This window comes from Eleginops maclovinus, chromosome 16 (genome assembly GCF_036324505.1).
Source record: "Eleginops maclovinus isolate JMC-PN-2008 ecotype Puerto Natales chromosome 16, JC_Emac_rtc_rv5, whole genome shotgun sequence".
In the NCBI taxonomy this organism is placed as follows: domain Eukaryota; kingdom Metazoa; phylum Chordata; class Actinopteri; order Perciformes; family Eleginopidae; genus Eleginops; species Eleginops maclovinus.
In genome coordinates this window covers 3,640,453-3,701,400 of record NC_086364.1, presented here as the reverse complement: position 1 = coordinate 3,701,400, position 60,948 = coordinate 3,640,453, and the positions used below count along the sequence as shown (strand labels likewise).

Genomic DNA, 60,948 nt, shown 5'->3' with positions numbered 1-60,948 from the left:
AGACAGGCTTTAGGCTGCTGCTGCTGCTTCACCCGGCCGCCTGCACCTCTAGTTCTCCTGGATTTACCCCTTTTAACACTTTTAACGCATCTTTATTTTAGTTAGAATTAACACGCGTATTGTTTGCTACTTTTGTAGATCTTCTTTTTCTTTTAAATATTTTTGTGATTTCTATTCTCAGTCAGTGTGGCGTTATTAGCGAAATCAGGAACTTTTTTAGCCAGCTTTTAATTTGAGTTACTCCGGGCTTTGTTTTTTATTACCGTTTTTGGGACTTGGAACAACAATTTCCACCATGCACAAGCTTTACATTGGGAATCTAAGCGACAGCGTGACTGCCGAGGACTTGGGGAAAACCTTCGACGAGCACAAGATCCCGTACTCCGGACAGTTCCTCATGAAGACCGGCTACGCGTTTGTGGACTGTCCGGACGACCAGTGGGCGATGAAGGCGATCGAGACGTTTTCTGGTGAGTCCAAGTGGCCTGCTGTCCGCCTCTGAGCCACAGCTTTACTTTCATTCATTCATTGCTGAGGGAGCGGTGGAGCCGGTGCACCGTATAACGGTTACATCCCTGGGTTCACCGCCCGTCCACTGTCGGGGCTGCTGCGGGAGCATGCCGGATAGAAATCCACAAAATGATTTCATTGATGCTGGTTTAATGGCGTGGGGAGAGCTATCCGCCCAGGGGAGCCGGTCAACTTTTGCAGGGGGGAGAGACACTGGTGTCACCGTACAGCTCCACAGTGCGGCCTGAGCCGGACGCCAGCATTTAACTCACATTATTACAATTGTGTGTGTGTGTGTGTGTGTGTGTGTGTGTTTATATCTCGGTGTGCATGTGTGCCTACTATCTGGACGTATTTGACCGAAACAGGCTGCTGAGAGCATCGATGCTCCTTCCCCCTTTAAACCGGGTCTCCCCTGTGACAAAGATAGAATATATGTTTATAGATAGAAGTGTATCTATATCAATCTAGAAATATATTTGAATTATCAGTGCGGGATACCGTGATGGTTATAGCTGGATTCAATGTCAGTGCTTTGTATTTTTCAGGATTTCCTACAATGTAACATGCAGGGGAAAATCGCCATGTCAGCTTCTTCTTCTACTTTGCCTTAAAATATTACTAAATCACTTTAAATCCCATGGAGAACGAGCTCCTGCTCCACGGTTGTCACGGTGCATGTGTGGGGCTCTCAGGAGCTCATTATCGGACTCAGGTGACAGGCTCGGGCCCTCTGGAGCCCTCACCCTCCTCTCAGCCTGTTTTCTTTCTTTTCATATCTTGTTTCGTTTAATAAAGCCAGCTGTTGAGCTGCTTTACCTTCAGCCCTGACCCTGGTAACGTCACTGGCCGTCCCCCCACAGTCGACAGTTAGCATGTAGCTAGCCGTGGTGTGCTTCTAACTCCACACTTCTGTATCTTTCAGGTAAAGTGGAGCTCCAAGGGAAACGTATTGAGGTGGAGCACTCCGTCCCCAAGAAGCTCAGGTACCCCCCCTTTCCAACTTCATGTGTCCTTCTTTCAGAGTGTGTTCTCTGGTGAATTTGCATATGGTGCTACTTTGACCCGCCGCCATGACACTTCTGGTTGTTGGTGTGTGTTCATGCTGTTTGCTCATGGCTATGTGTCTATGCTGAATGTCCATGGTGTGTGTTCATATGTTGTAAAGTAACTAAGTACATTTACTCAAGTACTGTACTTATATACAATTTTGAGGTACTTGTACTTTACTTGAGTATTTCCATTTTATGTTACTTATACTTATTCTACTCCACTACAATTCAGAGTAAATTATGTACTTTTACTCCACTACATTTATGTAGTAACTATAGTTACTTTGAAGGTAAAGATAAGTTATAAACAATATAATCAACCCTTAAATCAGACTTTAGTTCACCTGGAGTAAATTCAGCAGCTACCCTGCAGTATACAAAGCCATTCAAACTAGCTGCACCTTTACCAGCTCTGAGAACACTTTAATGATCAATAATTATAAAACACATCAGAGATATTATTCTGAAATGCACCAATCAAACAATGACTACTTTTACTTTTGGTACTTAAAGCATATTTTGATGCTGATATATTTTTTAAAATTATGAATCCAGGACTTTTCCTTTTTACTTGTAACAGAGTATTCCTACACGTTATTATTTTTACTTATACTTGAGTACAATATCTGAGTACGCCTACTTCTTCCACCTCTGGAGGGTGTGTGTTTGACGGCAGGCCTGAGTTGTTGGTGATGTGTGTGTGACAGCTCCCATTATCTGGCTGCAGATTGTGGAGGTCTTTTGTCTTTATGTGGAAAAGCTGGTTTTGGTTGAGTAAATCCATATGTCGGTATATATTGTTCCAGTAAAGCTATAAGGGTCAGCAGGCTGCAGCCCCCCCCCCCCCCCCCCCCCCGCGATAGCTTCTTAAACCCTAGAGATACACACCATTTTATCGTGAGCAGTTTTTCGCGATGCGTGTGAATATTTCATCTGTCATCATTTAAAACAACGAATAGGATCAGTTATGGCGGAGTCACCTGAAATGCACTGTGAAAATGCATTATCTTTATTTTCCAAAATGTAAATAACAATAGTGAAAAATAACATTATTTAACGGAGTCCCATTTTTGTAACACACGGGTGTATAAATTGAGCATAAATACTCGATTACATTTTGAGATTTTAGGTAGGCTATTCACGTTGTTATATCCTGAAATATTATCAAGAGTTCTTTATTTATTTTAATGCAGCTGTGCATTTAAAATAAGACAGAGTTGTTGTATTTTGCACATAAAAACATGTGATGCAGTGCATTTATGTCTCCAGGGCATTTGAATGGACACACGAACCTGTGGCTTATTAATGATAAACTGTGTGCATTGTGGATCAGCTGCTGGTGCTGAGAGCCAGACTTGACCTGCTTTAAAAAGTATTATGGAATTCGCCTCCTGCCCATCATTCACGCCTGTAACCTTTGGCACAGATACGAGGTGAGCAGCAGCACTTCTCCATGTTCCTCCATTTGGCCACGTGTGTGCACGTGTGATCAGAAAGGGCAATGATCGTAGATTTCATGCTAGTGTCGCTTTAAATATATTTAAACACAACCAGCATTATTGTGTTTGTGCGTCACCGGGCCAAATATTGGATTTGGGGCTGTTTTGATGCGCCTGCCTTGCGCCACAAAGGCAGACCACGAAGAATAAATGTTGCAACATGGCTGTTGCGCAGAAAGGTTTTCTTCCTGCAGAGGCGCGAAGTCGCTTCTTGTCAAAGCGCAGGAGCAGGTCACTCGCCATGTTTGGAGACGACATGGCTGTAGCGCAGCGCATGTGGCCCGCACTTCCTGTAATAGCCTTGAAGAGCCACAATAATGAGCGTGATTTGTGAGAAGGGCCACTCTGGACAAGCTGGGGCCCTCAGTGGCTCCACAACACGTGGTGCGTTCAGGCACAGAGGAGTAACTCCACGTCAGGCAGCAAAATGGCGTTGCGGAGTCTGAAGTGGGGACTGTTCCTGGGCTGAGCTCTCCCGGCCCGGCCTGCTGGAGCTCTGTCCACCCTCATGTGTTACACCGACACTGTACTGCTTATATGTACACAAACTAGAGAACTGCCGGCAATTTTCGGAGTCCCTATTTTAAAAATAACCAGCCAGTGAGAGCCTAAATATCCTAATTACGTGTTTAAATATTCATATCCAACATCCACTGAATCTACGCGCGTTTCCGCGATGTGCGAGTTAACACACATAACAAAATAATCCATTCAATCTTTAAAATACGAAAAGGACTGAACTATAGTGGCACATTAATTAAAGGGCGTTGCAAATACTAATGCTGTGTGTAAGTACGTGTGGATAACTGCGTATTTGTTGAAAAGACACCGTATCATGTGATATGCATATGTTTCTATGGTGCAGTTTCCTTCTGACATAAGGCTCAATGGAGGTGTGTGTTTTTGTGTTTCTGTGTGTGAGGGGCGGTGTTCAGAGGGACAAACCCGTTATGTGAGGGGGGAGGGGCAGCAGTCCTTTAAGGGGAAATTGGATGGATCAATTCCTTCTTTCTATCATGAGTTTCTGCTTGAGTTTGTGTGTGTGTATGTGTGCGCGCGCGGGGGGGGGGGGGCAGAGACCGTGGGGATGTTCTTCATGGAGTCTCAGTGTGTTCGGATGTATTTGGGTGGGTGGCATTACATCCACCCAAGTCCTTGAAGCCCTCATTGTCTTAAACATTGTGGTAAAAACACAGTTGGATGTAACTATGCTTAAAAATACCTATCCTATTATTATTTTGTAAAAGTGTTAGTTACAGTGTGCAAATAAAATTACGTTGTTCCACTTTAAATGCAACACACAATCAGAAAGATAACACTGTTTCTTTTAGTTATTTAATTCACATTTTATTTATTTGCAGGTCTTTAGTGGAGTCCCTTCTAATCAGATTTAGTTTACAATTATGACATATAATAATAACTGCCTGTCAAACCCTTGTGATGTCACTGTGTGCCCTGGTTTGTGTTTGGCAGTGTGTGTTCCGTTTAGCAGGATTACATAGCATTGTTTTTGTTCTCTTACATTTCATAAAGTTACTATCTTTGGCTTGCAACCTGGTCTGAAAACATTGGCATATTTGCTCCATATGAATGTGAAAGATTAGCAACATCCTCCCCCAAAATTGGACCTAATGTCCCCAGTATGTGCAGAAATGGTCCTAATGGCCATGTTTGTAGTTTAACATTTTTGTGGGGGATGAACTGATTGAGATATTAAGATTAATCTGCGTGATGTCATATGGCCTTATTCATAATGGCTTTACCTGTATACACATATATCTGGGATTACAGCGATACCTGCAAAATCCAAAATAAACAAACAAATCTGTGTGAATTCTGTGCGACTGGACCGTTTATTTTATTTATTGGAGGTCTGACAGGAAGTCCAACCCTCGTCTGGGTTTTGAACTGACTTAACACAGTGTGACACAATCCTTTATTGGTAGGGCTGTCACTTTTTGAAAAAATCACAATCGATTTTTTAGGCTTACATTTTCATTGAATCGATTGTAGAATCGATTATCCACGTCTACGTTTCAATTTTCAAAATAAAGGCCAATACACTGCCATTAGGACTAACGTAAAGAGGGCGCAAGAGACGTACAGGTCAGCATTTCTGATTATTTATTGCGTGAACTTCGTGTATAACAAACAGGAGCATTCTCGAAAAACAATAAGCAGTATGGACTGCCATAACATCGATGACGAAAAACATTACTGCAGGCTTCTGGCTGTTTACCATTATAAATATGAAACACATTTCGCATAGGCAGGCGATTGTTAAATAGTTTGAAAATAAAACTTAAAATTCACTTGAGGACTAGCTAACATAAAAATAGGTTGAAAATATTTCACTTAGCCAACACGCAGGATCGCTACATTCCCCACAACAGACAGTGGACCAGAACATACTGAGTCTGCATATGCCCCCTCATAGTTGTAGTGCTGCTGTGATATGGGAACTCACGATCGCACAGTCTGCATACCACTTTGTCCTTCTCCATAGTTTTGCCTTCTGCCCAAAATCCGAAGTGCTTCCATATCGAACTCCTCATGTGATTAGGGGTTATCACTCGTCTCTCATGTCGCGCAGGTTGATCGCCGTTGCCCTCCATTTTTTGGCAAAACACTAACTACTATCAGGCTGTTTCCGGTGCGTACAGTTGGTGGGAATTTACTTTTTAGCCCTCGCAATGGTACTGCACTTTCGGAATTCTTTTCTTTTCTGCTTGTTTGTGAGTTATGTTAATAATAATCATAATGAAATTAAATATTTTTTATTTGTTTAATTCGTTAAAAAAGAAGTTATTTCGTAAAAACCGATTCCCTCTTTTCGTTTTCGAAACGTGTGTTGGTCGGTACAATCGATTGTACAATCGATTCTCGAACGTAAAGTGACAGCCCTATTTACTGGACCTAAAATAGACCATAAGACACATACAGCATTACATATTTATATATTTTTTAAATACAGCAATGCACTTGTTAAATACTTTTCAGTACACTTTAATATTCTTATTTTTTTTGTTTTTTTTTTAAACAATTTGTTTATTGGATTAAAAAACCAATAAACAAATTGTTACACATAACACAGTTACAGAAGAGAAATATACAGGAGTGCAAATGCAGATGCTGTAAAATAACATTTGAAAAAAAGGTGACATAACAATATTATGACATAAAAAGACTATTACAGTAAGAATGTATACAAACAAATAGGTAAAATAAAATACAAAAGAGATGATAAAACAAAAAATCCCTAAGACCAGTCACACCCACCCCTACCTCCAGACAGGGCCAGATTATGCAGTAACGTCAAAAATGAGAAAGGATTCAGCTACTTGCCCAGGCAATGCATGTGTATTTAATATGTTGTCAGCCCACAATAGGTTGTTGGATGTTTTCAATGTATTTCCTAAAGCCAGACCAGTAATTATCAAAGAGATGTGGTTTTCTTTTGAGGTTAAACATATTTTTTTCTGACATCATGTATGAGGAGATTTCTTTAAGCCACATGGACACAGGAGGGGGTTCTGCACTCTTCCATAATAGAGCAATACATTTGTTGCCAGCAATCATGGCCAGTTTGATTAGGCGCACCTTATTCCTTTTGTCAGAAGGGATGTCAGAGATATCGCCCAACAAGGCCAGTTTGGGTTTACAAGGAATCTCAAACCCAGAAATCTCTTTAAGAGTCTCCCATATTGACCCCCACTTTAACATTCTTATTATTATTCTCATTGTTAGAAATGCTTTGTGAAGAAAATAAAATTTGCATTTACAGAAATGTGTAGTGCACAGACGCTGCAAAATTAGAAAATGATATAATTGACACCAAGTTCATTTTTCGTGACTGAATTTCTGAACATGATGAGACTATGAAGAAGTATAAAGTGTGTGTTGCACCCCCCTCATCTTTCAGCGTCTCCTACCTTTCTCTTGTCTCTTGTTTCAATTTTGTTTATTTTCAGAAGACAGATTCAATGCAAGACCCGCACTTAAGACAAAACATATCGGAAAACCACCCAAATATTCTCACTTATACCATTTTTCCACCACAGATTTTTTAGCTAGACCTTTAGCTTGTCTTCTCTACTGTCACCTACACCTTCTCTAGTCCTGAGTGTGGAATGTAGAGACAAATAAGAGCTGGTGCTCATTCTTCATTCATTCCTTGCGTTATCCGCCATAGTTTGATATCATTTTTATTTGTAGTAGTTTGGCATCTTTATCTGTTACCCTCATGTGCTGCAGTCATCATTTCCCGTGCACTCAGACAAAAACCCTTTTTATTTGATGAATCAAAAGTTAATCTAACGCAGTTTCCTATGACTCTGTGTGAGTCCCAGGCTTTTCCTCTCATTACAGTCGTGTTCCCCACCCACCTCCTGAACCATCCATCAAAGTTCTTCACAAACTGAAGCGAAACGGCCTGGTTTTGTGACTCATTCCCTCTGTCCTCCCTCCATCATTTCCTGTCTGATGGATACTGCCACATCCATGAACAACGCTTCTGGTCTTTTGGTGTTCCCACTGGAAAAAGTATTTTTCCCGTGGTTCCAGTCAGATGTTTCTTCTCTACACTCTATCACCAAAGTTTAGTTTGGGCAGATGGATTTATTCAGCCTGCTCCAACGGTTAACCCTCCATGGTGAGCAGGACAACTTCCTGTCTGTTGACGTCTCACCTGCAGCTTTGGTTTTAAACTGGCTGACATTACTGGCAGTTCTTCAATCGTGTTACTAATGCACTGCTGCCATGTTCATAACTCAGTTGTATACATTGGGATGGAGAGGGGGGGGCTCCTGTGTTATCGGAGCAGGAAGGTCAGAGTCCTCTGGCTTCTCACTTAGAATCTGATGTGACTCCTGCTAAGGAATATAAATATAACGCCATGTTGGGCTTTATATGTTTTCATGTCATGATTGCATATTAATATCTGCTCTGCTTTCAAAACACACACACACACACACACACACACACACACACACACACACACACACACACACACACACACACACACACACACACACACACACACACACACACACACACACACACACACACACATAGTATACTCTGTCACATCACTATCTGTGCACCAAGCGTTTTAGTCTCATCAACAGGAAAAATAGTTAGGTTTCTTTTTTCACTTTAAATTTCCTTTATTATTTTCAACAGTGTTTATAATTGTTCCTACCTCTTATTCCGACTCTCTTCTTCTTATTTGTGGTCTTCCATTCTATTGATTTCTATTATTTACCTCTTTAAGAGCTGCAGCTGTCTTCCCTTTTTCTTCTGCTCTGCTCTGCTTTAAATGCATTCAGAAGGTGTGTGTGTGTGTGTGTGTGTGTGTGTGTGTGTGTGTGTGGCCTTCACACAGAGAGGAGGAGGAGTAGCACGCCATGGTTTGTCTTCCTCTCCTCTCATGGCAGCGAGGAGGAGGACGGGACAGTGGGCGTGGAAAGCAAGGGGGTGCGACCAATTGTGTGGCGGCATCATCTGCGAGCAACAAGGGAGGCGGGTCATCCCTCGTTGCTCGCCCACACTCGTACTCTCACTCCTCTCTCACTGCCCATACTTCAGTCTCTCTCTGGAACAGTATGTACATCTCTCTCCCTCTCTCTTGCTCTCTCTCTGGTACAGTATGTCCATCCCTTTCTCCCTCTCTCTCTATCTCTCGCTCCCTCCCTCCTGGCACTGTGCCATGTTCTCTGCACCATTCCAGCCAGTGAAAGAAATGAAGGCAGACAGACGGATGAAACCTCTTTTAAATCAGCTGAACAACATACTGTAGAGTGTTTATGGACAAAGTGTTTCTGCTCTGAGTTGTAAGCTTTGCCTGTCCAATATTTTCTGAACGCAGAGGTGGCTGCTGTGGTGAGATTCAGTGGAAATGAAGGGTGGTGTTTTTCAGCAGCCTGACAGTACAGCTGTGAGACCCATGCTGTGCTTTGGGGCAGAGTAATGGTGAAGTGAATTTTAGGCAGAGAAACTTAAACCCTCTATCACAATGTGTCGAAACAATCACTGTAGAATACCTTATGTTTTTGCATTTGATACTCTTTGAATTTTGATCTGATTCAGTGCTTTTTTTAGTCAATTATCATTGTGTTATTATATTTAGAAGATGTATGAATTGTAGTAGTCAGGAAAATAATCGGTCAAACAAACATTAGTAATAATAATGAGATGAGATGGGCTTCAGTCAGTGGTGTAAAGTTATCTATTTCACTTAAGTACTGTAAAAATATACTAACAATAAATATCAGTGTATTCTAATTCATTTAAAAAAACTGCTTTAGTTTAATTTAAAATGTTCATACAGACAATATCTCAAAGAATATGATTTTGTCAAGTTAATACATACTGTAATAATAAATACTGTTAATATATTAATTAATAAATAATAATAAGATAAAATAAGAATTACTATAACAGTATAATCCACTGAAAGAGTCTATTCTTCTTAATGAGTCCTTTGACACTTATTATTTGTTGATAATACTATTATCAGTTGTAAATAATCTAAAAATAATTATTGTCCCGCCTTTCTCTTTCAATCTAACTAAACTTAAAAGTGTTGTTAGCACAGAACACAGGGCTGTGTGTAATTCCAGTATCATGTCTTGACTTAAAACTGACACGCTAGGGATATCAACATACTGGTATTGATTTGTTACCAATACCCATTTAGACCTACAATTCCTGATAAATTAAAAAAGATTACATTTGAAAACCTCCTGGTAACATCATCATTTATCTTGGCCTATACACATTTCTATCAAAAAGAGCTTGACTACAATTCAGTGTGACTGCAGATGCTAATAGCTAACCATTTAAACTTGTCTAAAGGACATCTAAGTCTCGTACCTACGTCTTGTTTTCTGATTTTTTGACATCGACTTAGTCAACAGAACTTTTATCTAGTGTACTCTTAAGTGCAGTTTTCTGCTTTAATTCATATCCAAATAAGACGTACAGTACAAGGAATAAAAGGAAGTAGATGTTTTGTGTGGTCGGCACAGAAAAAATCTCCATGTGTTGCTTCAATGTATTGTGTTTCAGATATATCTACTGGAATTAGCATGCTAACGCGCCCTGGCCCTGGCTGTCTTCTAGTACCACTGGTTCCTCCAGAGATGACTGGGAGTCAGCGTAGTGACAGTCTAACCTCAGATCAACATGAGGGGACCAAGAAGTAGAATTAGCCCGAGCGCCTGTCAATAACACGTCCAAAAAAAAATTGTTTTGGCTAGTTTAACCTTTGTTGGAGATTTATACTCACCAGCTCTTCTACTCCCACATACTGCTAACAGTTTCATATGCAGTTTATAGTTTGCTTGTTGGTTTAATTCAAAATGAAAATAAACATGTCTCGTCTACATAGCCGAAGGGAGACTGCTGTGTGCTATCTGTGTTCTGGCTGTGTGCTAGCTGTGTGCGGGCTGTGTGCTAGCTGTGTGTGCTGGCTGCGTGCGGGCTGTGTGTGTGCTTGCTGTGTGCTGGCTGTGTGTGGGCTGTGTGCTAGCTGTGTGCGGGCTGTGTGCTAGCTGTGTGCGGGCTGTGTGCTAGCTGTGTGTGGGCTGTGTGCTAGCTGTGTGTGCTGGCTGCGTGCGGGCTGTGTGTGTGCTGGCTGTGTGTGGGCTGTGTGCTAGCTGTGTGTGGGCTGTGTGCTAGCTGTGTGTGTGCTTGCTGTGTGCTGGCTGTGTGCGGGCTGTGTGCTAGCTGTGTGTGGGCTGTGTGCTAGCTGTGTGCTGGCTGTTTGCTAGCTGTGTGTGGGCTGTGTGCTAGCTGTGTGCGGGCTGTGTGCTAGTTGTGTGCGGGATGGTGCTCTGGTCATTTTTCTCGTTTTTGCCTTTTGGATTTTTTCCAATAAACAAACTTACAGTAAAGGCACAGATGGGTAATGTAACTACAGTCCGATACATGTGAAGATTATATGATAGCTTTGTTTTATTGAAGGGCTCTCAGAGTACTTTGGAGGAATGGTGCATGTCCTTACCCTGCTGTTAGTTTATAATAGTTCAAAAACAACCTGTAAATTCAGGTTGTACAGAGCCAGAAGTAGAGGTGAAATGCTGCTGGAAGCTAGCTTTGTATGCATTGCACATTTAATTAGCAAAAAACAATTTGCACATGTTATTTTTGAATAACTTACGACTAAGAAGTAGTAGCCACACAGAGAAAAAAGTCTTAACTGGTAAAGACTGACTGAAGGCAGAATGTGATGATGATGGGCCAGAGAGACAGCAATGGTGAAAACATAACAGCATACATACATTGAGGCCTTATGTAGGTGAAGGGGTAAGAGTCCTGTCTCTTTAAGACCCCTCCCCCCGTCCTCCTCCACCCCATCTTTCTGATTGTTTCTTCTCTCTGGTTCAAACCATCTGTCCTCTCTCTCTTTCTCTCTCTCTCTGTCTCTCTCGCTCTCTCTGTCTCTCTCGCTCTCTTCTGCCCGCCTCTTGCTCTTTTGCTCACTAAAAATACATTTTACACACACACACACACACACACACACACACACACACACACACACACACACACACACACACACACACACACACACACACACACACACACACATCTGGGTACACGCATGCCATATACATGAGCAGCGAGGGGGAAAAGGAAAGACCAAGAAATGAAGAGAGAAAAAAGAAAAGAGAGGTGGGGGGGGGGGCGTTGTTGGGGGGTTGGGGCCCAGGAGGAGGGTCTGCCTGGTGGATGGGGCCCCTTGTGCATATATATGTATATGTATGTGTGTGTTAGGAAGGAATGTGTGCATGTACATGAAAGAGGGCCTCGCTGCAGCCCCACTCTGCTCAGGATTCATCCGTAATGTATGTGTGTGTGTGTGTGTGTGTGTGTGTGTGTGTGTGTGTGTGTGTGTGTGTGTGTGTGTGTGTGTGTGTGTGTGTGTGTGTGTGTGTGTGTGTGTGTGTGTGTGTGTGTGTGTGTGTGTGTGCAATAATGATAAAGCTAAGGCAAGATATCATATTGCTATCACGTCATTGCAAAGTTACAAATATTGATTATTATCAGTAACATAGTGACAGTGTTAGCATATAGCTGCTGTCCTCAGTAATAAGGCATCACTGGGAAGATATCATCCTCATTAAAAGTCCTAATGAAAGCAACACATCACATTATGATCACACACACTGTGATAGTTAGTATTTTCTGAAAATAACTGTTTCTAAATGAAATCCCAGAATTTGTCATACAATTCTGATGCAAACTCTATTTTAATGCCCAGTATCAGTGAGTTTTTGTAGCTTTTGAAAGCGTTTAATAAACACAAAGGTATCTTTCCAAATAGGAAGTAAAATTGTGTGCATCAGTTCAAAAAGAACATTTCTAAAAAAATACGTCACAGATTTTTTGTGTTGAATTAATACAATCTTTCATTGACCAGTAATTATTTCCAAGGATTTATATGATTTTATGTTTGTTGTCTACTATAATGTTATGTGGATATCTCAGAATTCCCTGACAGTCATTGGAAAGCATGTTTATATGGTTTTATCAAGAAAATGCAGATTCCTTTTTTTATTCCTATAATGTGTCTTTTCTGTTACTCTGTCCTGAATGGGCTCTAACCGTGTCACTTTTTAAATAAATCAAAATCACAACCAGCTTAAACAATATTAAATTGTTTTGAACTCAATCCCAGAAACATTGAGTGTTGAAATGTGTTGCTTTAGCATTTCTCTTTTGTAAGGCACTCAGGGATTAATTTCTTGTGTATAAGGTGATCTATATATAATGTTTTTAATTTTATTATTATTGCCCGATCATTTAACAAGTAAAAATCATTGTTTCTTGTACTAGGTAAGTTCATAAATGTTGATTATGACTTCTTGCTTTAGATCAAGAAACATTTTAAAATAAAAATATATTATTAAATGTTCCTTGTACACCATGAGGGAATCCTGATATGAATGACAGATATTTGATATGAAATAACATTTTAATATATTTTGGGGTTTTCTGAGGGTTGTTCCATTTTAGAAAGACATCAAATAAAAGTAAAATAATAAAATGTGCAATAAATTAAAACAAACATGTATCCAAAGAAGTTAATGCAAAAATGTCCAATACAAATAAAATACAAACAATTAAATAAATCTAATTATAAGTTAAGTCAAAATCTGCATATTATACTACTATAAATGCAAGGGATATTTCAATATATATATAGTGGTGTGTTGGTATTTATTTAACCCAAATGAACCACTGCTTCAGTCCACAGTAACTTAAAATGGATATGTCTCACAGAAGCTTAGAGAGGTGGTGTTCATACATGATGAGGTATCTTACACACTTCACTCATTATCGGGACATCAGACACATTTCTACACTTAAACACAAAGAAACATATGAACTCTACATGATCCATTTCCTTCTAAAAAGGAACAATTTCTATTTACTTTCACAGTAAACTCAAATACTCCGCCTTAGCAACAGGGCCATGTTTTGGTGTTGTGCGGCTCTAAAAGCACAATATAAATGGCTGTATTTTTTCTCAAATCGGACACTTGGGATGCTTGTTTTATTTGTCAGATATTTTACAGATTTTTATCTTCACTGTCAATTTTTATATTTTCGCTTTTTTTTAGCACTGTTTTATCTTCTATTTTGAGATGTTTATATTGTATAATTGTTTATTTTCTACTCTTTGTTTTCTAATTATGTGCAATACTTTGCTGCGGCAACGAAAACATGTCCAAATTTGGGATCAATAAAGTGCTTATCTTTATAAGAGGAAGCAATTTGATTGGATGGGAGTGCAGGAGGGGCGGGGTTGTTGTAAAAGGAGATGGTTTGATTGGCTACAGGATGTGTGCGTTTGCCAGGATAAGCTTTGAAGGAAAGTTAGGGTCTCTGAATCACACTTTTCCTCACTGAGACATGTTAGAGGTACCAGAGGAATGAAGGATGATTCATGATTGTGTGTTCTTTACAATTTATTACATTGAGTCAGTTCAGACCTCTGAACTGACTCGGCCATTAAGACGACTGGAAGAAGATCTTTGACTTAGGTTTAGTAACAAACAATCTGAGGGCAACGCTAAAAACAGAACTACTCTGATGTTCAAGGATTTCAGGAACTACTTTCACAAAGATAACACCTCTACTGCTAAAATCTGAGATATTCTACCTTTAAATAAAATAAATGTTTACAACTCTTCTACAAGGTTAAGCTATGAAACAATTTAGAAATATATCAAAGGCTTTATGAGTTCCAATGTGATGTTTTTATTCATTTTTGGTAATCATTATGGTAGCGGATTAAAAACCCCTTTCTTTCAATTGAATTATGAATCAAAATTGTTCAAAATATTATTTTCAATTAAACCAATTGTCTTATTTGTTAGATCAGTTAGATTTAAAGTTCTCCTAATTTCAACTTTTTCTTTTTTATTCTATGACCTTTCAACTTTAACCTCTTCTGACCACAACAACAACTCTTGGGGATAGGTGTGTGTATCGGTTTGTGTGTGTGTGTGTGTGTGTGTGTGTGTGTGATGGGGCCAGAGTGAGGGCATTGCACCTTGGACCTAAATTCTTGACATTTTTTCACCAGTAATGAGAAAAAAGTGGAGATTAAGGGAGCCTATAGAGAGTCCATGCTTCTGATTGGCCAGGAGGCGTGTCACGCTGGGCTTTGATTGGCTGGGAGGAGTTCTTTTGTTGCTCTTTTCGCATATAGAACTTCCTGCCCTGTCCTCTTCCTGGTTCCTCTGCATGTGTGTGCACAGATTCCTCAGGATAACTCGAGCTAATAAGTTACCTGCTTGCAAACCTAGCTTATTAAATAACAACACTCATGATGCCAGTGGTCTTTTCTTTCTAATCCAGTTACTTTGGATACAGATGTTTGGACAGCTGGCCAAAGCTCCTGTATCTGTCCGACTAGTTTCCTTTACCCCTCTTACATCTAGTATTTTTACCTTATTGTAAATAAAAGGTTGCGTTAAATCAAGGTTCCCTCCCTGTGCATGAGGTTTTAAATTGGAAGTAATTGTGATTGGTTGAAAGCAAGGAGACATCTGATTGGCTATAAACCCCTCGCTCCCCCCCCCCACACACACACACAGAAGTTCACACACCAGCAACAGTTTATAACACTATCAAAATATTTGCTTTTAAGTACATATATTTGTGGATTTTTTTCCAGAACAAGAAATATATGTGCATGCGTCACACATATACCGAGACACTTATTTTTTCACATGATTAATTTAACTTTTAGGAAGAGTGATAAATATTGTTGTGTGCATTAAGGAGTGATTAAGGAATCAATCATTAAAATACTTGTAAATCCGTTAGTGTGCAATTCATTGATATATAGCCTGGTCTGAATCTTTACAAACAATACCGTTTTAAAAGGAATATTATCTTTAAAAAATGTATTTTATTTTAATAAGCTGCATTTTAAGCTCTTGGTTGTGAACATGTTTTTAAAGCAGTGCAGGCTACATCTCACTAAATAGGCCACAGACCGTAATCTGAGGGTGAATGGAAGTTTTCCTCCGTAAAGGTGGTGTTAACAGGAGCTGAATGTGTGAAACAACAACCGTTGCAGTATTAACATTTAAATAAACGTACAATATTTATATCATTTCATTTAGCTGATGCTTTTATCCAAATGGCTTACAATGAGTGCAATAACCCATGAAGATACAAATTCGGATCAACCAGAAAAAATGTGATGTATTCATTCTTAGCCAACCATTCTAAGTGCTGTGCATTCTCCATTTCTCCATTAGAATGCAATTGTTATGAGCAATGGTAGTGTAGAAAATATCAAATAATTTAGAACAATAGGCCTCTTCAACCAAAGCATGACTTAATAGAAATGTAAATCATACAAATATAGATGAATAAATACATGAATCTACAGACAGGAATTACAAGTGTGGCCTAAGGCCTTATCCACATGTCCAATCTCAAACTATAAAGTAAAGTAGTTTTACAAATGTATTTCTTCTTGCCTCAAGGTCACTGTTAATGTTTCTTTGCATCCTCTAAATGAAAATAAAAAAGAGGTACATTAGAGATTTAGCGTGTTCTTCAATTAGACAACAGAAAAACCAAGTGGTAAAGACACAGCAGCAGTCTGACTTTTAGTCCCTATGTCAAGCTGAAGAAATGGTGCATCCCATAATTCCCATAATGCAACTCAGTAATGTCTCTCCTTGGAATGTCTTTCCAACTCACCCACCAACTGTGTATCATGCTGTTAGTGAAAAAAAAATCATAGTTTATTTTGTGAAAAAATATGAGAAAAGTCACGATATAGAAGAAAGTCCCGTTATGTAAAAAAGAAAATAGTCATAGTTTGTTAAACAATATGAAGGAAATAAATAGTGTAGTATGTGGAATATTTAAAAGAATGTCATTGTACAGGATGTCAAAGAACTTATAGTGTCGAAATGAGTCATAGTAATGCATGTTGAAATAATGAAAACAAATGATATTATTGTTTGTGAATAATATGAACCAACATAGCATAGTATAAAAATGCAAAAAGAAGTATAACTGATCCTAATGTTTGAAATGTAGGAACAAGGCCATATGTGATGAGAAATATATAATACTGCGGAGAGAAACAGAGATACAGACAAATCTCTTTGGAGTTATTTCTGTGATTCTCAGACCTCCTTTTATTCGTATTCACCCTGTGCACTTTCCTTATGTTCCCCTCCATTTCTTTCCTGCATCACATGCTGTGGGGATCTCCTGCCTGGTGGCTAGATGATCTCAAAGACTGCTTTGTTCAGATCGCACTGGTGCAAGGAATACTTTCTACAATAAAGAACCAAAAATCAACCAATTTGCTTTTATTACATTTGATATTAAACCCTGCCTCTATGACCCTGAGTGATAATGAGTTTATAAAACATATAATACTTTTTTTCATGTGGATTTTCTATGTTGTAATTTAATTATGGATTATTGTTTCCCCGGTTATTGTGTATATTCTTCCATGAGATGTTTCTTGTCTGCTCGAAGGCTTTAAGGTCAAAGGGTGTTGTGACGTATGATGTACAGCACCATGAAATGAATTTGTTTTTGATATTGGTCTATTTAAAAAAATGATATTGATTACGACTCATGTGACAATGTTTCAGAACTTTATTGCATTTATATTTCCCTCAAGTGGTCCAGAGGTCCAGTGTTGAAGGAGAAGGAAGTGGAATTAGATGGTCAAAGGACATTTGTAATGTGCTAGTTAATGATGAGAGTGTGGATGCACTATATTTAGACACAGAATTTTATTCTAAAATGAACGTGTAGCATTTTAAGTGCCAATGTTTTCTGATGACTCACTGTCTGTCTGCGAAGAACACGAAATAATTGAATACAACAGTGAAGCAAACAGAACAACATGCCTGATAGTCATGATTATTTTTGGCTCTATCTACGCCAGTTTCTCATTTTTCAATTCAATGTAGCAATTTTTATTTGATCAAGTGATTTATTCAACATCAGCTCCCTAAACACTGTCAGCATACTGAGAATTGCGGGAGGGGTACAAGTGAACAGGAAAATGTTGGTATGGTTGTGTTGTGATTGAAAGCAGTGAGTGCTAGATGATGGACCAATCACAGGCTTTCAAATCTAAAGCTTGTTGAGCCTTCTTGGTAATATTTTTATTTTATTTGAGGTGATTTGACTAGTCCCACATACTAGTTGAATATTACAGATTAGTGGCAATCAAAGTGGCATAAAAAGTATTAAAAAATGCACATATAACCATGCACACATTGTGTATTAAGATAGGAACACCACTCTACAAAATCCACCATTATTGCTTAATTAATATTATCAGAAATGATTTGAAGGACATTCGGTTGGTTTTAAAAGTGAGAAACTGTACATGATTCAGAATCAGAAATCATTTAAATGTACGGCATTAGTGCAGCAAAGAAATAAAAGAAGTATAAGTTTGTACTTTTTGTATCAGTGGAGACTTTTTAAATAAAGTACACATTAACCATTTATAAACCGATAAGCGATAAACAGATATGGTGAAAAAATATGTAGCAGTACCCTAAAAAAACAATTGGATTTATAAAGTATTGAAAAAGCCAGTTAGGTTTACAGTAGACAAATAAAGTACAGTAAAACACATTGTTAATTGCACAGCTAAAAAAAAACAGCTTTCTTCCTCTGTTGAGTGTTACAGTGGTGGCCTCCATGTGTGTATCATCCTCTCATTGGCAGGGCTGCCCCCCCCCATGTATTCCTGCATGAAAATGTTCCTGAATATGGTGAAAATCCTGAAGGTGTTCCCGGTGACTAACCAGGAATCCTGTATGAAAGAGGCGTTAGTGTCACTAGGAGAGAGGTTTGAACACTGCACACATCTGGCCACTCTCTGCTTATGCTGGGGCCCGACTGAGGACCCCCTGAGGCCCTTATTGTGGATGGGGTTGCAGTCAGAGGAAGTTTTATCACAATACTTGTTTAAATTATGATTTTATTGTGGAGCTTATCCTCTCTCCCATGATCCTTTTCTCTCTCCGTCTCCTCTTCAAGAGTTAAAATGGAGGCGATGCCTGCTGGTCACATGATCACATACAGGCATGTGCTGCAGCCCACACACACACACGCACACGCCCACGCACACACACACCCACCCACCCACCCACCCACACACACACACACACACACACACACACACACACACACACACACACACACACACACACACACACACACATTGAAATGCAGACATATATGTGCTGCAGAGGAAGGAAGTGAAGGGAAAGAGAGGAGGAATGAGAGAGCCCCCTCCTCCATCCAGCGCACCAACTGTTAAACCTCCCTCTGCCTCCCCTCCCCCCTCTCTAAAGGGGGTGTGTGCAAGTCGGGGGTGTGCCATATCACATCCACTGCGCCTGCTCACGTGGTCTGGAGGTGTGTGTGTAGGGTGACTCGGGCTCACTCAGAACAGACGCAAATGTAACGCACCTACTCTGACAGGATGATTGACAAGTGTATTTTTGGATACAATGGAACAGTCCCTGTTTGTGAAAACGGCAGATTATTCGCCCGACTGAGTGCTCTGGATTTCAGCAGCTAGGAATAATAAAGTTTGAGAAGTGATCAGGTTTAAGTGTGTGAAAAGTAGACTTTGTGCGAAAGATACCAAACCCCAAATTGTACCTAAAATGGGAATATGTGTGAATGGAATAGAATAAAATACAAATAATATTCTAACAAACAGAAGAAAAATGCAAAAACAATATATTATCAGTGAGAAATACATACAGTATATTAAGAGGAGTATCTAAACACTATGCAAAATAAATTGTGTTGATTGTGTCTAATATATGTATATATTACTTAGTTTTTTTTCGTATACCCCTAATTACTCCCCCCCCTTTTTTCTAGGCTCTTATCTTTTTATGTTATATGTTCTTGTTTATATTTGCACTGTGGGACTGCCAGAAACAGTATTTCAATGTTCTGTATGTATAACACGTATAACATGTGGAAACAATAAAGTGGACTTTGACTAAATACAAAATCTCTCTAATATACAAATCCTGTAAACATTTAAACAAAGTGTGCTATACATTTAAAAAAGTGTGTACAGTAGCTTGAAATTCAAAGCAAAATGTATGCTGTGAGCAGGTATGGCTGCTTCCGAATAGATGTGTGTGAATGTGAAGGCTGACTTGTAAAAGCGCTGAGTATAGCACATGAAATCCATTTACCTTTAATGGTATACCATTTTTGCTTTTAATGACATGGCTTTGCCAGAATAATTGTTCTCAGGGCCATGTAAACATCAATTGGTCCCAAAACTAATTGACCTACCTTCACTTATTTGCTTTTCATCTATGTCAATGTGCCTTTTCATGTTTGAAGGACTCTCACAGTCACAAGGATTTGATTTGAAGCTCTATGAGTCCCAAAATTCTAACATTAATGAGCCAAGCATTTCCTGCAGGTCTGTAAATTGTAGAGATAGTTGTAGTGTTGCAGCAGTGGAATTATTTGTTGTATTATGACATAATTAGCAATAGTAGTAGAAGTGGTAGTGTTTCAAAGGTCGTATTAGAGTGGTGCTGTGATAATGTATTTTTGTAGCTGCACCCACAAGTTAGCATCGCAAAGCATAAAAAATAATCTCTGTTGCAAACACACATTTATGATATTTACACATTTTGTTCAGCAGGATGAACTCCACATATTAACACCACTTTTATAATAATTTAAGTGTAAATGCAATCCCCAGAAGAAATAAGCTTATGTTAGGCTAGAAACAAACTACAGTCTCATTGACCACTTTTTAAGAAATGCTTCAGTCATTCACAACCACATAAAAAACCATTGACTTTGACATAAGGCAGCCTGGAAGCTAAAATACTAACTCATTTCTGGGTATAGTATTCATTACAGCTGTCTTTCATGCTTTAGCAGTAGTATTGGAAGTGACTGCAGTAGAACTTCTTATAGTGAAACCACCTGGATTCTTCTTCATCTTCTTCTACACAGCATGTGGACTCTCTATGTTGTAAATGTATCATCTTTTTGATTTACACACAACATCTATTGCATGTCTGTCCATCCTGGGGGAGGGATCCCTCCTCTGTTGCCCTCCCTGAGGTTTCTTCCATTTTTTCCCATTAAGTGGGGGGTTTCTTTGGAATGTTTTCCTTGTCTGAAGTGAGGGTCAAACTACAGAGGGTTTCATATTCATATTCTGTATAAACTGTAAAGCCCTCTGAAACAAATGATTTTTTTCTATTTAAATAAACCTTAATGAATTGATGATAGTAAAGGTAGTTTCGGCATTGGTAGAGGCAACAGTAGAAGTAGCAGTAGAACTTTCCATTGTTTTTCTGAGGTTTTCTGCTGATGAACCGTTCCTCAGTGCTCAGCTCATCATGTGTATCTGTGGTCTGAAACTTGTAGTGAGCCGCTCTGAGACTCTGGCCCTCTGCTGTTCACAGCAGCAAACGCCGCTGTGCGAGCCAAGGAGGTGTGTGAGCGCGTGTGTGTGTGTGAATGTGTTAGTGTGGAGACGGGCCCCTTTCCTTGCTGCTTCGCTATTGGCTGCTGCTGGTCCCGCCCTGTTCCTTGCCGATTCAAAACAAAGTGAAGGCTGACGTCACACATACTCGCTCTCATTTAGACAAAGCAGGAACTCCCTCCTCCTCCTTCCCCCCCCACCCCCCTTCCTCCTTCTCCCCCATTTTGTTTTTTAGGAGGAGGCCGCGCTGCCTTCACTGAGTCCTGGAACTATAAGAAAGGAAGACAATGCAAATGTTGTATTGTTTTGTTTCAGCAGCCATGACATGAGCGTGATTCTAAATCAAAATTACCACAATATGTCATTTAATTTTCCGATAAAGATGTAAGTGAATTTGTGGAAAAAATGAGTTTATGATCACAACAATAAAAAACACAATAAAATAATTATTTGAAAAATGTTTACATTGTTCCTACTTTAGAATCTGCTATTATTGAGAGCATTATTATTATTATATGTATATATATATACTATAGTTTAATATAATCACACTATTCAACTAAGTTCAGGAATTAACATTGTAAAGGCACAGGTAAATGCTTAAATGACTGAATGTCATTTTTATTTCCAAACGTTAAACTATTATTCCTGCAGATTTTCTTAGTTTTCTGCAGATTTTTAAACAGCACAATGAAAGCATGGTTTGCATTACTGAGTATCTGTAGTTTTCACAGATATATTAAGTGGTAAGAAATGTCATAAATTATTAGGAATACAATGACATTTCTATTATCATCCAGATGTTATTATTCTCTTAGGTCCTTTTTAGTTTTTTATGTGTTTAAGAAATGTTTTCACACTTTATTTAAAACTAATATTTATTTCCAGTTGTGAATATTTGTGAATTATGTTTTTGAACTTGACATGCTTTTCATACATGCCCTAAAATGACAAATATATGTAATCTCAAATGTAACCAATATATGACACACTTATTGTCTTAAATTAGTAGTATTTTCTTTGTCTTTTTTAAGCCTAATTTCTTGATTTGATGAGATTTGAAAGAGTGTATTAATGTAGTGATTCAGTTAGATTCAGTGAAATACTCAGAAATTATTTAAAATACTTTTTGGTCCTTTTTCGTTATTATTTATTTCGTTTTTGTCTTTTCTGTGTGAAATGTTCTTGAAGTTTAAAAGACAAAACATATTTCAAGGAACAGCCTTAGCTTTTTCTGTGACAGCTTTCCTACAACACTTACAAAATAATTGACACTTTTAGAAGAGATTCTACCGCAGAAAACATTTTCTCCATATCACTAAAGGCCGGACATGAAAAATAATGAGCTTGGAATTATTTGGTTGTACAAATCTGGTACAATTTTCTTCTCTTGTGTGTTTTAATCACAGTTAAATATTCAATCAAGGATGATAATAGTTTCGGAAATGCAGTGTTCGTACTGCGCACTGACTTGCTAGAAAGTAGTTTCGGTTATTTCAAATGTTCCACTATCCTCCAGTCCTAATGTTCTGATCGCTTCCTCTCATTAGGAAACTACATTTTAATTATAACAATAATTCTAACAATACATCAATTAGGTTATATCCTGTGTGCACTCAGCTGAGGTTAAGTGGTGACTTTAGAAACATTTCTGACATGAAAATATACTGCTCCTTCATATGAGTACCGAGAACGTGGCACTATATTCTATCCAGTAATTATCACCTGACACCCGTTTAACTTTTCTGCCACATAACAGCCTGTAAATTAGAAACAAATGAAGGCTACTCAGGCCGCTTCGTTTTTAATTTAACAGCCCTGTGTTTGGAAATGTTATCTGTAGCCTATGCTATTTCATTCCACATCTTTCCGCGGCCAGGCAGCCCCGGGAGGCGGCACGGGGATGTAACGGGAGCTACAGCCGGTGCTTCAGCAGGGACGAGTGGCTTCACCCTGGGAGAGAAATCCTGTTTTTTTTCCTCCTGGCTGGAGTACCCCCACACATTATATAGAATAACCCCCTCCCCCCGCATCGCAGGGCTGCAGTACGCCCCCCTGTCCCCTTGTCCCTTGCGCGGCTGAAGTAACTTCCGAGTAGTCTTAACGCTCGTTATGAATGAAGAGACGTGCTTGTGCTGCTCTATTCTACATATACGCACTCTGCATTATCTTGGTGTCCAAATATTGTAGATTATAATAATTCAGGATTTATTGTTTCCCGTAGATTCGTAGTTTCTATATAGCGGTGGAGTGTCACAATTCAGCGCACATGGAGGGAGGTGTGTCCGCCCTTGTTGTTGTGTTGACAGGAGAGTACGAACAATTATGTGTACGGAGGAATTTTATATAGATATAGCTATGTGATTTTGCAGACGGCAAAGCCCCCCCTGCTTCAGATTCATGTAATGGTGCATGTGCTGCCCCTCCTCCTCCATGTGTATGTGCTCTGAATCTACGCTGTCATGTGACTGCACACTCATTGTAGTAAATGGGCGTTGGTCAAAATGGCCGCCTACTGGCTTTCACATGTAGAATGTGTATGTGTGAGAGAGATAAAGAGAGGGGGTGTGGTGGTGAAACACAGAATGGCCGTGCTCACTCGTGTCTAGGTGGGGAACACCGTTGAGACAATCCATATTCGTTAACTGTCCTCTAACGGTCTTTCTACGGCTTGGAGCTCGAGTGCACGTCCTCGGTGCAGAACCATCTCTTTGTTCTGCAGCGCAACAATGTAGCGAGAGGACCGACATTTATACTGACATCAGTCAGAGTGATATTTACTCCAGCCTACAAGGCCGAACACATGTCACCTTTAACTTGATGTTCCTCTAAACTCCATTAGGACTGTTTCACACGGACATTATATTCATTTCAAGTCAGGGTTTAAAGAAGAGCCAAACACACAACACTGGCTTCCTGCAGGCCTCCCGCCCCGCACTTTGTCCGTCACATGAAATGGCTATGAGCATCACAAAATGGCGAGTAGAGGAAGGGGGGCGGGCTGGAGAAGATGCTGAGCACCTAACAAGTAGCAGGCTTCACTTGGCGGTGTCATGTAGGAAACATCCACGCCACCATTCCTCTCGTGTCATGTAGTGAACTTCCTCTGCACGAAACTCCACTATCAGCACGAGCACCTCCGTGCTGCACGCTCAATAACACATGAACGCTCTCCCAATGCATGCCAACCAGCGGCTTTTTCTCGCGGAGGAAAACGTCAGAAAATGAAAAGGGAGGTGGAAGTGGTCTATTTTTCAGTTTTAAAAAAAATGAAAAAAGTCACTGCAATTACATAACGCAAAGCCAAGCCACTTCACCTTCTCAAAATGGAGATCTCGCCGCTCCAAAATGGAGGCCCGTCGCACGAGCTGCAGGCAGGGTCATAGTGGAGAACAGAGCCTGAACTTTGACCCTGCTGTTGCACCCCCCCTTCTTTCTCGATTTTTTTTTCTTTTACCATAAATCAATTCCAGACCTGAGGCCCCCCTTCTTTACTAACATTGTGACCGCCATAATCTTCCTTAAATCACCCTTTACAGTTCTAAACTTTTATAACATGAGAGACACAAGAGTCTCACAAACATTTCTTATGCGTATTTTATTCTAATTGATACTATGTAGTTTATGTCCATGTGTTTTTTTGCTGGAATACTGCACTGCCAAGCTGCATGTAGTATTTTTTTCTGTGACGTGGTGGGAGCATACATTATAGTAATCATTATATATGTTAAAAAATTCAAAAATTTAAAAAAAAATGTTTACCTGATATATTTATTGTCAATATAATTTTGCTAACCTACTAAGGCCCATATGGGAACATGTGTAATCCTTTACTCCTAACAAATCCCAAATAAATAAATCCAATAATCATAAAAGGAAATAATGTAGATACATTTACTAAGTGGAAATACAGAAAAAGCTAAGGGAAGTATATAGGATACACACACACACACACACACACACACACACACACACACACACACACACACACACACACACACACACACACACACACACACACACACACACACACACACACACACAGAGCCGTTTCTTCCTATATGCGGACTATGCGGATGGATAGTGCCCCTGCAGCCACTAGGGGGCCCTCATACGAATGTTTAGCCTCAATATATTTGGGGAGATTTAAAATAAGCCGTCTTTATTTGTAGAAAGCCAAGACCCCTCATGTGTTCAGTGAAGCATTATATGCTTACAAATCAAATGAAGGATATTACAAAACTAAATTGCAATGATAGCAAAGCTGTGGCTTGTGTTTGTTTGGTAAACAAGTCCCAATCATCGTTGGGCTCTCAAGCAATGAGTGACATCTGCCGACAGGTATGATAGGAGGACTGACAGCCGCACGGCACGTCAGGGAGGAGAATAACGGTAGCGCAACGAGCGTAATGGGATAATAATGGCATCCAAACGGACATATCCCTCTGGTTCAGAAAAAATGAACATTTAAAAAGCTGAAGAAGAAAAACGCTCACAGGAGAATAAGGGTATGGCAGTTGTTCATGATGTAAATGCACTTCTGGGGTGGAGGGAATAGCTATAAAGTTAGCCCATATTTGAGCAAGGTTGGTACTTTTGTCATGCTGGTTAGCTCTGCTAGCCTCAGCTAGCATCCGCCTAATTGATAAGAGCTAGGATTGTTTGTATGCAAAAAAAAACAAAGTTTGATACAGGTTTTGCTTTACGAGAGGGTTAAAATTGTCATGTGAATGGACTGTGCTGTTGGAGTGATTGACAGAAGTGACACCTGCTATGTTCGTGGTAGCTCTGTAATATTACGCTTTGGGAGCTGGTTATAAATGTTTTATTATTCAAAGTTTTTTTTACATTCTACGGAATGTCAGCGAACGTGTCACTGTTTCTGATTGACAGTTCTTGTGACTTGTGGCTGTGAGGTGTGTGAGAGAGTATCTTCTGATTGGTTGGGTGTCGAGAATGGCGGTTCCTAGAGACCGGGACAGGGGAATGCTGCGATAGAGATAACGGATTATGCATTTTAGAGTGAACATTAACTTGCCTCTTTATTGTTTTGGCGTGGTTACGGCCGACTGTAACCTATATTAACAGTTAATAAACTCACGGACAAAAGAGATACGGAGCCTCCTCGTATTCCTATAGCGAGATGCTACAAGTGTATAAATATATCTAACACTACACGTTGTTAATTACCTCTACTCTGTGCTCAATATCTCCGGTGGGTGTCGCCTCTCAGTCTTAGACATCTTTTGTGTTAAATATTTTCCACACTGACATTGCTTTAGGATTATTATTTGATTAATGTATTACAATTTGTATGTTGTTCATTTATAGGCCTACAATGTGAAGTGTGCTTTATAAATAAAACGTATTATTATAATTAGTCGCAGTAGTAGCAGCAGAAGTAAAGCAGTAGATTATTCATATAGCAATATGAATTATGAATGATCTCTGTGTTAAGAAAGATTGTCCTATACATTTTGACTTATACTCAATTTATAACTGTAGATTCTAGTGTTATTACAAAAAAAGAGCAATACGTATCATTAAAGCTGGCTATTATGATCACACTAATGCCATTGTTTACCTTTTATTATAATTTTCTGTAAGTTTCAATTGCTTTGGTCAACTTTAGATATTCAATTTGAATTTGGGAGAGGTTTTCTTGAATTAAGCCTGTTTTCCTCTTAAAGTGTAACAGATTGATCCATCTCCACAGATCATCTTAAAAGATTTGGAATTGTAGTTTGAAAAATAGGGCCCCCAAACAGCGTCTTGCATAGGGCGGCAGAAACGTAGAAACGGCACTGCGCGCACACACACACACACACACACACACACACACACACACACACACACACACACACACACACACACACACACACACACACACACACACACACACACACACACACACACACACACACACATTAATATTGTATACTTGAGTGCCTTTGAAGATAGCGTTTGAGCTGTTAGCTCCATGCTCATAGTGGCGTCATTATTACATTTTGATTGGGCAAAATTCATCCTTGAGTTGTTGTTAGTGGACCAATGAGATTGCAGCAAGTGAGTGAGATGACCTTTCCCCTATAAATCTGGGCCAGTCAGGGAGTGATGAGGGCTTCCGTTTCTCTCTGCATCCCTGTCCTGTTTTCCACTCTTATAGAGCAGTAAGAAAGGATGTAGCTTTGCTCACATGATGTGTGATCAATGTTTCAGACTTAGTTTAAAGTGAGTTGATTGTTAGGTGAAGGTGCAAGTTCTGAATGAATGGGCAGACCAGGGATGCATCAGGGCTCTGATTGGCTGAATAAGTAAGGGTCATACAGAGTAGCAACCAGGTATATTATCAAATCAAACTTAATTCAAATATCACTTTCTATACACAAAGTGCTTCACAAACCAAACACATAGACACTTATACTATCTCCTTCTTCCCAGGGAATGGTAATTCCTGTAAAAGTTACGAAGATGAGAAACCCCCTCAGGTTTTTATAGTAGTATAGCCGGTTGAATGGATTGTTGATAGGGAAGAAGAAGCAATACTATTAATCGTTATCCTTGGCACTTCTTTTTCACACTCTTGCAACTCCACATATTTACAGCTGGCAGTACACACAATGCTCTACACAGGTTATCTAACACGGAATCTGTCCTCCTTCCTGTTTCTGCATCCTCTTTCTTGTTTTCCTCTTCCTTTCTCCTCCTGCCAATGACATCTATTCACAGCTTCACGGTACATCCAAATCTTTCACCCCTGAGGAAGAACCTCCTTTAACTACTGTGGGTATTCAGAAGGGGGCGCAGCAGTATCACTGGTGGTGTATCATTGCGCTTTCCTAGGCCATTGCATTAATGTTTTCCTCTAACAGATGGAGATGAACTGTGCACCTGCATCACCTGTAGTAGAAACCAACCCACAGATCGTCCTTGCCTGACCTCTCCTCTCTGCACCCTTATAGAGCCGTGAAAGGTGGACACATTTTGAAGAAAATAAAACTAATTTGCGTGAATGAATTGCCCAGAATGAAGTAGCTAATACATCTTAGTTTCATTTAGACATTTGTCAGCAGCCGCTGTTTTAAGACAGGTTAAAGCTTCTGTCACTCACCATTGCTGTGTTTACTGGCACTATTATTGTCGAAGAAAAAACGTAAACATTTCACAAGTTAACCACAGACTTTGTTTTGGGACTCTTACCAAAACTCATTCAACATTTATTGAATTTAAGACGAGGAAGCCAGAGAGTGCTGAAATGCTGACTCATTTCTGGGTTGAGGACTCATGCCTGCACCAGAGCTGAAAAAGCCGTCTCAGCAGCAGAAAGTAGAGGATGGAGCTATGCAGAAGACAGGTGGATGGGATCAGATGATAGGAATATTCACGCTGGGTGACGTTGTTTCGTTGCCTCAGCCCACTTGTTCCTCAACATACAATGAAAAATTCATCTGAGATTTTATACTGACTAAAAAGCTCTCATGAAATATTAACCCGCTGCACTTGTGTGCTCCTCTAGCCTGCAGCCAGCGCGTGCATGGTACAAGGGGACATTTGAGAGCCAGCTGTATTGTAAAGGCTTGTAATGGCCTCCCTGTATGGGTCTTTCTGAACTGCAGCTACTGATGAGGCCAGCGGAGCCGCATAGCAATCTTTGAACAGCTGAAAGGACAGTGTTCCCCATGTCCAATTACAGTTTGACATTTTGGAAAACTCTTGCCGAGAGAAACACTTTAAAATGTAAACCAATGTCATGTATGATACGTAATTTTAAAATTTCTTATGTATGCATTTGTAGCATTTATGAACATTGAGACCTCTTAAGGACAGGTGAAGTTACATGAACCTTTGAGTACAGAGCCCACATTTGACCTAATTATGAAATAATTAGAAGAAATAGGTGAAATGAATTTCAAAAGGTCCTTTAGATGTCACTTTTAAAGCACTTTTATTATTATTAATGTATTGATTTTAAACATAAAGAAGACTTTTCAATGTAAGACCTGTTCTGTCCCTTATCTTAATAATAGGTATGTATGGCAAGTTTACTGATGGTAGCCCAGCAAAAAGTGGGGAAACGGCTTTTACTGTCCAAAGACATGTTAAATCTTTTTGTTTAATTCTTATAAAAGCAAAAGTGTATCTAAACATCCGGCAAATCACCCCCTGTAAATGTTGATTGAATTACACTTTTTGAACTGTAATTGTGAATAACTTTGTTGATTTTGACATTTTGTGGCTCAGGGGTAATTTGCATCGAAATTATATGAATGTAAACTGAGCCTGGCTGCAGAGATCTGTCGCTGTTTATTCAGTCTGTAATGCCGATCAGTTTATTGTGTGTCATAGATAGATACTGTAGATAGAATTACTTTATTGATCCCAATTTGGGAAATGTTTTCGTTGCAGCAGCATAAAAACAAGGCAATGTAATTACAATAAAATAAAATAGCATTTAAAAATAAAGTAAAAAATATACATTTGGGACAAAAAATGTACAGAAAATATAAACAAAAACAAAATTTAAAGCAGGAGTCATGTGGTATATTGGGGAGCTCAACTGAAGCACTGACACAGTGGACGAGCCGTTTGCAGAGTATGGAGCAGTCTGCTGTTTTCTGAACACACTGGAAGTAACTCAGTGTGGGTTCCTGTTGTCCTGTGTCCAGGTGTTACATCGCTGCAGATCCTAACCTTATTTAACATTAATAATGGAAATTTAAAGCAATTCTTAGTAAAAATGACCTTCTACTTAAGCACTATTCAGAAATCTGAATCGGAAACAGGTTTAATACCAAGTAAGTTTACACATATGAGGACTTTGGTGTACAAGGTGCATATAGAAACACAGTTAAAGATTAAAAGGAAGAAAAACAACAACAAAAATCAATAAAAAAGCTTCTTTTTTTTTTTGAAACGATTATAAGTAAAGATATAGAAAACGATTTACATGAAATCTGGATATACCCAAAAACTATCTTCAGTATACTATTGCAAAGAATAACAAAATATGTTCAACATTGTTATGTAGATACTGAGAGAGGTAGCTTTGTGTACAAATGTGCAAAGTATTCGGAGGGTTGTGCAGAACTGGCAATACTTAAAATAAATACATAAAACACACTTCATCTTTTCCACCAAAGACTCCACACATATGTCCTAGTGTAACACCAGACATCTCTGTGTTGCATTTGTAATGAAACTACCTCTGTGATATGTGTGTGGCATGTTTACCTGATTTTACACCTGCATACGCTTTGCTTGAAGAGGTGTCAGTCAAACACGTCTTCATCTACCTTGAAATGTCCCACTGGGAGTGGAGAGATAGTAACAGCTCACACACACTTTCCCTGGAATTCATAGCCTTGTGTGATCTTCGGATGACATGTGAATGGCAGCATGCCTACGTTAATGTGTGTGTTGTTTTATTCATGTGTATCTGTGTGTGTTTTGCTCCTCTTTCTGGGAACATCTGTCATTGACCTTTTAGCTGCTAATGTGACTGCCTGTCTCAGATGTAATCAGCTTAAAACAAGCGCTGCTTACTAAACTAACACACACACACACACACACACACACATTTTGGAACCGACAAAATTTAAACAATAAATTCACTGACAATCATAATGCATCTTTTTAGAAGGAGCTGTGTTTTTACTCCGCACTTTTTCGAAAAGCTCTGTGGGTGAATTACCTTTTATTTAATTAATAATAATAATAAACATCAAATATTATCTTTATAACCTTTTAAACCAAACTAAACAATTAAAAAGAATTAGCTTCATAAAAACGTGTCACAAAGTAGACTTTGACGGTAATTTAATTAATTGTAAATTATAGGACGGTGCTGACTTTAATGGCGGCTGGTGAACAATTTATATGAGATGAACATCCCACGGAAGAAAATATTGAAAAATATCCCCTTAAATCAGGACTTCTGGTGATGTTGGGGGAGGGGGGAATTGAGGCCTAAGAATAGTGTAAGATTAATCAATAGATTTAAAGTATATCTGACTGGCACTGCAGGGGGGCGTTCACTGACTGGGGTCTAACAAGGGCTTTCAAAGACTGCTGAAAGACTATTACTGACCCAACAGAAAAGTCCTCCAAAAAATCATCAAAATTGTCTTGAAATGTATGTTTGAAGTGGACTCTATTGTACAATGTAACTTTGGAGCATTTCCAGGCAAAAAGTCTTGATATCTCTTGTAATCGTACCTGCAAGAAGGTCTCGTCTTGGACACATTCATGGTGTTGCACTCGGTTGTGCGTTTAAAACGGTGGAAGTAGTTGTTTAAAGAGTTAAATAAGAGAGCTTCAATCTCCACAGACCTGGCCATTGGTACTTCTTTAAGCTTTGCAGTGTTTTTACAGCACTGCATCTGAGGAGTACAACATCCTCCCTGACACTATATGACATGCCTACAACAGGGCTTCTTGTGGCAGGATTCGAACCCTAACCCCAACCCTTACCCTACTGTAGATTGACCCTCACTGTATGTAAGTCTCCAACCACCAAGACCAGAAGAAGCTCAGCCATCAGCTGCTGTAATATTGACTCTGCATTTTAGTGAGGACTTTTGCTGATTTCAGGTCTTTATAATAGCATTTAATTCAAGTCATATGATGACAGGCAAATTGCAAAGTGCAGTTATATTCTACCTTCAACCCGCCTGGTAATAAGGTAGGAGAATGTTTACCAAGCAATGAAATAAACTAAAGGGATGTATTTTTTTAAGTCTGGTTTAAGCACCAAATCAATTCAATTGATTCAATTTATTTAGGACCAAAGTAATTTAAATTGTGAATGGCATGGTTTTCTTTTTTTAAGAATTGGTGTTATGGATGGGTGGTTGGCTAATATGGGTCAGCTGTCTCTCATAGAGGTTAACATTAGCAACAATATTAACAATAGACTTCCCATCTCTGTGTATCTGGAGTAAGGGTGTGTATCCCTCTGCTGGTTGGACCTGATGCAGGTGTCGATATTTAAAGCAACATAAACGCTGTCTTTCTTTCAAGTATAAAGAGCTGAATGAGTTGGCCCATGCGCTCACACACAGACAAGCCTCGCTGGGTCCAAGGGCCCCTCGCTCTGGTCTGAAGAGCTCCAACCCCTTGGCCTTTGACCCCTGCTAGAGGAAAACCATCCTCTCCTTCTGCACGTCTCCTCCACCTCCTCCTAGAGGACCACTCTTTTCATCATCTTTGCTTCTTTTCTTTCTTCCCTCGCTCTTTGTTTCCCTGGCGGCTGGAGCTGAGCATGGATTTAAAACCTTCATGTCCAAGGCCCCGTTTTTACCTTCCACCCAAGACATACGAGTCAGCTCATAGAGTCTTAGTGTGAACCCAGAAATGTAGAGTAACTCAGAGCTTTATGTTAAGAATGTGTAATACAGACACGTAGAAACTGCCGGATGCTAAGATAAGATAAGAAGTACTTTATTAATCCCAAACTGGGAATTTTATTAATTTATTTTTTTTCTAACTTGCATATGTTGGGCAATTTGCAAAATTAGCATAAGTTGCATTTATTAGTATGAATTGGCATATGCGGACAGTGGTTTAAAAAATGTGGTTTTGGAGGTTATTGATGAAGTTGAATCAATTTCTGACATTTTCAGGATCAAAAATAGCAGTTTGTACTCCCGAAGGACTGATTTAGATTACATTTGTGTCAATTAATTTTTTTAGGGGAACCAATTTGTTTTATCAGAAATGTATTCAGCATCCTCAATACTTAAAAAAAAAACACACCAGAATTGTCCAAATCGGCCAAGCAATTTTTTAGCTATTGTCTGCATATGCTAATTAATGCGTATTTGGCCAATTGTGCAATTTCCATCATAGAAAGTTAGCATGCGGCCGTTTCTATGTGCAGGGGACCGGTACTATACATTTCTGACATAAAGCTTTGGGGTACTCAACATTTCCAGGTTCACACTGACTGTATTCAAGCTTCATTGACTTGTCTCTCCATCTTTGTATCAACAAAGAGTCAGGGAGGTAAAAGATGCTTGAGAATAACAGCTGAGTGAACGAGCACGTTGTTAGGCATGTTATTCTGTTGTCCGTCTACCGGCCATCCATCTTTTTCGCCGGCCCATTAGAAACCTGTTGCCATGGTTTCAGCCAATGGGATAGGCTATGGGTTGGCAGGCGGCGATGGTAGGGGTCAAACAAGTTCACTTTTGGTGGCTTGTTGGGGGTTGGGATGTGTGTGTGTGTGTGTGTTTGGGCGGGCTGTGCTGGAGCATTGGAGAGCATAATGGGCAGTTGATGTGTTGATAAGGTGGGACTTCGCATGTGTGTGTGTCGTGGGGTTTGAAAGGTATGCTGCTGTTTTCACGTGTGTTTGATAGGTTGTTGGGGGGGGGGGTGCCGATTATAGCTGAGCATTGATCAAGGATCAAAGCATTTGTATGTGTTTTGGATGGGGGTTGCCAGGTATTTTGAATGCACAAAAGACTATTCATGTGCTGGAGCCTCCTGGGGGTTTTGGGTGGGGTTTAGTATTTGGGGTGGAGATATCGGGGATGGTTGTTGTTGGGGTTTAAGGCCATTGATGCTAAGTTGGGTGGGGTTTGGATAAAGAGCGGTAAAAAGGGACCACTGCTTGGCTAGCTTCAGGAAAAAGAGGGTCAAAGGTGCTGCACCAATGCCACAGATGGAAAACATCGGTGTAGGAATCCGTTTCAGAAGGAGTCCCGAGACGTTTCAGCACTAGACGTGGCTGATCATAGATAGATAGATACTTTATTTATCCCAAATTGGGAAATATATTTTTTTCCAGCAGCAGTGTCGTTCTCTAAATGCATAACATAAGATATTCCCACATTTTTCGTCAAAGCAGCATGTTAAAACAACCTTCCACATCGCCTGAAAAAATTAAAAAGAGTAATCAAACATTAAATATCTCAAAATCCTAAATAAAACAGAAACTAAAAAGTAAAAATAAGTAGACCGATAAAGATACAATTCTGTACACTATCTGTCAAATAAACACTATGAAGGGTCAAATGACATCTAACACAATTTAAAAATCATGAGATATCTTACCCTAACCCCACCCATACCACTTTGTAATTAGTATTATTACTGGCTGCTATCTACGATTACACTACTGTAATCATTCTGTAACAACAGTTTTGGTTTCAATAGTTTACCTGGCTGCTATCACAATAAGACACTGTTACTGGTTCTTTTTGTTGTCCACCTGGATGTGTATTTTTTATATTAAGCATGCCTCTTAATCATTATATATATTTTTTGGCTCTTCACTTTTGCTGTAACTATGTAAATTTCCACTATGTGAAAGGTATTCTGATTCAGATTAACTACATTTAATAAGACAACCCTGTTTTGTAAATTAAAATAAGTGCTTTAAGTATTTTTTGTATTTTTTTTGGCCTGTTAGGAGAATTAGATTGAGAAGCTGCATCAATGATAAAACAAATAACAATAAAATCAACAAACAATACCAAAATGTGAGGTTTCTCAAGGGACCGCCAAAGAAGGGAGGGGTGCTTTGTGTTCCTGATGTTTTGTTTGCTAAAGGGAGGAGGGTCTTTACCGTGGACTCCCGTACGTAACAGTAAAGCGCTAACGGTCAAAACGCAGCTTAAGGAACATACGCACATTCATGATTACAGTATTCAAACATATGGACTGATATAACCATGACGGCAAAATACAGGATTAAGATCGCACACATCCCCTCATCTGTTCAGCAGACCACCCCTCCCCCACTGAGCCTGTGTGTGGGTGGCTGAGCAGGAGGCTGTCCCACTACTGGCTGTTGATTCAGTTCTCCAACAACCAGAACTGAAGCGTCATAATGGTGGGCTATAGGGAAGGTGACGTCAGCAAAGGCGGGTGGTCCATGTTTAGGGGATACTAGCGATCGCAACCTGTTGACTACAGCGAGCGGAGTAGCCATAGTTTTTCCACTTCAAGCATTTTAAACATGGTCATTAGGCCCTGTTCTGTCACTGCCTGTAACAGACACTCATATGGCCAATGAACAGAACTAAAAAAGCACCATGCGATTACATTTTATTCTGTATTAGGAGGCAGCAACACCTCAGAAAGAGACGCTGAAGGTGTCGGATGTCAGCCGTCTGTTACTGCTGATCTACAGGAACACAAAGCATACCATTGGGAATGATGAAGTATCGCAGTATAAGTTCACAAACTTGTCAGTAAACCTGTAGATCTGGGTGAACCTGACATGGGCCTCCAGATATTTCATATTTTTAGTTATTAACTAACTTCTATTTATTTTAACCCTCACCTGTTTCTGCCCTAAACTTCTCTTTCTGAGGTATATAGTGTCATTACGCTCGGGATGCTGGGGACATGTCCTCATCAATTTTTGAAAGCACAACTTGTTTCAAACGTGAAATAATGGCACCGAGACATGTAATAAACAAGAACACTGCTTTATTTTACACATGTGCATCCTGAGAGCAGTTAATCCATTCACACCTGGTGGGTGTAGTCCTGGGGACCCATGATGTGCAATTTGGACATGTCAGGGAACTGTAAATAGGAAATGTAAACACAAATAGTAGGGAAACTACAGTATATTCATGTTGCATTGTTGGAGGAGCCTGGGACTTAAGTCTTACATTGCCAAATCTCCACTTACGCTACTTAGCACACAACATTAAAGCCTTTAAATTTCATTTGAATCTTGAATGTTGTAAGGGCATATAAAAATCCTCAATGTTTTTATTAATTCTGGATGCAAAACCACTGATAGACTACTGTGAAAATATACAGCTGCGGAAAAAATTAGGAGACCGCTTCAGCATTTTCATTTTGTCTTATTTTATTATTTATATTGTATTCTATAAAATACTGACAATTTTTATCTGTGGAATGGCTGCCATACATAGAGATTCAAGAAACATTTGGAGAGGTCTCTTAATTTATTCCAGAGCTGTATATTGATGGCTGCTGCTAAAGAGGCTATCCTCAACAAATGGCCTCGACTTTGTATTTTTTTTAATGAAGGAAAATACAGCAAAAAACGTAGTGTTCTAAACTTCATTTAGACGTTTAGGTTAAAAATGGGCACTTTCCTTGCAAAAAGCAGCGGCTCATTATCATTCAGAATGACTTGAATCGATCAGAAAACAGCATTGCTTTCCAATAATGTGTAGCAAACGAAAACTACATCAGACTCCTGTTTGTCTTCTGATCATGATATAAATCTGCCTGATAATATTGAGCAATTGTAGGTGGAGGGTTTCCATCACATTATTTGAGCTTAACCTAAAAAAGTATCCTGTTTTGGGTTTATACCTAGAGCAGTGTGGTCAGCTGTCACCTATAGTTTGATCTTGGAGCATCGTACTGGGGAGGAAATGCTTTTCTGGAGGGTGACATGTGTTGTTTGCAGCACATAATAAATAAAACAACATTTTAGTAGACCCTTTTTAATGATGTCAACACAAACAGTCTTAGCGCTGATGATAAGGACATATATACGATCAATGTTAGACCTTCAGTTAGTGTTTCCATCAAACACCCTTCCCTTCCTCTCTTCACCTGTTTGTCGCTCAAGACACTTTCTGGCCTCTCCCCAACCCTAACCACACGCACGCACGCACGCACGCACGCACGCACGCACGCACGCACGCACGCACGCACGCACGCACGCACACACACTGTGATGCTTTTTTAACTCTTACATCATAAGTAGTTCTGTCTGTGAGTCCCACACCTCCGTGCAGCTTCTCTTTGTGTTTTCTTCAGTTTGAGCTCATTTTATGACCTCTAAATTTACCCTCTTCTTGTTCTTCTTCTCTCCTCAGGACCAGGAAACTTCAGATCCGAAACATCCCCCCTCACCTGCAGTGGGAGGTGAGTTCCTATTGCCTTAACTCTCTGAGACCCACAATAGGACATTTCCGTTTTTGTATATTTAGTTTTTGCCTTGTAAATGATCATTGTTTACAGTATAATCAAGTTTTACACACCCCAGAAATCACACAGGTAAATGTTATATGTCACTCATTAAAGACTTCTGTAACTATAATAGGGGATATTTGCCCATAAAACAAAGCAAATCATAAAACTCACCTTGAATCTTTTACTTATTTCATTAAAACAGAAATGCTAACCATAATATTGAAAAAACCAGTCAACACAGAAAGTTGCACACATTTGTTGGGATTGTGCCAGAAGTGATTAGAAGTTTCTAACTTCTTCTGTGACCTTGACGTGACCTTTACATTGCCAGCAACAACATCCCATTCCTTCTCTTATTAAAATGGATATTACATTAACACTACATGTTTAGGTAAAGGCTCTCAAAACAAGTCAGTACAACACATCCAGTGTCCACCGGCCGATCTGCTCCAACAAATGACCTTTTTGGTCTTTATTTTGAAAGTTTCCATTTGACCAACACAGTCTAAAAAAAGCTTTTCTGTACCACTTTACAATAAGACTACCCTTATAAAGGGTTTACCAATAGTTTGAATTCATTTATTAATCAGGTTGTGAACACTTTATAAATCATTATTAAGCTTTTATAAGACAAAAGATAAACAAAACATCAAGATGGATGGGGGGAATCAACTCAGTGAAGCTAGGTAGCCAATATGAGGCGTAGTCATCTTGCCAAATAGTGAGCCTGTGTTGATGTATGAAAACTATGATAGAACTGGTTTATAAATGGTTCGTGTTTACAACCTAATTATAAACTCTTTATGAATCCTTTATAAGAGTAGTCTTATTGTAAAGTGGTACCAGCTTTTACACCAATTACTACAGTGACTACCTGCTCTGAAAAGAGGCTCTCTGTTCTCATCCGAATCAATACAAATGTGGATTTGGACCCCAACTAGTAAGCTTAATCCATATTTGACTAGTACCTGTTGCATATTCTAAATCTGAAGAAGGACTAGTAGCTGAAAAGAATCCGGGAAGCTTCTTCTTCTTATTTATACAATGATATGATAAGTTACAAAGGAACGCGGCCAAAGTCCCTTCCTATTTCACTGTTTCACTGTCCACATTAGAGCAGTTCCTCTGTCTCTCACATACACAGGAAGAAATCCCGTTCTCTTGTTTACAATCATGTTTTCTACCCTCCCACACGGAGGTGTAGTCTTCTCCCATTGGTTGGCGGGGGTATCAGCCCCTGGTTTGCGTATTCGGCGTGTCCACTCCTCTTAACTATTGCTGCTCCATTCAGGCCTTCAGTCGCCCTCAGAGAGAGAGGCGTAACCAAATAACATATTGCGCAACACTTCTTTAGCTACGCAAGTTACATCTTTAGCACATAGTAACATTTGATATGTTGATTATTCTCACTCTTGATTTTAGAGCTCACTCTTTTACCATTAATTCCTTCAGTGTCACTGGTCCAGAGGGTCACGTGTTTGTGGAAGAACTTTGGGACTGTGGTGCTTGTCATATGCCACCTGGCGTTAGTCTTATGCTGGAACTAGTCTGGGAAAAATATGGCAGTAGTTGCTGAAAAAAGAGGGACTAGTACATTTTATTCAACTAGTAAGACAGATTGACGAAGTAGTGTGACATATTGTGACTAGTCCTGAAATAGAGCCAACTAGCGGAGGAAGGAGCCCTCAGATATCAAGGATGAAGGGGGGGGGCATGTTTATGGGGTGTATTTACCTCTACCTGCTGCCTGTGGATCAGTCAGTGGGAGCTGCAGGTGGGTTGTAAAGGGAGAGCAGTGATTAGAATCACACGTTACCTAACAGTCATGTATTGATCAACTTATGGGCTAACTGTTGCAAACTGTAGCCTATTGATCGTTGCTAATTGCTGCGGTTATGTTGTCCCTTCAGCTGGATGTGTAATACCCACTGAGAAGCAACCAGCAGCCAATGAGAGCGGGAATCACTGCAGTGAATACACACGTGGGAGCAAAACAAACTAACATCCCAATATTTTACCGGGAAAATCCTCTAAGCTCATGTGGTTAGGATGTGCATGTTCTAGGTGTGTGTGTGAGAATGTCCACTGTGTGTGTGTGTGTGTGTGTGTGTGTGTGTGTGTGTGTGTGTGTGTGTGTGTGTGTGTGTGTGTGTGTGTGTGTGTGTGTGTGGGTGTGTGTGTGTGTGTGTGTGTGTGTGTGTGTGTGTGTGTGTGTGTGTGTGTGTGTGTGTGTGTGTGTGTGTGTGTGTGTGTGCCCACAAGAGGGCGACGTCTCTCCGCAGCAGTGACTGAACTGAGTGTGTGTTAATGCCTGTGGACCTGACGGACTGATAAATGATGCATGTTAGATTAACATAGTTTCCTTCAGCTTCACATGGTAACTGCTGCTGGACTTACTAATAGCTTCAGAAAAAATAAAATGAACTTCGATTATTATATTTATTCATATCTCATGTATATATTCTTAAAGAATCAACACTATGTCAGGTGCAGGCTAAATCCTATTCTCTGATTGGCTGTCCCTGCTCTCATGTGATCAATAATGTAACACTCGAAGGTGTCTTCTCCTCTTCTTCGGCGATTACAGTTCCTTGCTTTGGAAATCAGAGGTGTAGCATCAAAGTGTTCAAAAAGGGAACCACGGCAACAACAAGTGCTTGTCTTTATTGCATCTTGAATTAAATCTTTGAGAAACATTTAGATTAGTTTGATATGCTATCTTTTCTTCTCCTGGGTTGTATGTTTTGTATTTGTCCACGTCAAAAAGGTCTGTTTTTACACGGATTAGTTGAATTATTAATTCTGATTAGTCAATTTGGACATTTAAGAGGTTCGCTCACAGATCGCTGCTAAGGAGGATACAGGGACTGTGTGCAGTCATATCAATCCGCAGAAAGAAGTCCGGTAGATGTCATGAACGTCAGTCCTGTTGGGGGTTCTTTTTTTAATAATGAAAAAAGAACCCCCAACAGGAGGTTGGCTGCCTAGCTGCACATTATCCCTTAAATCTGGGAGTCGAATTTGTCTTAGTAAATGTTCCTTATTTCATTTAATGTGGAACAATCACCACAGATTCTTTTTGTGATCACTGTCTCTGCTTGTATCTCTGACCGTATGTTCTGATAATTGATAAACTCTTCCCAGGCTCAGCTATGAATATATTTGGCTAATTTCTATGCTCAGCTCTTGGCTTTGGAGGAATAGGGGTTTTTGGGGTGGATATAAAGTGGTTAAGATAAGACAAGATGTACCTTTATTAATCCCCATGGGGAAATTCAAGAGTTTATGCAGCAACAGAGTGAGAAGAAAAACAGTACAGATTCACACAAGGGTATGAAATAAAAATACAAATTATATACAGGTAAGTAAACTGTGGGAACAGAAAATAATTACAAATTAAGTGGGCATATATACAGTTGGAGTCCGTGTTGTTAAAAATATTCACATGTATGTGTGCAGAAAAAAGTTATTTTTCAAGCAGAGCAGGCTTTATGTGCAGTCAGAAAGAATGTGATTATTTTACCTTTTTATCGTTATTATCAGTCGGTTTCGGCCTTCATGCATTATGTAGTTTTTATGCGACGAGTAAAATGTATCTGCAGTGTTAATATTTTGGATGTTTGTCCCAGCTGGTATATAAGATTAAAAGTAAGATAAGAAGTACTTGTAGAGGAAAGAAGACATTGTACCTGAGAGAAATTAAAAGACTAGAAATAAACAATTCAAGAGAAATAAAATAGCATTAAAAAAGTAGAAAATATACATGTTGGAATAAAAATGTACAGTTAACAAAATATAAAACAGAATTAAGTGTGTAAGGAATGGAATATTAGATAGAATATAAATGTAAATGTACAGTGTGAGGTTAAGTCCATTTATCCAAGAGAAGCTAAGGAGCAGGTGTTTATATATGTGTGTTATAGTCTTTAATCATTGTTTCTATTTTCTTAAAGCTGTTTTTACTAAATGGAGCTATTAGCAAGCACGGTTTTATTCTGTGAACACTTATTTTAAATGCACTTGAGAACAAAAACACACAGCCTTTAAACTTGTGTTAAGGCAGGCCAGGAAGGCGGTGCATTCTAGGAGGAGAAAGACCTTAATGTTAGACTGCGGATACGTGCTCATTATGAAAATGTTTTTAATCAGAATCCTGTTTATTACCTGGTACGTTTACACATACAAGGAATGTGGTCCCAAACACCAAATGTGACTCACTGTGATTTTTTTGTTGTTGCACATATTTGCTAAATATGAAGGGCTGAAAAAGATCAAGCTGTTTTCTGTGTGTGTCTCAGGTGCTGGATGGTCTGTTGGCTCAGTGTGGGACCGTAGAGAACTGTGAACAAGGTAAGACTCGTGACCTCACCTCCGGTGTCCCTGTTATGTAGTGTGCAGTTCTAAAAACACCTGATCGCTGCTGCTCTATTAGAAGATTTGAAAGTGATTATTAAAAAAACAGTAATGCAAAGTAAAGAGGAAGAAAAGTAGAGGACATTTCCTTCAAATCAGCCCAGATGAAATAAAGCACTTTTTTATTTTCCATTCAGAATATGGTTATGCAGTTAATAGTTAGGTGTATTGAATGTTAGAATAGAGTAAAAAAAAGCCTCTATTTTAAAGTATCCCTTACTTTGTCGGAAGTTTATTATCATGTAGGACAGATACAAGTAGCAAATGGTCCTTATTTAGAAGCTGGAAATATGAAACAATAGTTTCAATATAGTTTCAGCTCTAAAAAGGGAAATAATAGAAAAAGGAATGAGCTGAGGAAACAGCTGAGGGGATGGGTTTTGTGATTATTCCCTAAGAGTCTCTTCTAGTATTTTAATTAAACAGTTATATTGGTATTGGTGCTGGAACCCTTTCAGTGATGTGAGGGCTGGAGGGGACAGGAAGCGGGTCTTACTAGCTGTTACCGGGTTATCTTTACAACTTAAAACCAGTGATGATTGAGGCAATAAATGAACCAAGCTGTGTAAGTAAATTAATCCTCTAAAAGATCTTGAATGCTTGCAGGCATGGCTCATTCCAACAAATCACACAGAACTTGAGAGGTGCCTCAAGAAGACGACAATAAATCAGACATCTCGTAGGACACCACCTGGGTCTAGTGCTCATTCATAAAAACCTGACACCAAAAATGAATACACATATAATCCTTACCCTGCTTTATTAAAGAACCCTTTATCCTACATAGGTTTGAAAACTCAAGGCCCACGGAAAAAATCTGGTCCAGCACTTAGCTTTATGTGGCCTGTTAGAGCTTGCAAATGATATAATTAGCTTATCAATCCATTATTATCCCTTTACAGGAGTATGTTGCAGAAAATAAATCTATTATTGCCAATATCAGATGATAAATAAAGGGCTGGATAATATTTGTGTAGTGGTAAAAAATGTTTTTTATTATTTTCACCTATAATATGTCCAATAAATCATATAAACCTTTTGATATGTGTTTATAATTTCTCAGAAATGTGAATGCAGTATTTTAATCTGCGTACCTGTGTGTTGATACTACACTCATTTTTGAACAAAGAACAGAAACCAAACAGCCTCAAAGTGAGGATGCAACCTCCTCTCTTCTTCATCTTCAAACAGCTCGGTGCTTCATGGGTTTTTAAGCATCAATAACACATGCTCTCTCTCCCTCAGTGAACACAGAGAGTGAGACGGCAGTGGTTAATGTCACATACGCGTCGCGGGAGCACGCCAGGCAGTAAGTCCCTCCATCCTTTATTACTTCCATGTTCACACCCTCTGCCTGCTTTTGGTCTGCTCTACACACTCTTTCTGCATGCTCTAGGTACTATTTAAAAAGTGCATCAGTTTTTTCCTGTAGTATTTGAGATGAATTTTCCAACGGTCCGCCTCTGACATCTAGTGGCCATTCTAAGGAACTACAGCTTTACGCTTCTATCTTCCGTCACTTTGAATGTTCACTTACTTCCTAATGCTGCGACTCCGTTCAAATGTCTTACTATGTATCTGTACTTATTTAGTTTATTAACACGTGCTTACCTGAGCTGTTGTAAATGTACACTTCCGTGCAGGAAGATGAAAAAAAAAAAGGATTTCTGATTACATCACCATACAAATCCTCTATTACAAGTAACTGTCAAGTGATTAACATTGAACTCTTCTGTTGTCTTCCTATCAACCTTTGTCTTTGTAGTATAAAACATCATCCAAATCTATGTTACACCTTTTTAAGGCAACTTTATTCCTACTTATTATCACAAGTTTTACTCTTCTTTGGGGAATTGATTGTCAATAAACCTCATTTACACAAAATCAAACCTCATTTCTGAGTAAAAAAGAAACAAACATTGAACAATTTTACAAAATTGACCCCAGATGCTATAGATTTGAATAAAATCCCAAAACTTAATTAAAGTAATCATAATAATTTTCTTAATATGTATGCAAGCAAACCTGTTATTTTTATGCCATAAAATAAACCCTTGATGCAGACATAAAAACATTCAGGAACGGATCAAATTTGACCCAAGGACAACAGGAACGTTAACACAGCTATAAGCAGCTATTTATCAGACTAGTTTAGTTACATTAATTATATCTTATTGTTGGGTCATTTGTTATTATAACTCCTCGAAGTAACTACCTATATTTCACAAAATTAATATTTTGGGTGCAGCCCAGTAATATAGTTCCTCAAAAGCGTACAAATCTTGAGTCCCCTGTCCTTGGTTTCATTCCACCCCCATGTCTTAGTTATGATAAGAAACAAGCTGTTTATCTGCCTGATTTTTATTCTTGAAAGTTTGAAGTAAGGAGTATTTTTAAGATGATAAATTGGAAAGCAGTGCCACTCACTTTTGTTGTTCTTTTTTACTTCCATGTCATGTGTGTATTCTCTCTGTTATTACCTTCAGTGTTGTTAGTTTGATAACACGTCACAGAATAAAATATCTTCTGCTTTAGCTCAATGCCAACTTCCTATTCTCTCATCAGAGCCATCCAGAAGCTGAATGGATACCAGTTTGAGAACAACGCCCTGCGCGTCTCCTACATCCCCGACGAGAACTCTGAGATGGACGGAGACCAGCGTGGGCCCGATAATGGCCGGCGCGGCTACGGGCCCCGGGGCGAGCGTCGCAGCGGGTCCCCGAGCTCGGGGATGCTCCACAAACCTCCGCATGCCGACATCCCTCTGAGGCTGCTGGTGCCCACGCAGTACGTCGGCGCCATCATCGGCAAGGAGGGGGCCACCATCCGCAACATCACCAAGCAGACACAGAGCAAGTGAGTGGCCCCCGGCATCAGAACACTAACATCGATTTTATTACAATATCATCTTACATTGCTTCTTTGAGGTATTATCTGTTTATAACTATGTTATCATTAGAAGGATCATTCAATTTTGTTTGGCCATCTTAATTAAGCATCTTGTGAAAAATCAGCTGCTTTAATGTTCAATATTGTCAGCATACAGTAAGCTTTCAACCTGAGAGATATTAAAAGACAAAGCCTGTCATGTAAGAAAAACAGAAACACAATGAAACAAAAAGATAACATGATATTTTTGACTACAGTCAAACCCACCTGTCCCCTGACCCAAAGGTCGACGCACTATCCCAATGCGCCACAATCTGAGAATACAAATATTCAGATTTTGACTGTGAGATTTTTATAGCAATATCGTAGTGCCATTGTCTGCAAAGCCGGACCTCAGTTCAGTCTTAGATAACACAGTGCTGCAGTGATGAGGTATTTTTGTAGGCCGACCCTGAAGTTAGCATAGCAAGGGCTTCCTCGAGAAAAAGGGCGGAACAATATTAAGCCCAAAACGAAGAGCCATCATCACCTCTGCTGTTTCTAGAATTTGGGTATGCTTTTAACCCTTTGATACACAAGCTATGCAATCCCCTTCTATGTGTCAACATGGGTAAAAAATGACCCATATTGGCCTACAATGTTATTTCATGCAGTGTTTCTTTGCTATATTTTTGGAAATCAATGTATTTAATCATTTAATATTACACGTATTTATTAAATATCTTGTTTTTGATTAACATAAATAATTATTTTCATTCTCCATTCCTTAATTGATGAACTAAAACCGTTTTTGTATCACTACATCAGGTTTACACACATGGGTCAAAAATGACTGGAATTTTGAATTATTAAAGTAATTAATTGCAAAGATATTCACAATTAAATCTCACTCGGGTCACTTTTGACCCATGTTGTGTATCCAACGGGTTAAAATAGATGATAGTTCATAGACTTTCAAGTACTGAGCCTGGTGTAATCCAGAGTTAGGTGCTCCTCTGCTCATAAAATGATCCTCTTCTTCTCCCATTCCTGCAGGATTGACGTGCATCGCAAGGAGAATGCGGGCGCAGCTGAGAAGCCGATCAGCATCCACTCCACCCCCGACGGCTGCTCCGCCGCCTGCCGCATGATCCTGGACATCATGCACCAGGAGGCCAAAGACACCAAGACGTATGTGCTTCTCATGTGGATAGCCTCCAGCATCAGGCGGGGACGTGGATTAGAGATGGAACACATGCTAACGCTCTCTCACATGTTTGCAGTGCTGACGAGGTTCCTCTCAAGATTCTGGCTCACAACAACTTTGTGGGACGCCTGATCGGGAAGGAGGGCCGCAACCTGAAGAAAGTGGAGCAGGACACAGACACCAAGATCACCATCTCCCCGTAAGACACACACACTAAAAGAAATTTCATCTCCAGCAGAAATACATCTTTGGAAGTTAAGAGTAGACTTTCAATATCGTAATGTGAGAAAAGTAAATTAAAAGAAAGATTAGGTCATCCTTTGTTAAATTCTCCGAAAATTGTATAGAGTTTGGTTGCAGGCTTCAGATTAGAAACTCTGTGCCTGGCTTTGTTGGTTTTAGGGGCAGCTACTAACAATGATTTTCATTGTTCTATATATAATTTTAGTTATGGATAATATATAATAAATGTAGTGGGGTAAAAGTACACCATTTACCTCTGAGCTGTAGTGGAATAGAAGTACAAAGTAGCAGAAACTTGAAATACTCAAGTAAAGTACAAGTATCTCAAAATTGTACTTAAGTACAGTACTTGAGTAAATGTACTTTGTTACTTTACACCACTGTTTTGAGACACACACACACACCCACACACCCACGCACACACACACCCACACACACACACACACACACACACACACACACACACACACACACACACACACACACACACACACACACACACACACACACACACACACACACACACTTCATTCTTTGTTAAATTCAGAAATGTCTCATGTTGTTTTGTAGTTTATTTTGATTATTGTAACAGCCATGAATGCCAGAGAGTCTGGATTTCTGTTGTATATTTAATAAGGTTTTGGTTGGTTGGGTCACATGGTTTTGGGCGGCATTCATAGTAAATATAATCGTTACACTGAAAAGAACCGAAACGTTGACTTTAATTAAATGTACTATGTCAACAGGTTTCACATGACTGTATTAGGTTATGCAATAATATTAAGTTGAACCAAATATTTTCTTTTTAACGTTTTTTTTTCAACTAACCTCATACAGTTATGTGAAACCTGTTGACATAATACATTTAATATATATATTAATGGTTGATCTCTAAATTGTTAGAAGTTAGTAAATAAACTGATGTTGACGAGTCTGTTGTGTATGCAGCCTGCAGGATCTGACTCTGTACAACCCGGAGCGCACCATCACGGTGAAGGGGATGATCGAGGCCTGCAACAATGCGCAGGTGGAGGTGATGAAGAAGGTCAGGGAGGCCTACGAGAACGACATCGCTGCTATGAATGTGAGTCATTGTTACGTATTCACTCAGTTTAACGCTTTAGGAGTAACGGATTTCATGTAATGGGATTATGTAATCAGGATACAAAAAAACTGTATTAGTCTGTTTGCCAGCTCAGAGAGTCCTATTGTAAAGGGAAATGCTGAGTACCCTGAAGTTTTGTGATGGCAATGTAGAGTATGTATCATAAGCACATAGAAACTGCTGGATGCTAACTTGCATATGTTGGGCAATTTGCACGATTAGCATTAGTTAATTAGCATATGCAGACAATATTAAAAAAACAGCTTGGCCGATTTGGACAATTTTGGAGTGGTTTTGGAGGTTACTGAGGATAATTAATCAATTTCTGACATTATAAGGATAAAAAATGGCTTTCAAATCCAGCCAAAATTCGTCAAAATCTGACCACTGGGAGTACATTTATGGCCACTTTCTGGTTAAAACTGCCATTTTTGATCTTGAAAATGTCAGAAATTAATTTTAATTTGTCAATAACATCCAAAACCACTCCAAAATGGTCCAAACAGGCATAGTAGTATTTAAGCTATTGTCTGCATATGCTAATTATGTGTTTGGGCCCCGTACGTTTTAATACTGTCTACTTTTATATTTAGTTTTTGAATGGACACCTGATTTTTAAAACCAAAAAAGGTGGTCACTTCACTTAAAATGTTAAATTAAAACAGCATTTATAATAATAATCATTTAAGATGATACATTGTTCTGTTGTCTTACATAAGACACTTCAGAATAAAACATGGTATTGATATTATACATTCGTATTGATTGCCTTTGCTTTTAATATTGAGGTAATCCAAATGTTACATAAAGTAATGAAGTTACATTATACTTTCATATTGTGTTACTTCGATGACGTTACTGATTAGATTTCTTTATGTAACTTGTACTTGTAAGGGACATTTTTAAAGCTCCTGCTGTCTCGTTGTGAGGACTGCATGTTGTCTAACCTGCAGCCTGCTTCTCTCCAGCAACAGACCCACCTGATCCCGGGTCTCAACCTCGGTGCTCTGGGCCTCTTCCCCTCCTCCTCCAACATGCCGCCACCCCCGCCTGGAAACGCCTCCGGCAGTGCCCCCTACGGCTGCTTCGGGGTGAGAATACCTGCTGAGTGACTTCCATCATCGCAAAGCATTGATTTAGTCCTTAGATACCTGAAAACTCCACCATGTTGTTTTTACATCACCTGGTATTGCTCCTGATGGTGAATAGCAGACGGGATAAATGTAACATCCCCCGCACAACACAACAAGTTATGATTTCTTCCACATAATGTATTTATTTAATTTAAGTTGATATTTCTGTTCCATTTGATTCCAGTTAAAATTGGCTGCCATTTAATATAGATTTTCTATGTGTGAGCTATTGTTATCTTATCATATCGTTTTTGTTGTTGCCTGTACTAAAATAATTAAAATAAAATAAAAGGCCGGATAGTATCAAGCATTTTCCAGATTTTCAAGATGAATCTGCCTACCTGCTACCTGCCATATATTGTCATAGTTCTTAGTTAAACATAAAATACTGATGCTGCTTTTTCATCAAAACAATTCAGTTAAATGTACTCCTTCTTTCCCATTGAAAAAACACAGAAACTATAAATATGCAAATGTTATTTAAAAGATTATTTTATCCATCCTGGCTTCAAACTTGATGTGATGTCACAAACATGTTGGCTGGGAACTACAAAATCTACCAGTGTGGCCAGTACAACATTTGGAAAGAGCAAAATCTGAAGCGGTGTTTGCTCTGTGTGTGATCAGGCTCCAGAGCAGGAGACGGTCCACGTGTACATCCCAGCTCAGGCAGTGGGAGCCATCATCGGGAAGAAAGGACAGCACATCAAACAGCTGAGCCGCTTCGCTGGAGCCTCCATCAAGGTGGGTGAAGAGAGCCCCCCTCCCGCATGTTGAACAGGGACTGTAATTAAACAGCCCTCTTACGGACAGTTGTGGATTGTAATTACTAAACTGTAGTACTGTATTACAGTAGAAAGTTGGGGCTTGAGTATTATTCTCTGAGGCATTACATTACATGTCATTTGGAGGAAACTTTCATCAGAAGCAGCTCACAGACACTTCTAGACATTTCATAAGCATTTCACAGGAACAATGTAGGGTTCAGTATCAGGCCCAGGGAGAGGCTGAGGATCAGACCCTGACCCTCTGGTTGATATACCCCTATTTCACCCCTGAGACATAGTCATATACAAAATAATTATGCCTTTTACTTCACATCATCTATCAGACATCTTCAATTACAAATGAAAACGCTATCTTTTAAATACGAGGTTGATTAATCCATTAATTTTTCACCAGCTCATCTTCTCAAATTTGAAGATCTGCTGTTTTTCCTTTTAAATTATGAATAACTCTGAATTTATTCTCTGGATTGAGTATTCCTACTTTCCTCATCAATGTGTTATATAAAAGATGTCTTTGATTAGATGTGCAAACTAGTGCTTGTGAAAGAGTCCATAAGTGTTTCCCCCTTGATGACAGTGTTCCTCCTCCCCTACAGATCGCCCCGGCTGAGGCTCCTGATTCTAAAATGAGGATGGTGATAGTGACCGGACCCCCAGAGGCTCAGTTCAAGGTAAAGCTGATTACTACTCAATCCTTTAAATATGAAACAGAAAACAGACATGAACTGAGCTATGGTCAGTTAGAATTCAATGCCAGGGCGTATTGTTCCAGTGGTTCAGACGTTTGTTTAAAGAGGCCCTGTTCTGTGTTTGGGGTTTCCCTTCCCTGTAGTGTGTTATATAGGTTTTAGTGCATGTAAATGGTCTGCAAAGGCTAGAATCCCTGTGTTCCCTCCAGAGAGAGTTTCTCTCTTGCCTGAAACACGTCTATTGGACCCCTTTGTTTACTTCCTGAACATCACTATGTAACACTTGTGTTTCTATTGGCTAGCACTCCAACACATTGTACGTTGTAGGCTAAAGGTCAGGACATCTTTAAGTGGTTAACCAATCACAACACAGCCAACCAGCTACATTGAAGCTGAACATTTAAGTGTGTCAACATGAAATATTAAATACAAATATCAATCGAAAATCTGTATTCATGCTATAAACAATGAGTTATGGTGTAACGGTGCGTTCACATCGGACGCAATGCGAGTATTCAAATCGCTCTAGTGGCTCGTGTTCAAACAGAATGCACTGTTGACGCACCGTTGATGTTGTTAACACGTCCAAGCTCAATAGTTTTGAAGTCCCACAAATGTAGCCGCAAGCGGCGTCTTTCTGGATTCATAATATCATCTAGCGTCGCACACAGTTTGGTGAATTCCATCGTCTTATCCTGCAACTGCTTGTATATCTCCAAGAACCCACAATGTTTTCTTCCATCTCCACAACTGAACAACAGCAGGGCGTCAGTGACAACAGAGGGAATCCCAACGCTGATTGGCTTTACCAAGAACGCGTCACGCACATTTGACACTTTAGTTGAAAAAATTGCTTCAGATGGGCCGCTGGAGTGAATTCGCATCCATCTGCGTCTTTATATTGACTTAACATGTGATCACGACACGCCCAAAAATCGCTGTGATGTGAATTTACCATAACATACAAAATGTAAACATGGGTTGAAGTAGAAAACCCCACTATGTTATGGGAAATTAATATATCTGATAGCGCAGGATAGATAAATATACAAATTAAGGTCTGTTCAGTCAATGTTGATCTGTTTTATGAATTGCTATTTTTTTGTAGTTTTAGTGCGTTTATTTGTTGTTGAGTAGTTTGATTGGTAATCGCCCGTTTGGCTCAATGACGGTGGAAAAGATGGATATTGTTAATTACATTAGATGATTTATTTTGTATCTTTATGTTTGTTTTAAATGCTAACGAGGATCCTAACGAAAAGTAAAAAGTATGATTAACCTGTTGGTCTCCCTCCTGCAGGCCCAGGGCAGGATCTATGGCAAACTGAAGGAGGAGAACTTCTTTGGGCCCAAGGAGGAGGTCAAATTGGAGACTCATATCAAGATGGCCGCCGCTGCTGCAGGACGGGTCATTGGAAAGGGAGGCAAGACGGTAAGAGTCTCATCCAGCCCTCTGACCTGTGTTCTACACCCTCTGCTCTTCCTCTCAGAGTAACCTGTGTGTGTGTTTGTTTGTTTGTGTGTGTGTGTGTGTGTGTGTGTGTGTGTGTGTGTGTGTGTGTGTGTGTGTGTGTGTGTGTGTGTGTGTGTGTGTGTGTGTGTGTGTGTGCAGGTGAACGAGCTGCAGAACCTGACAGCAGCGGAGGTGGTCGTCCCCAGGGAACAGACTCCTGATGAGAACGACCAGGTCATCGTCAAGATCAACGGACATTTCTACGCCAGCCAGGTGAGCTTCCTCACCACCTCGTATCCTGTTAACGATTCGAACCAATGAACAATCACTGCGGTCGAATTGTCAAGAGAATAAGGTCTTATATTTCTCCTAGCAACTTTTCGGAAATCTCAGAGCAACATGATATTTAAGGAAATAAAGAGAGTTCCTCGGGATTTATGAAAAGAGAACAATGTTGCTAAAGGAGTCTTACACCACTTATTATTATGCTACGACGCAATTATTATGCCTACAGTGGATGTTATTTATGTGAGTCAATCTTCCTTAGATAACTCCTAGAAGTGCACTAGATACGTCACTCTTCTTATCATGTTGTTTAATGCGGGCCTTATACACTTGACGACAACAGGTAAATGTTTGCTCACCCGCCGGTATTATTGGCATGAGTCCCAATTCGTATGATTATATGAAAATGTTTCAATAAATAATCCTGTGCAACATATGTATTACTTGTAAGGCCCTCACATCTACTAGCATCATTAAAACAGGATGATAAAGAGAAACACTACCCAACTCAGTAAACACTTCGGAACTTTATTTAATATTTTGTTCAGTTATAAGCGTGAAGTTTGAAGTTCTCCTTAAAAAACAGTAGAATGGTGCGTCACTTTTAAGTATTGCGGACGAAAGGTATTACGGGACATTATCTCCTTCGTTTTCGTAAAGGATTGTCTTGGTATGCTCAAAGAGTTTATAAAAGAAGCTCCTTCCCTGTCATGGAGAAATTATGATGGCTGCCACTTAGGTACTTCCAGGTCATTTTAATCAGTGATGAACCTTGCTCAGACCCATGTATGTCCGCTTTGAGCCCTGGTTTGGTCTCCACCACCTCCTCATGACACATCTGCTCTTACGCTGCTAAGTAATCCCCTACGTTCACCAGATAGTCTCTATCATTGTCCACCTGATGTTTGTGTCTGCCTTAGATAACCCCTCTCCCCCTTCCTCTGTCCCGCAGCTGGCTCAGAGGAAGATTCGAGACATCCTGACTCAGGTCAAACAGCCGCAGAAAGGGATGGGCGAGAGAGGCGAGAGAGGCGAGAGAGGCGAGAGGGGCGAGAGAGGCGAGAGAGGCGACAGGGGCGATAGGGGCGACAGGGGTGACAGGGGTCCCGGCCCCAACCCCCAGGGCTTCACAGAGATGGGCAGCCCCACGCAGGGACTGTCTCAGGAGAGCCAGCCGCGCAGGAAGTGAGGGTCCTGCACCCTCGTCACATGCCGTGGGCACCCCTCGCCTGACGGTCGGACAGACAGACACATGCATGGACGGAAAGACAGACGGACGGACGGATACAGGAGAACGACACACGGACCCAGCGATAGACAGGGAGAGATATAAAGAGGGAGAGAGTACGCCTGACAGCCAGGGAGGACGACCGGCGTTTAGAGAAGAGTAAATCAAAGATGAAATGAGTAAAAAAAGAGGATTAAGATAAAACGTAACTGAGAGCAGAAACCAGATGCCAGGCCAGAAGAGAGACTGACTGATGATGAGGGGATGAAGGAAAGGAGGGGTGGAGGTGGGGGGTGGGGACCTCCTGGTGCAGCCCCACCAGTGGAGACACACCAGCAGGCCTCTGCTCCTCTGGCGCCCCCTGCAGACCTCTCCCACCATCTGCACTCAGTCCTATATTTTAAGGGTGGTTTTTTTAAACATAGAGATATATGTATAGAAATGTTTTATTCAGAGCTATTATTGATAGTATGCAGTGAGGCAGAGCCGGGAGAGGGGGCAGGGAAGCTGCTGCAGCGGCACACGGGGATTGGTCGCAGGTGAGGCATTAGCCCCGCCCCACATCCCCTAGCCAGTGGAAGTCTAGAAGAGGGGCCGCAGATGCTAACACTGCTCTTTAAAGACCTCTCCGAATAGCGGGGAGTTTATAAGAAAAAAAATGAGGTTGTAAATATATAATCTTCATGTAAATGATAAGAAATGCTGTGCCTGGCCGCCTTGCCTTTTATTTTTTAAAAGGGGTCTTTGTATATTTCCAAGCCCGTTGTCTCTGATATGTAGCATAATGTAGCCTACGTGGAGGCGGGGGGTTGTGGAGGATCTGAGGCCCCGCCACCTTTAGCTGTGTGGCGGAAGGCGCAGCAAGAGACAGTAAAAGGCGCGCGGAGGTCGCAGCGGGCCCTGCAGTTCTATTGCAGCGGCTCCGCTCACGCTTTATAAAACAGCTTCATACAAACAGCCAGCAGCTATGCTAGCTGGCTAGCGGCCCGCACCTTAAACGGCATATTTTATATATATTATATATATATGATATGTGAGTTAGCCCGGCCCCTCTGGTGAATGTATTGAAGGCAGCGAGTCAGGTGTGAGGTTTTGCTACACCTGTGAGTACGCCCTGCAATGACAGACAGACAAGGAGTGTCTGAGACTTTCTGCTCATTGCCTTCTTCCTGCGCTGCTGCTCCAGGCCGCTCTCTGACAGGATGGCTTTCTACTCACAGGGGCTGGGGTCCTCAAGACCATCACTGCATTCTCTGTTCATTTGGACAAACGATGCCTGAATAAAAGAAATTCAGAGAGCGGCCTGGGCCCAGTGCAGGAACTAACGAAGCAAAGTCTTCCAAAGCTCCTAGCCTTTAGCTTCAGAGAAGGTAAAATCAGACCTGGGGGGGCGGGGGCGGCTTGCTTGTTCTCTCTCCCAATCTGCCAAAGGCCTGTGGGCGGAGCCTCCGGACCCTGCCCGCGTATGATAATGAGGGGTGGGGTCTACGCCTGGACGCTCTCGCCAAGATTAGAACAGATTAGAGAAGAAATGAAAAAGAAAAACCTACCTCAGGGTAAAGTTACCTCAGTATTCCTAACTTTTTTTTTGCTTGCTGGTGTTTTATATAAGAAGAAAAAAAAGAAAGAGCTGATAGTCCTGAATATTTTTTATTTTTTTAAAGAAAAAAGTATTTTTTTTTAGGTATTGTCTTGTTGCTTTGGTTATTTTTTTCTGTTTTTTGTGTGTGTGTGTGTGATGAGTGTGCTCAGGATGGCGGGGGGGAAGGTTTTCTCAGAGCAGAGTGAGATGCACTGCTGGATGATCCGGGTCCAGCGCCATTTAGCCTTTTTTTGTGAGGAAACACCCTCCTCGTCTTGCTGAAGTGAGTGAAATATTGGCCAATGGGGAGTGGTGTTCACTGGAGAGGAGGTCCTTAAGTTTCACGCCATCAGAGTGCCCAGCAGGACCTCCCTCTCCTGCCTTACTGTGATGACATCATCACCAAGCGCCAAACATTTTGAGAGGGCTTTAAGTGTTTCTCAGCCACAAAGAAGAAATCTATCGGTGAGCCTTTAAGGCCATTTTCTTCAGAGTCAAGTGACCCATGTGCTGTGAGACTGTACATGGAGGCAGATAGGGGCATTCTAGCCACACACACACACACACACACACACACACACACACACACACACACACACACACACACACACACACACACACACACACACACACACACACACACACACACACACACAACCACACACACCTGAACTAGCTCTGACTTCTCTGAATGTGAATATTTATTACCTGTGCACTGACCACAACACCTCAGATGCTCCCTGTTGGCCGTGTGTGTGTGTGTGTGTGTGTGTGTGTGTGTGTGTGTGTGTGTTCACTCGTTTTAAATGTTTATTTCTGTCAGGGGAAGTGGTTGGGTGAAAAAAGCAGAAAAAAGTAGGATGAGAACCTATGGAAGAGATCCAAAACCTTTGAAAAAATGGGAGCAGAAAAAGTAGAGTTTAAAACCACCTTCACAGTAATAGATTCAAACCTGTACAGAAGATGCTCAAAAAGTCATCACAACAATTTTGTATTTTTGGAGAAAAATTTGAAGGAATGGGAAAGCCGCTGAGAGGGGAAGATGGCACCGAGTCACTGACGGACACTGCCAGATTACTCCCAATGTTTTTACAGTCTTACCTGCCCTCGGCCACACACCACCAGCTCCCCATCACACAGGGAAACGTCTATTCTATTGTGTCTATGCTTCCATTTTTTGCCCGGAGGTGGTAACTTCACCGCGGTGTCAAGTTGCCACCTCTTTTCCAAACCATAGAGCTTTGTTCACAACCACCAAGACACCATATTTAGGATTCATTATTCAGCCTGCAGTCATTTGGATTGGTTAGGATCCATACTTTTTTTCTTTCTTTGATTTATTGAGTTTTTTGACAATACAGCAAGCTTTATTTGGACGTGACATCTGGGGGCGTACTGTTGCACTAATTGATGAAAAATGTCGACAACGTCAAACTAAGAAAAAGGACTGAGAACATCCTGTAACACCTGATGCAATTTTAAAGAATTGAAGGGAAGAAGGCTTGAGGGAGGAGGGGGAGTTTTAGATGATCTCAACCATCTCCTTTCCCTCTGTCCTTCCACCACATGATTCAATGCTTTCTCCTCGCCCTTCTGTACTCCGGAAGGAGAGTGACATGTTTTAATGCCTTTTTATTTAAAGAAATCATTTCATTTTTGGAGCGGGCGGGAACGTCAGGGTCCCTCGCCCTCTCTTGCGCTGGTCTCCATCGTGTTCGTTTTGCTCACTGTTCAAGACCTTTTTATTTACTTTAACCACCTTTTTTTCCAATGTTCGGACCCTTTATGCTAAAATTTGATTTGTTCTTTTCATTTTTTTTAATTTACAAATCTAACAAAACAGCAACTAAATAGGACAACATACTAACATGTAGCTCAGTAACTGTGCCAGCACACAGAAGGGCTCAGTCCAACATGCAGTATAGAGCCATGAAACCTGGAATACTGCTCTCAGAGAAAAGCAGTGACAACCTTCACTCTGACTGGGACCTCTCTCATGTTTCATATGCTTTACCTCTCTGCTGCCAGGAAAACACTAACATCATCACACAGACATGATTTAAAGGACACCAGTGCATGTTTTATCCCACTAAAAGCTATTTAATATTACTGCTGACCATGTTCTAAAAGACACAACAGGCCAAATATTTAGATTTTCTGTAGCCATTCTTTTCACAATTATACAAAACGATTTTTGGCATACTAAAGTTAGCTTGAAGGATTATTTAATTGTCATTGCAAACAATCATCATTCTGCCTTCTTTCCCACATATTAAAATGAAAGAAGAATAAAAATATGTTTCTCAATGAACATGGCCTGAGTACGCTGCCCTGAGGTGCCCAAACAGCATATGAATGCCCAGGGCCCCCTTCTCTAATTGCCTGGTCTCTTTCGGTGTAGATGACATCAGAAATCTACAATTAAAGATTTGACATAGATCTTTCTGTTAACATTCAATTTTTCTCGTCTAAAAATATTGTGATGGAGGTCTAACAAACGAACACGAGCTGTAAACACAACACTGACATATTGCACCTTTCAGGTTGAGACGGCTAACGTGTTAGCTCACAAAAGAGAAAGATATCTGGCCCTTAGCTTCCCAATGTTTAGCATCTTCTAAAATAGCTACATTCTGTGGCTCAAAGAGAAATTTTGTCACCAAAATTATGAGCTAAAGGATGCTAAAATGCTACATAGATTTGAGGGAGATAGTTTTCCATAAATCTAAAAGGCTAATGTGTGCTTCGGAACATGGTCGGCACTAACGTAAACTACATGCTTCATTGGCTCAAAGCTCACTGGTTTTAACCTTTCATTACCATTTTTTAAATTCAAGCTTGGGATTTGAGAGTTGTGGGTATTTCACTGTACCCTGCTCCTTGTTTGTGGCGGCAGAAGACCTGACAACATGTAGCTCAGCCCTGACGGACGCTCAACAACTGACAGACATACAGACTCTTGCGAAACGTCGGCCAAGTCTCGACAAATTATAAAACAAAATGGCTGACCCGGCAGAAGGACGCGCTACCGAGACGAAACAAACAAACCTCTTGACACATAACTAGGAACGCTACCTCAACCATAAACAAACTCAGCTCGAAGATTGTTTCTTTTATTTTATTTTTCACACATAGACGAGAGCCAACAGTCAGTGGGACAGACGTGAAGACGGAAAGGACCGTCACCATGTCTTCTTCGTCACTCTTCCACTTATAATATATTTTTGTTTTTGAGATTGTCCCTCTTCAGCTTAGAACTGGGGCTCTAAAGATAAACGACTAAATACGAAAGAATGTCAAAAAAGACAAACACCCCGCCCCCTCAAGGTAACCTGATTGGTCGACCTGGCCCAATCATAATGAGGCGTTTACTTCTGCTCTGAAATAGTTTCTATTTTACAACTTCTCAGAGTTGGAAGCCGATTCAATGAGTCCCCTCCCTTTGAATCAGAACTAACAGCTTAATGCAGACACTTAATGCTAGCAGCTGCCCCCTCCCCAACCCTGTCATTTCACCTCCTGGATCAAGGGGCACGACACCTGTAACCATATAATTTTTGATCTACCTCTTGGGAAAAATAGGTAAATGTTTTTTTGGTTTTTTTTGGAAAAAGGACACAAAAATAACAAAAATCCCCAAAAAATAAAAAAGTTGCTCGATAGAACTATAGGTAAATGAATAACTGGGTATCGGCATCTCCATATACTGTAGTTGATAGTTTATTACGGGAAAAATACTTTTACTTCTTCCAAAGATGATTTTCTTTCTCCATTTTTAGTTGTTTTCAAAGGATTCTGAAGTGGAATAATATTCTACTTGCCACCTGTTTTTTTTTTCTTACTTAAAAAAACCCAACATACATGAGATTCTCTTTCTTCTCGATTTTTATTCCTTTTCTTAATTTTAATTAAACTTACATTTTTCTTTTACTTCACAATACTCTTATTTTATTTTGGTTGGCTTCTAATTTTTCTCTTTTTTTATGACAGCAGATTGTATCTCTTGTGTTTGGGTGCATTTAGTATTTTCTTTCTACATGAGTTAGAGCGCCCTGCGAGGACCTTCTACACTGATCCATGATCTATTTTCTTTAATAATAATGAATGGTTTAAAAAGCAAAAGGACCTGTTGTTGCTGACTGTGGAGCTGCAGTTGGAAGGAGGGGGGGCTCTGTTTCCTCTGTGTCCTCCTCTTGGTGTGGTGGTGCAGCAGCATGAGGATGCCCCGCTCTTCCTACTCCACCCGACGCTCCTCTAGTCTTTACAGTATATGGACTTTCACCCTCTGCCTGCCTGATTCATTTAGTCCTCATCAACACTTGTTTTAAACTCCTTGTAAACAAAACAGAGCATAGATATGAATGTGTTATTAAAGATGAGAAAACAGACCCTCTTGCCTCCTCGTGGTCTTTGTGTGTGCCTTGTGTATTGTCACTAACTTCTGTAAAGTGTTTTATAGATGAATCAATCCACAATTACAAAGAAGGCCTTACAGTCACTAGCCTTGAGCGTTAGCAGCTTCAACTCCTTAAAGCAGGGGGGTCCAACTCTTCCTAGTTCAGGGGTCACATGCAGCCAATTTGAAGTGGGCTGGACCAGTTAAATCATAGCATAATAACCTATAAATAACCCCTTTTTTCAAATTGTTCCTTTGTTTAGTGAAAAAATAACATTCTGAAATGTGCAGATTTAATGAACTAGCCTTTCACAGAACATTATGAACAACCTGACATTTCTTTAAAGAATAAGTGCAATTTCAACAATATTGTGCCTCAGTTTATCATTCACACATGTGCATTACAGCTTACAGATCACAGTGCCTCTACAAAAAGATTTAGTAACCAGTATCTGAACAATACAGTATTTCACTCTATTATTAAAACAACTTGTCAAGATCTAGAAATTATTATAGGTTATTTTCCACATATGTGTAGTAATCCTGACACACCTCAATACAAACTAAAGTGGGAACTATTACAAAAAAAGGTTAAGTTATCCCCCAACCTTGAAAATTAATAACATTTCTACATATGAAATACAAGTTGTGAAAATTGCAGTTAATCTTTTCTCCGTAATTTCAACACTTTGCATAGTTATCCAACCGGCCAGATTGGACCCTGTTGCGGGCCGGTTTTGTATGTTTGACACCCCTGTCTTAAAGGTTCACACATCGTATCTAGCACCAAAAACAACAGCCTCCGTTCTGGACCTTAAGGGAGTCTATGATGCACCTTAACAAAAAGTGATACTCCTTTAAATGTGTTATATTGTCCCGGCAGAGAAAACATGTGCAACCAAGCAGAGGGATAGATGGATGGACAGAGATTGATGGATTGATGATGGATGGATAGATATGTGGGTGGATTCATAAACTGATTAATAGAGTACCTGCTTGATTGACTGGTTGATTAATTGAATGGCTGGTTGCTGCGTGATTGATGGGTTGTTTGTTTGATTATTAATTGACTATTAATATATCTGTTGGTTGATTGATTTATGAAGGGATTGATTGGTTCATTGATAGGTGAAATGATGAATTGATTGAGAGTTGATTGTTTGGTTGGTTGATAGGACACTTCCTAATTCATGTTTCGTCTGATGGGACAGAGCAGGCCAAAGGTCTGTCTAAATATTACTCTAATAACAGTTTTTCAATCTGTGACCAATGAGAGGCTTTCCTCTTTTGCCCACCAGATGGCACTGTGGCACAAGTCGTGTGTATCCTCACTCTCAGATAGCAGACAATGTGGTTTAACTACTTCTAAATCCATGATTGTTTCAGTTCATTTTGACTCTCTTCCTCACTGACGGCGAAAAGTCCGACATTACACAATCAAAATAAAGAAGAACAAACAATAATTGTGACGCTAAAGGGCTTCCCAGTGCGTTTGAAAGTAACGCCAAGAAGGGATCCTGAACAAGCGTCAATATAACGAATTGGGAGTGATAATATGTTACTTCATGTTGTATTGAACGAGATCGCTGTGTCCTTGACAGCTTACACCTAACTGACAACTCCAAGACCGGGAATACCGTGAGAATTGACGATAACTTGCCATGGACGCTGGTCAGTAGAAATGAAGGGAGGGATAGTCGTTTCAATGTAACGTTTACAGGAAGTGCGCGCATAGCATACGTTTGCCTGGCGAGACCTGAAGTAATCTCCGTAATATCTATCAAACTATAGATCCTACACATCCACTGGACTTAGGTTCTGAAAGTAGAACATACACTTCTCGCTAGAAATGTAATCAAAAGGCATTATAATGGCCAAAGTATCCCACAATTCAGGATTTTGCACTAAAAATGAGTCGGTGTCCGCCATGTTTTTTCTTTTCACACCGGGAAAGTTGACGATCACGTGACATGGGAACTGGCCATTATAAATCCATAGTAAAAAAAATATATGTCACGTCTTGAGAGGGTTAATCGTTAAATGAGTACGTCTTGCCCTGTGGACCAACGCAGCTATTACACGTTTATGTGTGAGACTGGGTTGACATTTTCTATAAACCCAAGTGCTACTGCATTAACTACACTTAAAGGTCCCTTATTATACTCTTATTCAACAATATATTCCAGGTCTCAGGAATATAAAGAACTTGTCTCTGGCTGAAACACCAAAAATCATTGTAGCATCCCATAAACCCCTCTGTTTCAGCCCTGTTCCAGAAAGTGCTGATTCAGTGCCTGTAGCTTTAAATGCTAACGAGCTTTTGCTGGCCACGCCCCTCTGAGAAGTGATTGGTTTAAAAAACACAATGATGCTTTAGGAGGATATTCAGGTGATAAGGCGGGCGGGAGTTACCTTGATTGGTGATTGGCTAATGGCTACACAACCAAGAAAAACATTGTGACATCACAAAGTGGCCAAATCCGATCAGCTCATTTTCAGACAGGTTTTTATAGAGATGGACAGAAGGAGAGGGGATCTTTTTCCTGAAACTTTCCGATTTTCTTAACAAAGAGGGGACACA

The 60,948-nt window shown here is 40.0% G+C and overlaps 1 protein-coding gene across 1 annotated transcript; it reads left to right on the top strand.

The window, feature by feature from the left end:
• Positions 1 to 295: 295 nt before the first annotated feature.
• On the top strand, positions 296 to 52,350 carry igf2bp1 (insulin-like growth factor 2 mRNA binding protein 1). The gene is made up of 16 exons (XM_063904365.1): positions 296 to 470; positions 1,436 to 1,496; positions 36,881 to 36,929; positions 41,276 to 41,327; positions 42,636 to 42,699; positions 43,956 to 44,246; positions 45,315 to 45,449; positions 45,542 to 45,664; positions 46,657 to 46,792; positions 47,782 to 47,904; positions 48,574 to 48,690; positions 49,331 to 49,405; positions 50,724 to 50,855; positions 51,036 to 51,149; positions 52,114 to 52,170; positions 52,252 to 52,350. The coding sequence occupies exons 1-16, from the start codon at positions 296 to 298 to the stop codon at positions 52,348 to 52,350; spliced, it is 1,803 nt and encodes a 600-aa protein (XP_063760435.1).
• Positions 52,351 to 60,948: the final 8,598 nt, after the last annotated feature.

What these genes read in the sequence shown, in the direction of transcription:
- igf2bp1 (XM_063904365.1), top strand. Translation starts at nt 296, where the DNA reads ATGCACAAGCTTTACATTGGGAATCTAAGCGACAGCGTGACTGCCGAG. An exon ending in GGCGATCGAGACGTTTTCTG is followed by an intron (nt 471 to 1,435) that starts GTGAGTCCAAGT and finishes TGTATCTTTCAG; the next exon opens with GTAAAGTGGAGCTCCAAGGG. An exon ending in TCGCGGGAGCACGCCAGGCA is followed by an intron (nt 42,700 to 43,955) that starts GTAAGTCCCTCC and finishes TTCTCTCATCAG; the next exon opens with AGCCATCCAGAAGCTGAATG.